The sequence below is a fragment of the Hemiscyllium ocellatum genome, chromosome 26 (genome assembly GCF_020745735.1).
Source record: "Hemiscyllium ocellatum isolate sHemOce1 chromosome 26, sHemOce1.pat.X.cur, whole genome shotgun sequence".
In the NCBI taxonomy this organism is placed as follows: Eukaryota; Metazoa; Chordata; class Chondrichthyes; order Orectolobiformes; family Hemiscylliidae; genus Hemiscyllium; species Hemiscyllium ocellatum.
In genome coordinates, this window is record NC_083426.1 from 51,948,758 (window position 1) to 52,020,846 (window position 72,089).

The window sequence follows — 72,089 nt, forward strand, 5'->3', positions numbered from 1 at the left end:
GTGCAGCTCCAACAGCTCAAGAAGCTTGACACCATCCAGGACACAGCAGTCCCATTGATTGGCACCAGATCCACAAACATCCCCTCCCTGGTCATTAATGCTCACTGCTGCACCTGCAGAAATTCATCAACAATCCTCAGCCACCACCTTCCATGGCCACTTCCCTCTAGAAGGACATGAGCAGCAGAGGCAGTACAGGAGAACACCAGCTCCTGCAAGCTCCCCTCCAGGGCACACACCATCCTCAAGGAGAATTGGCGTGAGGGCATGGGCGGGGCTTGCGGCGGCATGGGCGGGGCTTGCGGCGGCATGGGCGGGGCTTGCGGCGGTTGCCAAACACCAGGGGGCGCAGCGAGAGTTACTGCGGGGAGGAGTTCGCGGCGCGTCTGGTGGCTCAGGGGGCGGAGATTATGTGGTTGCCGGAGCAAAAGGGGGCGGGGATTGACGTGTTGCCGGTGCAAAAGGGGGCGGAGATAAACGTGTTGCCGGAGGAACAGGGGGCGGGGATTGATGTGGTTGCTGGAGCAACAGGGGGCGGGGATTGATGTGGTTGCTGGAGCAACAGGGGGCGGGGATTGATGTGGTTGCCGGAGGAACAGGGGGCGGGGATTGATGTGGTTGCCGGAGGAACAGGGGGCGGGGATTGATGTGGTTGCCGGAGGAACAGGGGGCGGGGATTGATGTGGTTGCCGGAGCAACAGGGGGCGGGGATTGATGTGGTTACCGGAGGAACAGGGGGCGGAGATTGATATGGTTGCCGGAGGAACAGGGGGCGGGGATTGATGTAGTTGCCGGAGGAACAGGGGGCGGGGATTGATGTGGTTGCCGGAGGAACAGGGGGCGGGGCAGTGTGACGGAGCTGGTCGGGGCGGAGCGGAGCAGGCTGTGGCTGTGGGAAGATGAAGGACCCGGTGGGCTTCCTCCGGCGGCAGCAAGAGGCGGATAATGGGGAGGGGGCTGAACGCTGGCAGCGGATGGAGAGCTTCTACAACAGGAGGTACCGAGCCCGCCCGGGGGAGGGTCACCCTGTGACCAGGGCCTGGGCTGGAGGCCTCAGCCTCTGGACACTCCCCCGCCCCTGAGTCATCCCGACACTGGGGATGGACAGCGGCCTGTCCCAGATACAGGCAGACCCGGGGGGGAGGGCTCCCCCCTCACACCCCCCCCCCTCACACCCCCCCCCCTCACACCCCCCCCCTCACACCCCCCCCCTCACACTCCCCCCTCACACACACCCCCCCACACACACCCCCCCTCACACACACCCCCTCACACACCCCCCTCTCACACACCCCCCCTCACACCCCCCCCTCACACCCCCCCCACACACACCCCCTCACACACACTCCTCTCACACACACCCCCCTTCACACACACACCCCCCCTCACACACACCCCCCCTCTCACACACCCCCCTTCACACCCCCCCCCTCACACCCCCCCCTCACACCCCCCCCCCACACACACCCCCTCACACACACTCCTCTCACACACACCCCCCTTCACACACACACCCCCCCTCACACACACACCCCCTCACACACACCCCCCTTCACACACACTCCTCTCACACACACACCCCTCTCACACACCCCCCTCACACACACCCCCCCTCACACACACCCCCCCTCACACACACCCCCCCTCACACACACCCCCCCTCACACACACCCCCCCTCACACACACCCCCCCTCACACACACCCCCCTTCACACACACACCCCCCCTCACACACACCCCCCCTCACACACACCCCCCCTCACACACACCCCCCTCACACACACCCCCCTCTCACACACACCCCCCCCCTCACACACACCCCCCCTCACACACACCCCCCCTCTCACACACCCCCCCTCTCACACACCCCCCCTCACACACACCCCCCCTCACACACACCCCCCTCACACACACCCCCCCTCACACACACCCCCCCTCACACACACCCCCCTCTCACACACACCCCCCCACACACACACCCCCCCACACACACACACCCCTCACACACACCCCCCTCACACACACCCCCCCTCACACACACCCCCCCTCACACAACCCCCCCACACACACAACCCCCCCCACACACACACCCCCCCACACACAACCCCCCCACACACACAACCCCCCCCACTCTCGCCCTCCCCCCACTCTCGCCCCCCCCCCACTCTCGCCCCCCCCACTCTTGCCACCCCCCCCCGCGCGTCCCCTCCTCCCCTCACACACGCCCCCTCACACCCCCCCACCCAAACCCGGTTACCACCACCCCAGCAACACCCCCCCCCGCCATTACACCCTCCCGCCACTACACCCCCCCCTCACATTCCATCCCCCCCCCACCAGTTACCACCACCCCAGCAACACCCCCCCCGCCGCGACACCCCTCCCCGCCGCGACACCCCCCTGCCACACCCACTTTCTGCTATGCCCTCCCACTCCTCTCCCCCCCCCCCCCCCCCGACTTCACCCTCCCCGCTATACCCCCCCATGGACCCCTCCCTCTATCCGCCCCATCTCCGCTCCTCTGCCCCCCCCCATAATCTCCCTCCCCTCCTCCACCCACCCCTCCTGTTCCCTTTCCTTTCCCACCTTTTTCTGTCCCCCACTCCACTCTTTCTCTTCTCCCCCCACCCACCTCCCTTCTATTTCCAAACCCGTATTAAGGATTAGGTGTCCCTTCACTCTGCTTTATTGTTCAGGTCCTTTACTGAATCCACTTCCTTGAAGATTAACGCTTTCCTCTGTTTTCAATCCAGGCTGTGGCATCAACTCACAGTGGAACTTCTGGAGTTCACACTGATTCCGTGTTTCCCATCTGGGGATAACCTGTTGCAGGTAGGATTATCAGTACCTCAGGCTATAAAACATTAACTTTACACATTCATTTGTTTTAGCCTGATGTTTCCTCCACGTTGTTATCGTGAGGTTCCAGAATGTGTGCAGCACAGTTTGAGGACTTCAACATGAAGTCTGACGTAGACTGACACATTTGGATCTCCATTTGCAAAGCATAAGACTGTTACAATGGATCGCCATAATCACTGTGTTACAGACAGAGGAAATCTGGAGTTGAAAGCGGAAACTGTTGGGAATACTCAATAGCTCTGGTGCTATTCTGTGCAGAGAGATGTTGGTAAAAATTCTAGGTCATCAGTTGAAAGATTCTTGATTTGAAATGATTTTCTGTCTCCACTCTTCTGTCGAAGCTGCTCTACAATTTCCCCTCCCAGAGTTAGCCAATGTCACTTTATATCTTGCTCTGCTGTGCCTTGCTTTGAAATCATTTAATCCTTTTTGCTGCTATTCATATGTTGGGTCCTGATCCCTGAAACCCTAAACATAAAATTCTCTTCCTAGCGTATGAATCCTTTCATGGCTTTGCCTCTTTGTGACTTTCCCAGTCTGACAAGCCTTTTGTGCCAATGATGTGCTGACCTTCATTCTGCTAACCTGATTGGGTGAAATGTTGAGAAATTGCCAAAAGAAGACCTTATATTCTAACAGCTGTATTAAGGCTGGAGTGCTATGCTTGGAAGGATTAGGTGTCCCTTCACTCTGCTTTATTGTTCAGGTCCTTTACTGAATCCACTTCCTTGAAGATTAACGCTTTCCTCTGTTTTCAATCCAGGCTGTGGCATCAACTCACAGTGGAACTTCTGGAGTTCACACTGATTCCGTGTTTCCCATCTGGGGATAACCTGATCTCTCCTACTGCAGAAAGTGATTTCAAACAGATTATCTTGAGTTCTCCCACCCACAGGCCACAAACTGATTTGTATGTTTGTGATGTTTCCACTGCAAGTTATATAGACAGTATAAACCAAGTGGTCCAATATGTACGTCTGCATTATCAGTTTGGATGTGGTGATGATTAAAATAGATGATTTCCTTTGTTCTTAAATCTAGAATTTCTTGGATTTATTTTGTTTGCTACAAACTTGATCAAATGATTACTTGGTCACATCAATTTATACAGCTTGGATAAACTTCCCACATAATCCCCAAGTAGAAGCATACAGTACAGAAACAGATCCTTCAGTCCAACTCTCACATGCTAACCAGATATTGTAAATTAATCTACTCCCATTTGCCAGCATTTGGTCCATATCCCTTTAAACCCTTTCTATTCAAATACTCATCTAGACGCCTTTTAAATGTTGTATTTGTATCAGCCTCCACCACTTCCTCTGGCAGCTCATTCCACGCATGCACTATCCTCTGCTTGAAAACATTGCCTCTTAAGCTTTCCCCTCTCACCTCAACCTAATCCCTCTAGTTCTGGACTCCCCCAGTCTCAGGGAAAAAGATCTTGACTATTTACCCTATCCATGCCCCTCATGATTTTATAAACCTCTATAAGGTCACCCCACAGCCTCCGACCTTCCAAGGAAAACAGCCCCAGCTTATTCGGCCTCTCCCTATGGCTCAAACCTTTCAACCCTGGCAGCATCCTCATAAATCTTTTGGAATCCTTTCAAAGTTTCACAACATCCTTCATATAGGAGGATAACCCTTCAGTTTGCATGCCAACCATATGGTCTGTTATCCTATATAAGTCCACTCCCATTTGCCAGCATTTGGCACACATCTCTCTAAACCCTTTCTATTCATATACCCATCCAGATGCCTTTTAAATGTTTGTAATTGTACCAGCCTCCTCCACTTCCTTGGCAGTTCATTCTACGCATGCACCACTTCCTGTGGAAAAGTTGCCCCTTAGGTCCTCAAATCTTTCCCCTCTCACCTTGAACCTATGCCTTCCAGATTTGGACTCCCCTCACCTGGGAAAAAAAACTTGTCTGTTTGCCCTATCCATGCCCCTCATCACTTTATAAACTTCTGTAAGGTCCCCAGCCTATTCAGCCTCTTCCAACCCTGGCAACATCCTCCTAAACCTTTTCTGAACCCTTAAGTTTCACAACATCTTTCCTGTAGCAGGGAGGTCACAATTGAAAGCAGTCTTCCAAAAGTGGCCTAACCAATGTCCTGCGCAGTCACAACGTGAGGCTTCATAACTGGGTCCACTGGCAATGATGGACTGATGAGTGGAGCAGAACCAGCAAGTAAGGCTCCGGCCTCAACTGTTTCTTTCCTCTGATTGTGTTTGATTCAAATGGTTTCATACCCTGCTGCAGTACTGACATTCTAGGTCATGATTTGGAGATGCCAGTGTTGGACTGGGGTGTACAAAGTTAAAAATCACACAACACCAGGTTATAATCCAACAGGTTTAATTGGAAGCACTAGCTTTCAGAGCGACACTCCTTCATCAGGTGGTTGTGGAGGGCACAATTATAAGACACAAAATTTATAGCAATAGTTTACAGTGTGATGTAACTGAAATTATACATTGAAAAATACCTTGATTGTTTGTTGAGTCTTTCATCTGTTCAAATACCATGATAGTTTCATGTGTAAATCACAAAACTTTTTTTAAAAGTTACATTCTCAGGTTAACTGTAACAATTGGTGTTAGCTAGACAAATGTTGAAGGTATTAGCCCCCTGTGTTCTGTCTGTGACATAATGTTTAGAATGATTCTAATCTAAAAAGTGAGATAAGAGTCTTACATGAATTCATGCAGTTTTTGAACAAAGTACAATATAACCTTGCAAGTACAAATTCACCCCACAAACCTATGTGTATGTGTGCATGTGTGTCTTTTGTGTGTCTGTCTGTCTGTCTGGGTTTGGGGGGTTGTGAGTGTGAGAGAGTGTATATGTGTGTATGTGAGTCTAGAGTGTCTTAAGTCTGTGAGGGGGTGCGTGTGGGAGTGAGAGAGATTCTAGGTGATTGTGACAAGCCATCCTCCCTGTTCCTTCTTTATTTATCTGAAGCTTTTGACTGGTTGACCACATCATTCAGTGAATCACTTGTAGTGGTTTCCTTTTCTGCATCCACACCATTCGCTTTGATATCTGGAGGATCTATCTTTCTGCACCTTTTGTTTCGCATCCATATGTAATCCTTCAGCAATATCATCCAGAAACATACAGTCATAGAGTCATATAGTAGAGAATCAGACCCTTTGGTCAAACCAGTCCATGCAAACCATGATCCCAAACTAGCCAGTTTAGAAACCGTTTCTACCCGACTGTTGTTAGAATACAGACTGGACTCTCAAACTCTTAACATTTGCATGTACCTGTGTTTTTGTTTTTTGCCACTGTTTATCTATTATTTACTTATCGATGCTACTTTGTGATCTGCCTGTATGCTCACAAGACAAAGCTTTTCACTGTGCCTCAGTACACGTGACCATAAATTCAATTCAATTCAACTAATCTCGGCCCACCTTCTGGCCTATATCCCTCACTACTTTCCTATTCATGTACTTATCCAAATGTCTTTTAGAAGTTATAATTGTAACCACATCCTCCTCCACTTCTGGAGGTTCGTTCCACGCACAAACCAACGTCTGTGTTTTAAAAACAAAAATCTGCCCCTCATTTTTTTTTAAATCTCTCCCATTTCACCTTAAAAATGTGCCCCCTTGTCTTGAACCCCCCCCCCCCCCCCCCCAAACGAATCCTAGGAAAAAGACAGCTACCACTAACTCTATTTATACCCTTCATTATGTTCTGTAAGGTCTCATCCTCCAATGGAAAAAGTACAGCCCTTTCTTTCTAACTCAAACCTTCCATATCCAGCATCATCCTGGTAAATCTTTTCTGAATCCTCTACTGCTTTTTGGTATCCTTCCTATAACTGGATATCCAGAACTGCATGCAGCATTCTAGATGACAGGTTTCATATATATGAATGCATGACTCGACCTCACTCTGCCTCTGCTTGTCTGACATTTGGTATGGATAATATATTTCCTCCTAGCTAAATGTCAAGAAGATGTTTTAAAATTCTTTTTCAGGTTGGAGAAATGTAATCAGTGGCATGCAATAAAGATTAGTCTGAAGACCTCAATTATATACCGCTTACATTAGTGACTTGGAGGAAGGGGCAGAATTTAAGGTATCAAAATTTGTTCACAATACAAAAGTAGTTGGGAGGATGTGACCATGTTGTGATGAGACCATATGGAATTTCAATAGATTGAGTGAATGAACAAGGATTTGGCAGATGGGGTTTAATGCTGGAAAGTAAGGTAATGCACTTTAGTAGGAAGAATCAAAAGGTAGACTATTATTTAAATGGAGAAAATTCCAAAGAGTGCAGAGAGATCTGGGTGTTCTTGTGCACAAAAAGCACAAAGTTAACATGCAGCTGCAGCAAGTAATTAAGGCAAATGAGATGTTGACCTTTATTGTCACAGGGTTGGAGTTTAAAAATGTGAGGTCTTGTTCTGACTGTACAGGATATTGCTGAGGCACCATTTGGAGTACTGTGTACAGGTTTATCCCCACATTTTTAAAAAACAGATACACTGACATTGGAGGCTGTTCAAGAAACTCACTGTGCTGATTCATGGAATGAAGAATTGAATTATCAAGAATAGCTAAATAGATTAAACTTTTATTTATTACAGTTTAGAAGAATGATGGATGTTGAAATGTGCAAACTTCTGAGGGGACTTGACAGGGTTAATGTTGAGAAGATGCTTCCACTGTTGAGGGAATGTTGCATTAAAGGATATGGTTACAACGTAGGGGATCACTCATTTAAAAGAGATAAGAAGGAATTTATTCTCCAAGAAAGTATCGTATGGCTGGAATTCTCTATCCTAGAGAGTTGTAGAAGCAAAATCAATCTAAGTATTTAAACAGGAGGTCATTGGATTTTTGAAAGATCAAGGAGTTGGTGGGTATACTGAGCTGGCACAAAAGGAGAGTTGAGGCCTGGGCAGGCCAGCCATGAATGGCAGGGTCGGCTTGAGAGACTAAATGGCATATTTCTGCTCGCATTCTTTTGTTATGTTCTAAGGTTGGCCACAAAACAGTAATGTGCATCCATACTGGAAATGTATCTTCAGACATAACACTGTCTTTTTTTATTTTTTTTTACAGTTATATGAACACTTCATAAGTGACTTTGAACACAGGTAAGCATTTAACAGAATGACTGTTGCCGACCTGGGACATAGTTACAGTTAAGTCAGATTTAGCTAGCTCTAGAATAAAGTATCTGTTTTTCTAAATGAGCTGAGTTTGGAGTCTGCACTCCTGACTAGAAACATGGAACCATGCTGACTGGAAAGTGTTACTGGTGTGGCACATGTTAAACTAGTGTCCACAAAGTGGTCTTTGGTATTTTCCACAGTTTAAGATCTAATTGGAGCAGAATAATCTTTGGAATCAGTGATAAAAGTGCACTCAGGGCAGTATGAATGTGACAAATATAATGACATTTTTAACACGCTCAAAAATTAAAATAAAGTGCTGAAAGTACTTGGAGAGACATTGGAAAAGTCTGCACCATGGAGTGCAGGTTCATAGCTCCTTGAAAGTGGAGTCGCAGGTAGATAGGATAGTGAAGAAGCCGTTTGGTTTGCCTGCTTTTATTGGTCAGACCATTAAGGAGTTGGGAGGTCATGTTGTGGCTGTATAGGACATTGGTTTGGCCACTTTTGGAGTATTGCATGCAATTCTGATCTCCCTCCTATCGGAAGGATGTTGTGAAAGTTGAAAGGGTTCAAAAGGATTTACAAGGATGTTGCTAAGGTTTGAAGGTTCGAAATATAGGGAGAGGCTGAATAGTCTGGGGCTGTTTTGCTGTTTTCCCTGGAGTGTCGGAGACAGAAGGGTGACTCTGCAGAGCTCTGCAGGCCCTGTTGCTATGGTCTGGCGATGGAGGAGTCCAAGGACCTGCATGTCCTTGGTGGAGTGGGAGGGGGAGTTAAAGTGTTGAACCGCGGGGTGGTTGGTCCATCCAGGTGTCCCAGAGGTGTTCTCTGAAACATTGCGCAAGTAGGCGGCCTGTCTCCCCAATATAGAGGAGGCCACATCGGGTGCAGCGGATGCAGTAAATGATGTGGGTGGAGGTGCAGGTGAATTTCTGGCGGATATGGAAGGATCCCTTGGGGCCTTGGAGGGAAGTAAGGGGGGAGGTGTGGGCACAAGTTTTGCATTTCTTGCAAAGGTGCTGGGCGTGGAGGTTGGGTTATTGGGGGGTGTGGACCTGACAAGGGAGTCACGGAGGGAGTGGTCTTTTCGGAATGCTGATAGGGGAGGGGAAGGAAATATATCTCTGGTGGGAGGGTCCGTTTGGAAGTGGCAGAAATGACGATGGATCGTATCATCCTCCATTGCCTTGGACTCCTCCATCGCCAGACCATAGCAACACGACGGCTGGAGGAAGAGCGCCTCATCTTCCGCCTGGGAACCCTCCAACCACAAGAGATGAACTCAGATTTCTCCAGTTTCCTAATTTCCCCTCCCCCCACCTTGTCTCAGTTAAATCCCTCGGACTCAGCACCGCCTTCCTAACCTGCAATCTTCTTCCTGACCTCTCCGCCCCCACCCCACTCCAGCCTATCACCCTCACCTTGACCTCCTTCCACCTATCGCATTTCCAAAGCCCCTCCCCCAAGTCCCTCCTCCTGACCTTTTATCTTAGCCTGCTGGACACACCTTCCTCATTCCTGAAGAAGGTCTCATGCCCGAAACGTTGACTCTCCTGCTCCTTGGATGCTGCCTGACCTGCTGCGCCTTTCCAGCAACACATTTTCAGTGGATTTATATAGGACAACCAGATGGTTGGCTTGCAAAAGTTGGACAGAAGTGTCGGTTTCCATGTTGTGATTCTCTGCCTCTCTGAGAGGAAGATGAGTTAATGTTTTGGATACATTCTCCATTTGTAAGGTGCAATTCTGTGACTAATGTTTCCTCACACAGAATAAACCCATTGTCGCTGGTGGAAATCATCCTCCGTGTGGTTCGACAGATGAGTGGTATGTTCCTTAACTCGAGCTGGTGTATCTGTTTGTCCTGATGGTCTGTATTGTACCTTGTCAAGCGCTCATTTCTGTGGTGTGTCCTCTATTTTCAACATGCGTAATCACAAAGTAAATGTCTACACCCCACACACTTGAAGTCGATGCATTGACATTGTCATTATCTACCTGCACTGCACTGGACCTGGAGGTGGTTTGTCTCTTGTTGCTGCCTCTCCCTTGACCCTTCACTCTCTCCTTTTTTTTTGTACCCAATTCCCTTCAGCACCAACTCTCTGTCCTATTCTCCACTGCCCTTGCTGCCTTACTTGCCCTGTGGCGGAAAACTGTGGACTTTGCTGTCTCAGTGACTTAGTAATTGAAATCAGATCACAAAGGATATTTTTGATCAAAATATAAACTTTTATGTGTGGTGATTGCTCTCTGTCACTATCACCTTGGTTGTAATGACCTTGTGGCATTATTGCTAAGACTTAGGTAATGTTCTGGGAACCTGGGTTTGAATCCCACATGGCAGATGGTAGAATTTAAATTCAGTAAAAATCTGGAATTAAGAGTCTAGTGACGACCATGAACTCATTGTTGATTGTCAAAAGTACCCATCTGGTTCACTAATGCCCTCCTAACAGGGTCTAGTCTACATCCGAACCAGAATCCACAACCATGTGGTTGACTCTTAAACTATTAGAGATAAGCTATAAATGTTGGTCTAGCCAGCGATACACTCATTCTGTGAATGAATTTTTAAAAAGTCATCTTTTTTAACAGGCTGAGAGACACCAGCTTAAGCAAGAATAATAAGCCTTTGTGTTCCTGTTTGATTTCAAAGGCTTTTAAGTGCCTTGTAATACAGCAGTTGGATGTTATCACTATGTTATGATGTGTTTGCTTAAAAACTCAGAAGTATTGCACACGGAATGAGTGTCTCTATAAAACATTGCCATGATATTGTCTGGGTGTAAACCATGTAAGTTCACTGTTTTAAGCGATCTCCTTGAATTGAAAATTCCTGCCCTATATGGGGGACTGTTCAATACATAGCAACTGGCCATTTTTGAACTTTGCAGGAGGAGCAATGTTAGTGCGAGGGAATGGATCCCATTCAAGGCAGCCATTGTGAGGATTCAGTATTCTCAAGTCTCATGCAGCATAAAGCTTCCCTCTGCTCTGTTAATGACAAGCTCCAGCCATTCACTCTATGTGCCACCACTGTAATCTGCTATTTAGCTGCCTTTCAGATCAGCCATCCTCTCTTTGAGATAGTGAATGAATCCCAAATTGGAGAGAGGGTTTGCTATATGGTTTGAGAAGTTGGGGTTATTTTCTTTGGAGCAGTGAAGCTTGAGAAGATCTGATGGAAGGAATATGGAGAGCATAGGAAAGTGATGTTTAAATTCAAGGAGCAGCAATGAATGTATTAAATGTAAGAGCAGGTTCAGTGGTCTACTCCTGCTTCTGTGGTGCAACTATGTATTACTTTGGGGGGGGGGGGGGGGGCTGTCGTGATAGAAGATAGGTGGCAGGTTTAGATACAGGATCTAGATTAGCACAGGCTTGGAGGGCCTCAGGGCTTGTTCCTGTCTTGTAATTTTCTTTGATTAAGATGTATAAAATTGGGGGGACATAAATCGAGTAGGTAGGAAGAAACTTTTTCCCTTTGGAGACATCAGTGACCAGGACGTAGATTTAAGGTCAAGGGCAGAACAGAAGGATTCCAGGAGATGAGGAACATCTTGCTGTGCATGAGTGGTTTTGGTGTTTCCTATATTACAATAGCACAATAAACTCCCACAAGTAGCATTGTGAAATTGACCAGAGATTCTGTTTGTGAATTAAAGGATAATTATGAGCCAGGTAGAATATTCCTGCTCCACAATATCGTGCTACAAGATCATTCTTGTTCCTTTAAAAGAGCAGATGAAATCTCCATTTACCCTTTCATTTTCATTTGAAAGATGGCACCTGAATGTTACAGAATTCTTTCAGCACTACACTGGAGTGTCAGTCAAAACCATGTAGTCAATGTCTGGAGTGGGGCTGAAATCGATGATTGTCTGAACCACACATGAAATGTTCATAGAGGCTTGCCTGACCCTCTTGTTTTGAGAGGGGACTTGATTAAGCTCGATTCCCAACTGAAAAGCCACCTTACCCTTTTTCTGTCTTGTTAATTACTCCCCCTTCTGAAGGTTGCCAGCAACTGCAGAGCTCTGCAGCAGCGAAACCTAGCATTCCCCAGGTATGAATGGTTCCAAGGTTATCGTGGAGTGGCAGGACCCAAATTATCTGTCAAATGTAGGTAGACTATTTTACATAATGACAATGACACTTTCTGGTGCTTGTCTCAGTTGAGGAATAAATACATGTGTAAAATGGCATCACTGTGGAGTGAGAGTTAAATAGTGGAAGCTCAAAGAAAGCGGTTTTGATTTTGAATGAAACTGGAGATTTGCACTTTATTTTTGTATTTTTTTTCTCAGATGCACAAATGGCTTTAAATCTCCTTGAAAAGACATGGGAGAAGGTAAGGTGGAATAAGCAGTCTTAAAGCTGTTTTAGCACTTTCATGTGGAGCTTGAATTGTACCTCATAACTTTTACTTGCATTTCGCGGAAGAGAAGAAGGCTGTTGATGAACAACAAGCCGAGATGTCGGTAACTGGGCAAAGTTAGAAATGTAATAGATTTTAAGTAGATGAATCAGCATGAACCTCTGCACGAGGGTGGAAGACAGGAGAGATTAAATGGCAAAAGACTTGGTGTAGAGCCAAAGGAAAAGGTAATGGGACAAATAAACCAATGCATTGTTATATTTGGGTACAGTTCCACCGAAACAGGGACTGGATCAGGATAGGATATAATTCCAAAGAGATTCTGGATTGATTATGCATTGATGGGACCTGGGAGTGTATCAGGCTTGGATATGATTCTGTAGAGACTGACTGTGTGTTTCTTTTGAATCTGGTTCCGCAAGGATAACACAATTGTTAAGAAATCCATTGGGCAGGGAGAAGGCAGGCAGGTTAAATTAGGAAATGGATAACTGGGCAAATGAAGGTGATAATAAAAGGGTAGCGTCTGTTCAGGATTGCAAGCAAGGGTTGTGCAGGAGGAGGACAGATCTTTTGGATACGTTCCACAGCTCAAACTGGAAGCTGAGATGTAATGGAGAGTGTACAAACCTCAAGCATATAACTAAACCTTGGGTAACAGAAATAATGCCCATGATCTTCCTGTGGAAGCTTGGAAAAAAAAAACTTTATTGATAAAGATGCAGAGCATGCCCATATATCAAGTTGATTTAATAGTAGAAAACAGACCTCAAGTAAAACAGCCTTGGAGAGATCCAGATACTGATTACAACCTTTTGTCTTTAATCTGACAGGTGAAGGGTAATGATGAAGCGATGATTCTCTGTAGAACTGCCATTGCTGCTATTAAAATCAAAATTGGGGACCTTCAGGAAACTAAGGTAATAAAAGACAAGAATTCCACAACAGGTGTACAGAGAGAGGCCACAGTAGTCTTAGGAGAAAAGTTGAACAAGATGACCTCAGGAGTATCTAATGAAAACACTGGTTATGAATGGAAGAGCACAACCAAGAGGGGTACAAATGAAGGATTTATTTGCTTTTATTTTGGAAAGTCTTTCAAGAATGTGATTAGTTTTAAGACCTGTTGAACACGTCTTTTTTTAGACACCTAAACCAAAAGCTATCACTGTGTGCTTTGACTACCATTGCATTCCCCAAAAAGAAAAACGGCCGCAACACAGAGGCTCAACATCTCTACTTGGTATCTGTTTCCTGCAATTGTGTCACATCGAAGGCAAATCAAATACAATTTAAATTAAATTCCAATTATTGTCAAGCTTAGCATTTTTAAAGTAGTTTCAAATTCAAGATTTCCCTGTTGCAACCAAGATGATCAAACAATTAGATTTGCTTCAAATATGCCAATTTCTACTTCAAATCATTAACCATTTCAGGAAATTTACAATGACAAATTTTATTGTATTGGGGCTATGTGGTTGGAACTGAAGACTTCCACACAACTTAACGTAACCAGAATTGAACTACAGTCACAATAAGAAGTCACGTTTTAATTCCCCTTAATTTCATTTAATTCAGACTAATTGTTAATAAGAAGACACAATAGAATAGCACAGCTTGCTAAAAGAAAACTAAATTATCATTTTTTTCCTGTTCATTCTTAGGCACTTGTTCAAATGATTGTTATAAAACTGAAGCAAAAGTAAGTTTTCTCAGTTAACCCTTCAATTTTCTTGCACCAAGATGTGAGAGCAAGAGCTTCCTAATGTTTGTGGACTATAAGCTTATACCAGAGCTTGAGACGGCACTGCAATCTCGCTATCTAACATTAGAAATGAGGACCAAAAGATGTTATTCTATTTTTGATTACTTCATTCTTCTTGATCCAGGTTTTAATTTTAGATATTTGCTGCTTAACCTGTATTGACAAAATGTGTTCATGTATTTTCAGCTTAATCTGCATAAAATAGTTGCAGCTTTTTTAAAAACTAGTTTCTAGTTTGCGTTTCGAGAAAACGTGGAAGCAAGTTGAAGCCAACCCTTTGTGAAGTGATGGATTTCACAATTGCAATTATTGATTTTTAAAATAAATCCACACCGAAATCTTAACCTGGAATTAGGGTGTAAGTCAAGAATTGAAATAAATATACTTAGCAATCACATTCAAATTGCATAATCTTAAGCAATTTATATTCCCAGGTATAGATCCCTCAGAAAAATTTGTAGTTTATCTTCACACAGAAAAAAATGAACGGTTGTTTGTCATTTATATAAATGATTTGGATGAGAATGTAGGAGGCATGGCTAGTAAGTTTGCAGATGTAACCAAAATTAGTGGTATAGTGCACAGTGATCTAAGAGTGAAAATGGATCTTGATCAATTGGGCCAATGGACTTGAGGACTGACCAATGGACTTTAATTTGGATAAATGCAAGGTTTTGCATTTTGATAAAACAAACAAGGGCAGGGCTTAAAACAGTTAAAGATAGGGCCCTGGATAGTGTTGTCAAACAGAGAGACCTAGAAATTCAGGTACATAGTTCTTCAAAAGTTGTGCCATAAAGTGGTTAAGAAGGCATTTGGCACACTTGCCTTCATTGTGCAGACCCATTGAGTATTGGAGTTGGGACATCATGTTGAGGTTGAATGATGTTGGTGAGGCCACTTTTGGATAACTGTGATCGGTTCTAATCACCCTGCTATAAGAAGGATATTATTAAATTGGAGTGTTCAGAAAAGATTTACTATGATGCTGACACTGCAGGCTTTGAGTTATAAGGAGAGGCTGGATAGGTTGGGACATTTTTTGTTGGAGCGGAGGAAATTAAGGGGTGACCTTGTAGAGGTTTATAAAATTGAGGGATAGATAAGGTGAATAGCAAGGGTCTTTTCCCAGGAAAGGGAGTTCAAAACTAAGTATATTTTAAAGATGAAAGGAAAAAGATTTAACATGGACTTGAGGGGCAACTTTTTCCACAAAGAGCATGGTTTGTGTATGGAATGAATTGCCAGATACAGTGACAACATTTAAGATATTTGGACAGGTACAGGATTAGGCAAAGTTTAGAGCAATATGGGCCAAACGCAGACAAGTGGCACTAGTTTAGATTGAGAAACCTGGTCAGCTTGGACATGTTGGACTGAAGGGTGTAACTGTGCTGTATGACTTTGACCTTAAACAAAACATGTCTGCTTATATACTTCCAACATCCAAGACAAATGCACAAAGGGTTTGAACAACCATTGTACGTTTCTTTTGAAAGGGAGACTTTCAAATGAGAAATATTGTGTCTTCTCATAGACTTATGATGCAGAGATTTCCACAAATTCTCTCAAACTTTCATACAAACTTTGTTTCTTGGTTTTCAACATTTGAAGTTATTTCATCTGCTTATTGTAATTGTTACAGCTGCATTGTAAGCTCCTGATCTCGCTCCTTGTTTCCTTTCTCTCCCCATCCCTCCTGCTCTCTGTTACAGTTCAGATCCCAGCATTGTCACTTAGTGTGATTGTTTTTTCACCCTAGTCAATTTTAATCTGCTGTTGGTATGGCGTCACACCGCTTTTGTCATTCTAGATGGCATGCAGGACATACGAACAAGGAACAAGTGTAGCCCACTTGGTCCTTCGATCCTGGTCCACAAATTAATGAGATCTGATCTTGGATCTGATTTTAATCTCAACTCAACATTCCTGCATATCCCTGATCATCTTTCGTCCCCTTGGTAATCAAGAATCTATCTACCTCAGCCTTAAAATTATTGGAAAGTTTTGCATCCACTGCCTTTTGAGGAAGAGAATTCCTCAGACTCTCAAGCCTCAAAGAGGAAGAAAAATGTTTCCTCATCTCTTTTGAGTGGGCGTCTGATCATTTTTTAACTGTGACCCTAGTTTTAGGTTTCTCTGTTACTAATTCCCCAGACTTGTTTTCTGTAGGGCTTGCACTTTGTTAACTCCTTTTTTTTAAATATCAAAAGAAGAAACTTTATCTGATTTTTAATATTTTGGGGAGCATTCTCTTGTATTTTGAGGTACCCTTGAGATTCTGCTCCTGCAGTTTCAGCACCAAACCTGTTCTATAATTCTCAATCCGTTGTTAATTGATTATTTTATTATACTATTCATTTTTATTGGTTTTTATGTATTATGTTAACATTACCTCCAACATGTGTAATATGTTAAAACTTGGACAGAATAAGCATTGACCAATTAACAGATGCTTACTCCTGATAAACAAGTGTCTGTGCCAGATGTTTGAGCTTCCTGTTTTCAAATTCTCCCTTTATAAAAACAACCCATAAACTTGCAAACTTTCTATAATCTGACTCTTGCAGTTCTTGTTGAAAAGAAAAACCTGCAGGCACTCTTCCCAGTCTGTCGAGGAGCAGGGAGGCCCCCTCTACCTCTGACCCCTTTCACCTGTGTTGCCCCAGGCTGTCTTTTCATATCCTCTTTCTCCCCCCGCCACCCACCCCCAAAACTCTGGTTTCTCTCCTATGTCCCAGTGCAGTGTCCCCCAGGTCCTGATCTAACTCTTCCTCCTCCTTCCCCTTCTCCCTTCTTCCCATCTCTCCCACACTGTCCTGATCTCCTCTTCCTCACCACTCCCAGGCTGTGTCCCCTGCAAATCTGCACGTGCTGTTTAAAGTTTCGACTGATGCTAGTGTCAGTAAACACAGTTGTCTCTGTACCATAATTAGTTACCAACTCTTCCATATTATCTCCACTTTGGTGAGATCTCACTCATGTCATTTAAGTTGCCGCAACTGTAAGGTTTCAGTCCTGTGCTTGTAGGTTTAAGATTCTCTTATTCTGAGATTTATGAGAAATCATAATAACACGAGCCCTGCTTTTGAAAAAAAAAGTTATTTAAAAACTTCAAAACCACAACTAGGGCAGCACACTAAATCTACGAGAGATTATGGGGGCACTATATATGAATCTGCGTAGATTATATCTTTACAGTGATCTACCAAGTTGCATTATTCTCACCTAAGAACAGATTGTGCTTTTCACAGCCTCCCATGCTCCAGTGAAATAAGTCGCAACCAATCCAGCCTCTCTTTACAACTCAAACCCTCATTCCCAGCCACATTCCCATGAACATATCCTGGACCTTTGCAGACTGATGCCGCGCCCAGAGGGCCACAGCCTGATGAGGAACTTGCAGGGAAATTCAAGCACTCCGACACCAGACGGTTCGAGGGTCTGCGCTTAGGGGGACAAGAGGGACATAGAGGGCGGATCCCCTGCGACACCCCAGCCTCAATCTCACCAGCCAAGGCAGGTGTGATTGATTATCAAACAATCTGTATTGACAGGATCCTGATAGAATATAATAGTTCATAATACAAATCATTCAATATCATTTTGAGCTCTTAGCTGATACAGTGGTATAAAAGAGCTTGTTATTAAGTTAAATTCCATCCTCGCTGACTTGCTACACCCTCTGCATGTGCAGCGTGCTTAGAGTTGCTGTTCTCATCTCTTTCTATGCACTATGGTCTCTTAATTGGAATATCATCTTTAATATTCAAGCCTACTTTGAGGTGTATTACTGTTTGTATTTGCTTGTGACGAGTTATTTTTGCTGCACACTAACTTTCATGTTCTAACAAGCATCTCAATTATGCACGGTTAACTGCAAGGCCTCCTGTCGATTTTGATTGTTTGTTGTCTATAGATGTTAATGGTCCACTGGGATCTTTATCTCTAAGGCAGCTTGCAAAGTTTAATGGTTTTTACCTTTATAAAGTGCCAGTCAAATTTTGAATTTCATCATGATTAGATTAGATCAGATTATTTACAGCGTGGAAAACAGGCCCTTCGGTCCAACAAGTCCTCACCGACCCTCCCAACCCACCCAAACCCATTCCCCTATATTTACCCCTTCACCTAACATTACGGGCAATTTAGCATGGCCAATTCACCTAACCTGAACATCTTTGGAATGTGAGAGGAAACCAGAGGAAACCCAGGCAAACACGGGAGAATGTGGAAACTCCACACAGCTAGTTGCCCGAGGTGGGAATCGAACCTAGGTCTCTACTTCTGTGAGGCAGCAGTGCTAACCACTGCCACCGTGCCGGCCCATGTAGCAAACTAATTAGTGATGTCATGGTAAAGGATCCTTTAGGCAAGTGTGATCAACATATGATAGAATTGCACATTCATTGTGAGGGTTAGAAACGTGGGTCTAAAATTAACAAATAAGGGAAACAATAGCAAATTTTGCTTGAACTGGCACTCTTGATAAACCAGCAAAAATTATATACCGCAAATACTGTGAAGTTTACAATATTGTACTGTTATTACTTCTTAAAGTTCATTTATGTTAATGTAAAAACACTTGCTCTTAAATCGAATTGCAACATGAAATATCAGCAGTTGTTTCAACTTTGAGTCAATTTCTCATACTGCGATGCCCAAGTAGGTAGTTGAGGGTGAGAATGACCACGCTGTCTGCCGGGAAGTTTTATTCAAGGCACAGTTGCATTATTATATAAGTGACTTATGTTATAAATAGCCATAGTGATGGATAGCATGGAAACAGACCTTTCAGTCCAACTCATCTGTGCTGAACAGCTATTCTAAATTAATCTAGTCCCACTTGCAGCATTTGGCACATATCCCGCTAAACCTTTCCTATTTATGTATCCATCCGGTGTCTATAAATGTTGTAATTGTATCAGCCTCCACCATTTCCTCTAGCAGCTCATTCCATACATGCACCAGCCTCGGCGTGAAAATGTTTCCCCTCTGGTCCCTTTCAAATCTTTCCCCTCTCACCTTAAACATATGCCCTCCAGTTTTGGATTCCCTTACCCTGAGGAATAAGACCTTTATAACAGTGATCTGTATTCCCCCGTGCATTATGTTTCTGTTACTTAGCGTGTTTTTACACTGTGTAGGTCTCTTCATTAACAGCACACAGCCAATCAATCGGCACATTCCTGGTCCCATAGGTGCTAGATAATGAAAAGTTTACTGTACAAATAAGTTCAAAGTTAAATCAGTAGCAGACATTTTAAGGAGATGTTTCTTAACCCAACAAAAAAAGTAGTCTTGAAATGTATCAGGATTGGAGAAATTAAAGAAACCATAGAAGGGTAGCAAGTTTTTAAAAAAGGAGGAATTAAATTGGAAGAATCAATTCGCAAGATATGTAAAAACATGTTGAAATTTTCTACAATCACAGAGCTGTGAGGGTGCAGATGTCCCACATTTTCACTGAGGCTCTGGACATTTTGATTTAATGCCAGGGTTCTCCTGTCTTAGGATCCAGAAAATAGGAATTGCTCCCTTTTTGTTCCTTCTCTTGCATTCTACTTCATCTTTAAGGTGTTTGTGACACAGCTCGATGGATAAGTTGTTGACATGAAACTCCTCTCGGTCATCAATACCAGTGCTGCTGAGCCTGAAGAAGAGCTTCAGAATATTTTCTTTCTCCTGGCCTGAGACACTGGCCATTTGAGAGCTGAGAAAACAGGACCTGGCAGACACGACGTTTCTCAGCCATTGTGATTGCAGCATTTCACTGAGGAGGCATCCTTCTAATGGGACTTTGAGATAAGTTTCTGTCCACCTATTCAGGACTGCTTGGCATCTCTTGTGAAGAAAAGCAGAAAGTTCCCCTACTGGCCTAACCGATATTTACCTGTAAACTAACATCACTGAAATAAATTCAATTTATTCTGTTGTGTAGTGTTTGTGGGTCCTCACTGTCCACAAATTAGCCTATACAACAATGACTGTGCTTCCAAAGTAATATATTGTCTCTGAAGCATTTTGGTATGTTCTAAAACTATATAATGTGTTACGTGCAAATTACACCTTTCTTCCTGATGGTGGCACTTGAACTGATCCAGCATTACAGTCAGGAGGTCAACTGGGAGTTATAGCAGGGCAGGATCTTTACCACAGGACATGGATGATGTCAATCATGTCAAAAATTCCTTGAATTCCAATAAAAGTCGCTTGAATGTATTTGTACATTTTGCTTTGTGGAGTTGCTGGAACAGTCTGTTCAGTTTCTATCTGAAAATGTGCTCAGTGTGAAATGATCTGTGAGATAATCTGAAAGGTTAGGTGATCATCTAAATTTTATCCACAAAGAAAGATTATTCCCATATGTGAAACCTGATTAAATAAATGCTCCAAAAGAAATTGAAATTTATTGAGACCTACATAATTTGCATGCTAAAATATACAAGAGACACTCTGAAATCTTACATCTATAAATTATGAACTATGAATAGTCTTAAATTCAACAACTTCTTTTACAACTTAAAACATGACCATGGAGGGTCAGTTTGAGACATCAATGTGCTTTATACAAGGAACCTTTCACTCAGTACACTTGGCGGTGGAGAAACTGCTCTATATCTAGCATTGACTGTTTACAAGTCTCTAGTGCAGGAAGAGAGCTGTTAAACTGCCTCAAATGGTACTTGAGAAAGAACTCCACATTCTACTGAAAAACTTTACAATGCATGCAATGACTGTTTTCAAAATGAAGACAGCAACTTGAAAAAGAAAGCTGACACCAGAGGTTGTGTATAGTTTACACATTTCACTGTATATTAGTTAAAGGCAGTGTGCTGTCAAAAGGCATGATATTGAAATGCTGTGATATGTTGTTGTATCTTTCTTTTCATTTAGTGATATTCCCAGATCTAATCTGTAGTTTCTATCCTTGCACGTATTAGAAAATCATTGAAGAAGTGGATGAGATGCTGCAGAAGTTGCCAGGAGTAACGTCTGTCCATGGCCGGTTTTATGACACTTCCAGCAGTTACTATCAGGTAGTTGGTGACCACGCTGCTTACTACAGGGAGGCTCTACGGTATCTCGGCTGCACTGAACTCTCCGACTTATCAAGTAATTGCTGCTTTGCTCCTTTAAAAGTATTGCAGTTTCAATGCGAGCTGGATTTGGGGATGGGAGTACTGATTGACAAGATTTCTCTAATTGCTCTTTTATAATTCCTCCTTTAAATGTTTTCTTAATTATTTACCTACAAATCTGCTACAAACTAATGTAGAATCTGGTTTCTCTGTCTTTCTGGTTTGTCGTTCCATATTGGTTTGGGAAGATAGCAAGTTGGATAATTTTGTTGTGAATTCAAAATGTGTCTCTGGGGATAGCACACTATTACAGAGCTTGTTTCTGGCAAAAGTGACTTTGAATAAAATGGAAGCATCCACCCGTAAGAATAACACAACATTTATAAGGGGCTTCAAATAGATTTTACTACAAGACAAATCCCTTACACATGCGCACATGTATAAACGCAGTCGTACGCTGCTAAAGCAGAGCAGACAACAGCAGGACATAAAGATTATGTAATGCTCTCAGTTCCACCAATTTTCTGGTGAAATGTTCCTCATTAGTGAATAAAATAATCTAGATGTTTTTGAACAATCTCTAATTTTGTTTGCAGTTGGAAATTAATTGAAATCTGCTGTTTAAAATCTAAAGTTGCTAGCCTACTAAATGTGCATTGATTTATTGAATTATAGAGTAACCCAGCCCAGAGCAGGGATTTAGACCCAATGCTTTTGTCCTGGTTCTTTTTAGAACAATTTGGTTATTCTCAATTTCAAAGTCTTTCCCCTAACATCTGCAAATCTTTTTTTCACAGAAGTACTCCTCTATCTCCCTTTTGAAGGCTGCATTAATCCTATATGTCTTATTAATTTCCATGTTTACCTGTCTTGCCACCTATAACTACTTGCTCAAACACCACCATTTCTCCCTGCTGTTCCACACTCTTTAACATTATACTAATTCGCTTATATTGTCGCCTTCATATTTCTTACAAAATCAATATTGAACTTCTGGCCTGTTTCAACACCGTAGGGATTCTATAATCAAATGTATATCGGCCCATTACAATAGTGCATCCATGTCTGAAAGTCAGTGTTATCCTCCTCCACCATTTACTTGTCTTAGTTTTGTGTAATCTGCAGATTTCACCATTGTGTCCAGAACTCCCAGCCCAAGTGATTACTGTGTATCTAAAACAATGACCCTAGTGCTGAACCCAGATAGACTTTATGGTATACTTGTCCCTTAACCAGTTTTATGTCTATGCTGCTACAGTCCCATTTATCCCAATGGCCATGTTTAACCAGAAAGTCCAATATGTAATACTTTATCAAATGGTTTTGAAAGACACATTAACTGAACTCCCTTCATCCATCCTCGATGTTACCTCTTCAAAAATTTCAATCAGTTTTGTTATGATTTGTACATAACATTTTTCTCCTTGATCTCTTTCGTTAGACGATGCTTAGCCAAGTGACTCTTGTTCTTTTCTCCGGACTATCACTTCTGTAGGCTTTCACCTCCCCTTTTCGAACAAGAATGTGAAGTTTACATTCTCCGTTCATATCTAAAGCGATTGGCCTATTGAAGCCACACCAGCACTAATTTCTACCCTTCCTTCCCTCAACGACTTCAATTGTATTCTCATCTAAATATCATCATTTATTCTGTTTGAGTACTAGAAAAATTGGAAGTATTTATCTGTTTTAATTATTCCAGTATATTCACAAGCTTCTGGCGTTCACAGCTTTGCAAAGTCCTCTTCCTTGGTGCATTTTTTTTCTCTGGGTGCCATTTGCTTGTTGCACTTCTGCTTAGGACAAAGCATATTTTAACCTTTTTCATTTTTGTTTTCCTTGTTAGTGGGTTCACAGCAGCAGAGAGCATTCACTCTGGGCCTGGCTGCACTATTGGGAGAAGGCATTTATAATTTTGGTGAACTGGTGAGTATCAAAAGAAAGTAGCTGCACAATCATTCATGACAGTTCCTGAATCATCTCAGCTGCTTCAGAATTATGGTTGTTCAATAAGTAAATGTGCCTGGATTATACCAATTGCTCAATAATTCAGGAAACAATATAACTTTGCCACATTAAGTATATTGCTAATCATCTATTAATAATATCTGCAATATTGCTCATTTGAATTTCAGCCATGTATTGTGATGAAAGCATTGTATACTCTCTTCTAGTTTTATAAAACATTCCTGTTGAGCCCTGAACCAGTCACTATTTCCTGCATTACATTTAAATGTGACCTCGTGTCAGTCGGAATTCACCTGTTAGTGTCAGGTATTTCTCCACGTCTGATTTGAAATGCACATTCTTCCTTATAGTGGGGGCACCAATTTCAGAAGCATATTAAACTGACAGCCACACTAGGAAGCAGCAGGCAGTGCACAAATCCTTCAAGAATTTGTAGGAAGGAGGGAATCAGATCTCTGAGCAGAAGGGACCCTACAGGTCGCATGATACGTACTTGCCTAGGACTGATGTTCCGATAGTGTACATTTGAGTGGTGCTGGAAAAAACACAGCAGGTCAGGCACCATCGGAGAAGCAGGAAAGTCGACGTTTCGGGCAAAAGCCCTTCACCAGGAATGAAAGACTATTGCCCAAAACGTCGATTTTCCTCCTCCTCGGATGCCGCCTGACCTGCTGTGCTTTTCCAGCACCACTCTAATCTAGACTCTGATCTCCAGCATTTGCAGTCCTCACCTTTGCCTGATATTCTCATAGGAAAGTTAGCAAATCCAGTCAGGGAGAATTTAAACTATTAGCACTAAGAGGGCCACCCTCCCAATACAATATTTAAAAGGAGATAGAAGATGCTGCGAGGAATGGGATAAACAAGTAGCATTAGAAGGAAAAGTAATTCAGAGATAGGAGTGATCAGACAGAAAGGCAGCCAAAGCTGGATTTGGATTTGCATGAATGCTCGGGGACTATGGTAAATAAAGGTTGGTGAGCTGCAGACACAACAGCTACATTTTTCACAATTAGGATATTGTGGATCTGTCAAGGTACAAGAAGCAACCATTGGATTGACCTGCTGGTGGATGGAGGTATTCCTGAGGGATTTGACTTTCCAAGATGAAGGGAGGATGGTCAAGGTCTGCAAACTGGCAATTGTTTGAGACAAGCGATGATAACAAATCACTAATGTAGTTTCAAGCAGGCTAGACAAGGTGACCAAAAATAGTCAAGGTAAGAAATAAATTCAGTGGGGCAGGGTGAGGCTGAACTGATGGGTGCTCAAGGACAATCCTGCTTGTGGATTTTTGGGAAGAAGGTAGATGCTAGCAGTTTGGGGTTGTGGGATTATAAGGTGAGAAGATGTGGAATAAAGATATCCAGAGGTGAGATCAGTGATAGTCCTGGAGCCAGTGGCTTGATGTTCAGCTGTGAGGTCATAGTCCAGAGAGAAATGGAAGGAAGTGTCTGAGAGTAGGTGCTTTAGCCCTAGCATGGATGGAGGCAACTGGAGAGAACTTCAGTGTTGTACCACACATGAAATGCATCAAGGTGAGAATATAGTGGGATAAAACAAAGTTCTTCGCTGAGCATAGATTGTTCAGTGTGAGCATGGGGTTGAACAACATCAAAGCATGAACTCTGTCTTGCCATTTGTATATTTTTTTAAGTATCTGTATCTTGTTTGTTTGGATCTGAGTTTTGCATTCTGGCTGAGGTAGAGAGGAGTTTAATTTAAATACAGCCAGCTATGAGGACATGAAAGCTGGCTGAAGTGAATTGACGTAAGATTAGACAATAAGACTGGTCTGCTATGGCAGACACTAAAAAAGATATTTCAGAATAGATACATTCCAATGTGTAAGAAAAAATCCAAAGACAGACCCACCATCTGTAGTTAACAAATGTTAAAGATTAATTTTTTTTTAAAGAATATGATTATCCGAATGCAGGAGGCGGATCAGACGATTGGGCAGAATATAACAAACAGTAAAGAATGACCAAAAGAATAAGGAGGATACAATTGAAGTACAAGAGAAAACGAATTATAAATGTGAAAGCACATTGTACAAGTTCTTATAAATGTTTTAAAAATGAACAAGTTCACAAGGCGAGCATTGGTCCTATAGAAAGTGAAATTGAGTACTATCCATGGAAAATAGAGCACTGACAGATGAATTAAAAGCAAACTACTGGAAATTTGAAACAAAAGAAAGTTTTGGAGGAAATCAGCAAGGCTGGCAGGATCTGTGGAGAGAGAATTCAAAATTATTCTTTTTCCAAGTGAAGAGAGAGATATTCTTTTGTTGTTACTATGGAGCTAGAAAGTAACATCCCAGAAACAGTGATTAAACCAAGAGCGGGAGGATCCCTGGAAGTTGCTTTGATAAATTATTGGAGCCGTGGGCTTGCAAGTGCCCAGGTCCTGTTGGACTTATTTTTAAAAGAAGTGGCTAGTGAAAGTTGTATTCAATTTTCCAAAACTCCCTTGATTCAGGGGCAGTCTAGTCAGATTAGACATAACAAGTGTAACTCCTTTAGACAAAAGCAGGAAAGTACTGGTCAGTTAGACATCTGTCTGTCACAGGGAAAATCATAGAAGTTGTCACCTAAGTGCCCTACTAAAACTTCTTTAAGTTCAGAGTAATGTGAAAGGAAAATCGTGTTTGACTTATCTGTCTGAATCCTTTTGAGGGGTTAACAAGTCCTGTGGAGAAAGGAGAACTAGTGGGTGTACTGGAGTTTGAATTCCAGAAGGTGTTTGAAATGTGATATTAAAGGTTATTGTGCAAAGTCTAAACTTGTAGTGTGGAAGTGGTACATTGGCAGGGATGGAAGATTGACTGTGAACAGGTAGCATAATATGTCGTCTTCAGTGGTTTGTCTTATGAAGACAAGTTGGGCAGGTCAGGGTTGTATCCTGTTGGAGGTTCAGAAGAATAAAGGGCAACTTGATGAAAAATATAAAATCCTAAAGGATCTTGACAGGATGATGTTGTTAGAATATTTGTTCTTTTGGGAAATTCTAGGCCTAGAGGTTGTCTAAATTAGGTGTTGTCCAATTAAAACCAATTTGAGACTTGAGCATTTTTGGAGCTCTCCTTTCCTGAAAAGGTGGTGAGCAAAATCCTTGAGTATTTTTAAGAGCAAGATAAATAGGTTCTCATTAAAGGGGTGAAAGATAGTCAGCGATAGGTGAGAATGCAGGTTTGAAGTTGCAATCAGATCTTATTAAATGGTGACACAGGCTCAAGGGGCTGAATTGCCCTTTTGATTGTTTGCATGCTTTGCTTTGCATTTAAGCTGAACTTTCTTAATACATACACTGGGCCAATGCTTTATTCCTTCTTTTAGAACCTTTAATGTTCCCTTTGTCTTTTGTTCCTGCCCCATAACCTTGCTTGACTTTCCTTTCTGCTCCTCTTGTTCCTCAGATTATTCCATAGTGCAAAGCCTATTGCATTTCCATCTCTCTTCATTTGGGGGGAAAAAAACTCATTTTGAATTCTCTCTCCACAGATCCTGCCAGCCTTGCTGAATTTTCTCCAATACTTTTTGTTTCAAGTTTCCAGTAGTTTGCTTTTATTTTAAAGTTTGCTTCAAGTGCATTTTACTGGAGCAGTAACAGTCAAATGTCGTTGTATATTTGAAAGTTGTTGACGATTTCAGATATCCTCTGACACTAACTATGATGATCACCTAGCAATGTGTGGATATGTATTACTTCTACATAGAATAATGTCTTTCCTCTGTTTATTGTGGTGATACAGCTACTTCATTCTTTTCAGCTGATGCACCCAATCCTGGATTCGTTGCGTGATACAGAAAACCAATGGTTGATTGATACTCTGTACGCTTTCAATAGTGGAGATGTGGAGACCTTCTTCTGTCTGAAAACCTACTGGGGAGCTCAGGCATGTGAAATTTTCCTATCATTCAGTAATACTTAGCTGAGTAACTGTGAATTGCAGCATGATTTATATAATGTAGGTTAGTGAAATCTTTATTGAATGACTTGATTAGAACCAACAGACTGTGGACAGAGAGACTTGGTAAATGAATTCTGTACATATAGGGTCCATTTTATCAGCTATTTTGGCACTGGAGTGATTACACCCGAATCAGTAGAGTAAATATATTTGTGCACTGAGATGGGCAGAAATTTATTGTTAAAAAGGCAGATATGGCACCCATTCGTTACCATGTTATGTGTCAAACATTTAAATTGGTGCACTTTGTCTTTGGGTGTGGAAAAATTGCTGATGAGCTGGTCTTAGGGGAAAAGGATCTTTGACAGTATGAGCAAGAATCAGTGACACAGCAACTGCTGTGATGTCTCATGGAGCTAAATGTGGTTCTGATCCATGTGGGCTAGGTAAATTTCCAACTTGATCACTGGTACTGAGTGAGCCAGCAGGAGTTCAAAGTGGCAGACCTAGTCACCTCTAGGCTAGCACAAAAATAATTTCCAGAGTTTGGTTTATAATCTGGAAGTGCAAGTTTATGGCAGATGAATGAAAGTGGAATCTGCTGGAGTCTTTGTTACGATTAACCCCTGGCAAATAATTGGCTGTGTTGAGGGGAGGCACCTTGGTATGAATCAGGTTATGGGCAGCAGAATATACTGAAGTTTGGAGAAGAATTTTCAGGGTGGGAGAGTAGCCTGCAATAGTAGAGTTGGTTTACAAAAACATGATTGAGGCCTTCAGTAGCTGGTGGGCTGAGGCATGGAAGAAATATGTAATGATGTGGAAATTTTCATGTTTTCCCAGTCTTCATTTGGAGAGCATGTTGAAGTAATAGAAGGATTCTCAGGATTCTTTTCCAAGGCAATGGCTCTCTCCTTACCATAGCTGAGATTGGAGGGTGGGAGGGGGGGCAAGTTTAGTGCTGTACTAATTTCAAAAACACACAATCTGGATAGGGTGTCAGTATTCCATCAGCACCCACCATGGATTTTGCTGGATTTCAATCCCGCTTTCAGAATCAGCATTCCAGACTTCACTTCCTGGGATTGTCTGAAGTTTCAAATTAGCCCCTCCTTGGTCTGGTGAGAATGATACCACTGTCTAGTCTATGACAAAAATGAAAGTAGGTAGCATTTATTAAAGAGGATATGGGTCAGATATTCTACTGCATGAAAGAACGTTTTCAACCAAAGAACAAAATGACCTTAACAAGCTTTGAAAAGATTTGTAGCTCAGGTTGAGGCTCTGGCTGTAGGTTGCTCGCTGAGCTAGGAGGTTTGTTTTCAGACGTTTCGTCACCAACTCAGTAACTTCTTCAGTGAGCCTCTGGATGAAGCACCAGTGGTGTAGCCCACTTTCTGTTTAAATGTTTGCATTTTCTTGGGGTCTGTGATATCATTTCCAGTTGTGACAATATTTTCTATGGTGATGTCATTTCCTGTTCTCTTTCTCAGAGTGGTAAATGGCATCCAAGTCAATGTGTTTGTTGACAAACACATTTACCACCACCTGAGAAAAAGAGCAGGAAATGATGTCACCACAGGAAATGACATTACCTATCCAAGAAAACTCAAACATTTAAATAGAAAGCTTCATCCAGAGGCTTACTGAAGAAATTACCGAGTTGGTGACAAAACGTCTGAAAACAAACCTTCCAGCTCAGTGAGCAAACCTCCATCCAAAGATAACCTTGTTAATTATATCTCTTTCTCAGCTATGAGTAGTCTTGAAAGTTGTGTTGGCTCAGTAAAGTAACTTACTTATTGTAGAACTGTTTGCCTGAAGCAGTAAGCAGTGAAGGAAAGAGAAACTCAAACTGTAAGGAAATTCTCGCAACTTGGACACAGGGAGACCAAGTGTGTGTTCCTTGGATTGACTCACTGAAATGAAATCAGAATATTGTTTAATTATCCAAGCAGGCTGGGGAAGAACTGGCCCAGCCGAGCCAAACCTTGTGTCCGTTCTTGCCGTGTGTAATAGTGACGTAGGCACTAATTTAGTTTTCCTTCTCTGGCAGTCTGATCTGGCCAATAATGAACAGCGATTGAAAGAGAAACTGCAACTGCTGTGCCTGATGGAGGTAAATTTTGCAGCTACCAAATTGTTGTGGTAATGAAGTGAATGTGATCTGGTGAATGAAGAGCAGGCTGATAGTTAATGCAATAAGCACTTTCTAGGATTTTCAAGTTAGAATTTGATATTAATGTTCAGTCTTATTGAACAGAGAACAGGTTTGAGGGACTGAATGGTCTATTTCTGCACGTATATGTATTCACATCTTTCAAAGTAAGACTTACCTGCAACTGTTCTTTTTTGCCAGTATCATTGCTATACTTTAATATAGTTGATATGTAATTGGACTGGCAGTCTGGAGCCCCGGACTGGCAGTCTGGAGCCCCGGACTGGCAGTCTGGAGCCCCGGACTGGCAGTCTGGAGCCCCGGACTGGCAGTCTGGAGCCCCGGACTGGCAGTCTGGAGCCCCGGACTGGCAGTCTGGAGCCCCGGACTGGCAGTCTGGAGCCCCGGACTGGCAGTCTGGAGCCCCGGACTGGCAGTCTGGAGCCCCGGACTGGCAGTCTGGAGCCCCGGACTGGCAGTCTGGAGCCCCGGACTGGCAGTCTGGAGCCCCGGACTGGCAGTCTGGAGCCCCGGACTGGCAGTCTGGAGCCCCGGACTGGCAGTCTGGAGCCCCGGACTGGCAGTCTGGAGCCCCGGACTGGCAGTCTGGAGCCCCGGACTGGCAGTCTGGAGCCCCGGACTGGCAGTCTGGAGCCCCGGACTGGCAGTCTGGAGCCCCGGACTGGCAGTCTGGAGCCCCGGACTGGCAGTCTGGAGCCCCGGACTGGCAGTCTGGAGCCCCGGACTGGCAGTCTGGAGCCCCGGACTGGCAGTCTGGAGCCCCGGACTGGCAGTCTGGAGCCCCGGACTGGCAGTCTGGAGCCCCGGACTGGCAGTCTGGAGCCCCGGACTGGCAGTCTGGAGCCCCGGACTGGCAGTCTGGAGCCCCGGACTGGCAGTCTGGAGCCCCGGACTGGCAGTCTGGAGCCCCGGACTGGCAGTCTGGAGCCTCACTTTAGTTGTTTGAGAACATGAATCCAGGCTTGAAAATCCTAAACTCAAAGGTGAAGGAGAAGGTAGAATTGCAGGTTAGTGATGGGATTGTTTGTAATCAGACAATAAATGGAAGAGACAGAATGCGTGAATGTTTTATTGTATCAAGGAACAATAAAAGTGCAGGGAAACCCGATAATACACAAACTTAAAAACTTTGTATCTTAATGCACAATTGCACAAATAGAGATAAATTGAGGATACAAGATTTTAAACCAGTTTAATTGGGGGAGGGATGCAAAGGGGTTGTTAAAATTTCCAGAGCAAGTAATTGGGCACAGAGAGCATTGAAAGAGTCCGGAATCTATCTTCAGGCAAAGCAGGTGAATGGACAAAGATAAGAAAGAAGGCAAGGACTGAGATGTTGTATTTAAATATGCACCATATGCGAAATAAGGTAAATGTGTTTATAGCACAGATTGAAATTAGTGGGTGCAATAGGTATCACTCTTGTGGCGGCAAAGGAATCGGGGCTGGATCTAAGGATACATGTCCAATCGAAAAAACGGGCGGAGGGGGCATGGATACCTCAGGAAAAAATGAAATGAAAAACAAGAAAGATGGAGTCAGAAGGTGCAGTATCTGTGGAGGTAGAGTTGAGGAACTGCAAAAGAAAGCCCCTGTTTGGAGAAATGCAGAGACCTCCTAGCAGTAGTCAGGATGTGGGGCAAGAAGTAAATCAGGAGATAGAAAAGGTGTGAGAAAGACACTTTTCCAGTACTTACAGGGGACTTCAGTATGCAGGTGGACGAGGAAAATCAGGGTGACAGCAGGTCCCAAGAAAAGGAAGTTATGAATGATGGACCTTTGCAGCAACTTGTGAGTAGAGCCCACTAGGGAGCCGAGTTGTGGGTTTAATGTGTAATAAGGCAGACTGATCAGGGAGCATAAGGTGAATGAACCCCTGGGGGACAGTGCTATCCACCCTGTCTATACCCCTCATGATTTTGTAGACCTCAAACTGTTCCCCCTCCACCTCTGTCATTCTAATGAAAATAATCCTAATCTACTTGACTTCTCCTCATAGCTAGCATCCTCTAGATCAGACAACATCCTGGTGAACTTCCTCTGCATTCTCCCCAAAGCAGACACATCCTTTCGGTAATGTGGCGACCAGAACTGGACACAGTATTCTAAATGCGGCCAAGTGAATGTCTTATACAACTGTAACATGACCTGCCAACACGTGTACTCGATACCCCGTCCAATGAAGGAAAGCATGTCATATGCCACCTTGACCACTCTATTGATCTGCATTGCCACCTTCATGGTCCCTGAGCTCCCAGATCTTTCTGTATATCAATTTTCCACAGGGTTCTTTCATTTACAGTATAAACTTTTAAACTGAATCTTCAAAAATGCATCATCTCACATTTGCCCAGACTGAACTCCATCTGCCATTTCTCCACCCAACTCTCCAATATATCTATATTCTGTTGCATTCTCTGGCAGTCTCCTTCACTGTCTGCTATTCCATCAGTCTTCATGTCAACTGAAAACTTGCTAATCAGACCACCTCTGCCTTCCTCCAGATCATTTATGTATATCACAATCAACAGTGGTCCCAGCACTGATCCCTGTGGAACACCACTGCTCACAGTTCTCCATTTTAAGAAACTCCCTTCCACTACTACTGTGTCTCCTGGTGCCCAACCCTTTCTCTATCCATCTAGCATATCCTGGACCCCATGTGACTTATTTCTCCATCAGCCTACCATAGGGAACCTTATCAAATGCCTTACTAAAGTCCATGTATAATACATCTACAGCCCATCCCTCCTCAATCAACTTTGTCAATCCCTTAAAGAATTCTATTAAGACCTTTCCTGCACAAAAGCATGTATCCTATAACAGATCAGCCCATTTTCTTCCAAATGGGAATAGATTGTATCCCTGAGTATCTTCTCCAGCAGCTTCCCTCCCACTGATGTCAGGCTCACTGGTCTATAATCGTCTGGATTATCCCTGCCACCCTCCTTAAACAAGGGGCTAACATTAACAATTCTCCAGTCCTCCAGGACCTTACCCATATTCAAGGATGCTGTTAGGATATCTAGTAAGACCCCAGCTATTTACTCTCTTGCTTCCCTCGATAAACTGGGATAGATCCCATCTGGACCTCAGAACCTGTCCACGTTAATGTCTTTTAGAATACCCAACATTTCCTCCCTCCTTATGCCAGCTTGACCTAGAATAAACAAACCTCTATCCCTAACCTCAGCATCCGGCATGTCTTTCAGCTCTGGGAATACCGATGCAAAGTACTCATTAAGAATCTCACCCATTTTCTCTGACTGCATGCATAACTTCTCTCCTTTGTCCTTCAGTGGGCCAACCCTTTCCCTAGTTACCTTCTTGCTCCTTATATATGAATAAAAGGCTTTGGGATTTTCCTTAACTCTGTTTGCTAAAGATATTTCATGACCCATTAATTCCTTGTTTCAGGTTGGTCCTACATTCCCAATATTCTTCCAAAGCTTTGTCTGCCTTCAGTCACCTAGACCTTATGTATGCTTCCTTTTTCCTCTTAGCTAGTCTCACAATTTCACCGGTCATCCATGGTTCCTAATCTTGCCGTTTCTAACCCTCATTTTCACAGGGACATGTCTGTCCTGCACTCTAATCAACCTCTCTTTAAAGGTCTCCCCCATATGAAATGTGGATTTACCTTCAGACAGCTGCTCCCTGTCCACATTCCCCAGCTCCTACCGAATTTTTGCTATAGTTGGCCTTTCCCCGACTTAGCACTCTTCCTTTAGGACCACTCTCTCCTCTTTGTCCATAAGTATTCTAAAACTTACAGAACTGTGATCACTATTCCCAAAGTAATCCCCAACCGAAACTTCAACCATCTGGCCGGGCTCATTCCCCAACATCAGGTCCATTATGGCCCCTTCCCGAGTTGGACTATTTACATACTGCTCTAGAAAACCCTCCTGGATCCTCCTTACAAATTCTACTCCATCTAGACCTCTAAATTAAAATCTTCTATCACCACCACTCTGTTGCTCTGATATCTTTCCATTATCTGTTTGCATATTTGTACTTCTCTCTCATGCTTGCTGTTGGGAGGTCTGTAGTACAGCCCCAGCATCATTACCGCACCCTTCCTATTTCTGAGCTCTGCTCTTATTGCCTCCCTGCTCGAGCCCCCCCATACTGCCCTCTTTCAGCACAGCTGTAACATCCTCTCTGACCAGTAATGCAACTCCTCCACTCAGAGTCATAGAGATGTACAGCATGGAAACAGACCCTTCAGTCCAATCCGTCCATGCCGACCAGATATCCCAACCCAATCTAGTCCCACCTTTTACCTTCCTCCCTATCCTGCCTGAAGCATCCATATCCTGGGATATTTAGTTGCCAATCATGCCCTTGCCTCAAACAATTCTCAGTAATATTAATAACATCATACTCCTAGGTTCTAATCCAAGCCCTAAGTTTATCTGCCTTCCCTAATAAACTACTTGCATTAAAACAAATGCACTTCAGACCACCAACCCCTTTGCATTCGTTGGCTGCTCCCTGCCTATTCTTCCCCTTAGTCACACTGACTTCATTATGCAGTTCCTTGCAGGCTTTAGCTACTACCTCCTTACTGTCCACTAACCCCTTCATTTGGATCCCATCCCCCTGCCACATTAGTTTAAACCCTCCCCATCAGCCTTAGCAAAAGCACCTCCAAGGACATTGGTTCCAGTCTGCCCCCAGTGTAGACTGTCCAATTTGTAATAGTCCCACCTCCCCCAGAACCGGTCCCAATGTCCCAAAAATCTGAACCCCTCCCTCCTGCACCATCAAGCCACGCATTCATCCTGCCTAGTCTTTCATTTCTACTCTGACTAGCACGTGGCACTGGTAGCAATTCTGGGATTATTACCTCTGAGGTCCTACTTTTTAACTTTTAGTGGGAAGCTGGGGGATTAGGAAGCCTTTAAAGTAGATGACAACTAAAAAAGCAATGAGAAGGGAAAAGATGAACTCTGAGGGTAAGCTAGCTATTAATATAAAAGAAGATTGCATTAGTTATCGAAAAGATAAGCGAGCAGCAAGAGTGGACTGGAAAATGAGGCTGGAGAAATACTCAGAGAACAGAAATGGCAGAGGAACTGAATATGTATTTTGCATCAGTTCTTCACGGAAGACACCAGTAGCATATCAGTGAATTGGGGCAGAGGTGAGTGCAGTGGCCAGCTCTAAGGCGAAGGTGCTGAGGAAGCTGAAAGGTGGTTAAGTCAACTGGACTTTACACTCCAATGTCCTGAAGGCGATAGCTGGGAAGATAGTGAAGGCATTTGTGGTGATCTTTCAGACGTCAGCGAGGGTCCCGGAGAACTGGAAAATGACCAGTGTAACACCCCTGCTTAAGGGTGGGAGACAGAAGACAGGAAGCTGATTAGCCTGAGCTCAGTCATTGGTAAGAGTTTAGATTTCTTATTAGCGACAAGATTGTGGAATACTTGGAAGTGCATGGTAAAGTAGGGCACGATGTCTTCAAGAAGTGGTCGTGCCTGACAAAGGTGTTAGCTCCTCAAGGAATTCTATTGAGCAAGTTAAAGGACAGCCAGTGGCCATGATCCATTTGGATTTCCAGAAGGCCACACAGTGAGAAGCTTACTAAGATATGACAGCCCATGGTTTTGGGGCAAGGTACTGACATATATAGAAGATTTACTGACTTGCAGAAGGCAGAAAGTAGGGGTAAGAGTCTTTTTTAAGATGGCAGCCAGTGTCTTAATGGAATTTCACAGGGGACAGTGTTGAAATCAAGCTATTCATGTTGTACATTAACAATCTGAACAAAGGAACTCAGAGCATTGTTGCTAAATTTGCAGATTACACAAATAGATGGGTGGAGGGACAGGTAGTGCAGCATTCCTTTCTAAATTTCCTTGGTTTTCAAATCAGACTTTTCCTCATTGCAACCACAAACAAAAATAAGAAAAAGATATGGCCTTAATACCACTGGAGCATTCACAACAGGTAGTGTTAAGGAGGCATGGAGGCTGCAGAAAGACTTGGACATGCTAGGGGAGAGTGAGTAAAGGTATGGCAGATGGAATGCAATGTGGGAAAGTGTATTATGCACTTTGGTAGGAAGAGGACAGGTGTGGAGTTTTTCTAAATGGGGAAAAGCTTTGTAAATCTGAAGCACAAAGGGACTTAGGAGTCTTAGTTCAGGATTCTCTTATGGTTAACATATAAGTTCAATTGGCAGTTAGGAAGAAAGTGCAGTGTTAGCATTCGCTTAAAGAGAGCAAGAATATATGAGCAGAGATGTACTGCTGAGGCTGTGTGAGGCTCTGGTCAGATTGCATTTGGAATATTGTGAGCAGGTTTGAGCCTTGTATCGATGGAAAGATGTGCTGGCCTTGGAGGGGGTCACAGAAGCTTGGAAGCTTAACATTGGCGATATGATGAGCGGTTGAGGACTTTCGGTCTGTACTCAGTGGAGTTTAGAAGATGAGGTTTGAGGGAGATCTTGTTAAAGCTTACAGAATATTGAGAAACCTTGATAGAGTGGATATGGAGAAGATGTTTTCACTGGTAGGAGAAACAAGGACCTGAGGGCACTGCCTCCGAGTGAAGGGGCGACCCTTTAGAACTGAGATGAGGAATTTCTTCAGCCACAGGATACTGAGTCTGTGGAGACCAAGTCATTGAATGTATTTATGATAGAGATAGATTCTTGATTAGTAAGGGCATCAAATGTTATGAGAAGGTTGGAGAAGAGGTTTGAGAAACATATCATCCATGATCAAAAGGCAGAGCAGACTTCATGGGCTGAGTGGCCTAATTTTACTTCTATCTCTTATGGCCTTCATATGATCGACTGTGAAAGTGGGCTAGGAAGTCCCTTAGTCATATTAAACTGCTTCTCAAGGGAAGGCTAGCAAGACCACCAATGCCCAAATGCAGCAAACTATTTTAGAACGTTTAGATTTTATTGAGGGCCTTTTACCACACTTGATAATATTGAGTTGTTTGGCCTCTAAGAGGGTATGTAAGTGACCTTGGTCTAAAGCGTCTACCAGTTTTCTTTCTGTGTCTCCCAGTTGGCGGCTGCTGCTAAGCAACATCCCTGAGCATAGGTTAAAAGCAGGCTCCCATCATCTGGCACTAGATTAGATTCCCTACAGGGTGGGATCAAGCCCTTCAGCACCAACAAGTCCACACTGTCCCTCTGAAGAGTAACCCCCCAGACCCATTTCCCTCTTACTAATGCACCTAAGGTTACGGGCAACTTAGCATGGCCAATTCACCTGGTCTGCACATCTTTGGACTGTGGGAGGAAACCGGAGCACCCGGAGGAAACCCACACAGACACTGGAAGAATGTGCAAACTCCACACAGTCACCCGAGGCTGGAAACGAACGTGGGACCCTGGTGTGTGAGGCAGCAGTGCTAACCACTGAGCCACCATGCTGCCCCACTATGCCAAGTAATTTTACTATCTCCTAACCCGTGATTGTGCTTGAAAGCAGCAAGGCCAGTGGTATGATTCCTGAGCAAGGTTTGAGTCATTTTATTAAAGCAAACAATCCTACTGGTTTTTAACTGATTGAGAAGCCAGGGAGGTTACAATTGCTGTGTTAGCTGTTAAAGGTTTAGTCCTGCTTTAAGCTACTAATCTGAATAGAAGACAGCACATTGATCCCATTGTACATTTCACAGTTCACTGAGGGAGATTGTTTATTTGAAGGAACACCGTTTCTTAATACTTTTGCAAATTAATTGATTGCTGTGATTTTAAAATGTTCCAGAATTAATGATAACTGTCAGGAAAGCCTGAGCAGTCTAAGCCCTTGAAATCGCAAGTGACCAACTGCTCACCATATTAATCAGATCTGTAATTGGTTACAAAGGGATCTCTCATCCTGTGATTTGTGTCTAGATTATTTTCTGAACCTCGCTGCCCTTACTGAACTCTGGTCTTTTGCAATGAAGCTAGCGAAGTTAACATTTCAGGAGAGTGTTTCATCAGTTCTGTCATTACTGTAAAGTGTAAACTCTGTTTCTCTCTCAGCAGATGCTGTTTACCTGCTGAGTATTTCCAGCACTAATGGTTTGTCTCAGGTTTCCAGCAACCTCTCTATTTTGTTAGTGTGGAAGTATATTGCTGTTTGGGTAGGGCAGGTAGCAGTTGTAGAGTTTTCTCTCTTTCCCACCCCCCTTCCCACATACATCATGCTGAATTCTTCTTTTCCATTGAAAGCAATAAAAGACAAAACTGGGTGATTGGATAATGGAGAAGTATACAATGCAAGGGGCCACCCATTGATTAAGCTGCCACCAGTCCAAAGTGTGTATTACCAAAATAATCTAATCGGCTAGTTTTTGTTGTCACAGTTCCTTCTATTGTTTTCATTGAAATTCTTTGTGTTTCTGAGATGGTGTTTACAAGACCAGCAAACCACCGGCAGATGACATTTCAGGAAGTATCCCACCAGGCCAAGGTATCCGTCAGTGAGGTGAGTTTGAAGATGATTTGTTAAGTTGCTGCTTGCACAGAGGCTGTTCTCTGGTGAAACCCTGTCCAGTCCTTTCTCTCTCACCCAGTCATAGTGAAACCCAATTGCAAAGGGCTCCAACATCTCCCCTTCTTTTGTGTTTGAAATGTATAACTGAAGTTAGCATGTAAACAACCTGGACGACTAAATCGTTCTTCTGCCATTTCCTCCAAGTTTCTACATGTTTGCAGGGAAACTCCCAGTGTGGGAACCACAAGGTTTCAGCATTGACAGGTGCTCTTTGCTAGTACCCATTGAATACCAAGGTTACACTCCATCAAATGTAGAGGAAACTGTAAGATGTTGATGAAATTAGCTCTATTGAATAACAGTTCATAACCAAAAAGCCTCCAGCTTTGGCCAGTTCTCTTTACTCATTGCAGGATTGCTTATCTCTTGTACATCTGTATTTAATTAGCTTCTTCCTCAGCTAGTGTCGAGATGAGAACTCATCTGCCTGACAGAACCGCACAGAATTTCTGACATCTTTGGAATTTTATTCTTTTGACTTATAGCCGAAACAGCAATGAGATTAATGGGGATGAGATTTAACCATTTCACTCCTTATATCTCCTGTAAACTCCCATTGGAACATAACCTTGTTCTTTCCTTCACTTTAATGGAGAGATCAACTAGCTTGCCAGCAACTGATCCATTGCACCACCCTCTTCTCCACCTCCAAGTTGTGGCTCTTTGCCTGTTACTGCACGGGGGAGAATTGATCTGAGTGGGCAGTCTGTGAAGGTGGGATTGTTAGCTGGTTGATATGGGGCAGTTCACATACCATTTTAGTTCTTGTTCTGTTCTGTTCTGTCAGGTTGAAATGCTGGTGATGAAAGCGTTGTCTGCAGGCCTGGTGAAAGGGAGCATTGATGAGGTGGACCATAAAGTTCACATGACCTGGGTTCAGCCACGGGTCATGGACTTGCAACAGGTAAGTCATCAAACAATGTCCACTTTCATGGTTACACAAAAACAAGCATTAGCTTGTTGCTTTTTTTTAGATTGAAGCACACCAATTAGGAAGCACGTTTTCCACACGGTAGTGAAAATTTGCAGTCCCTTACCCCAACATTCTGGATAGCAATATCAATTGAAATTTCAGAGATTGGGATGGATACATAGTTGTTAAGCAAGGTTGACCAGGGTGTAGAAGAAAACAGAGAATTGGAGATGAGGTACAGAGAAGTCATGATCTAATTAGCCATACAGGTTTGAGGAGTTGAATAGACCATCATAAAAGAAAAGAATTGCCAAAGTTGGAAATCTGAAACAGAAACAGAAATTGCCGGAGAAACTCTGTGACATCTGTATTGAGAAAACAAACACCATGTCATTCTGAAAACGGGTCACTGGATTTGAAAATATTAACTGTTCTTGTGTTGTCTTATTGTAAAAGAAGCAATTGAGCCTGGTTACAAGATTGAAAGGATTTGCTCAGTGGCTTGAATGATCTGCTTGAGATAACACAGTGTGACAATGTCTTTTCTTCAAAAAGAATTGGCTTAAGAATAGATTTGCAAAGTCACTTAGTGAGTCCTAAGCTGACAGCATTCACTCATTACGGGATTGGGTTAGATGAATTTCACTGTTAAATTTAGGTATCTGTACATAAAGTTAAAATATGGAAGTTCCTAACTTTTGTTTAAAGCTGATGTTATGAGCTATCTGTTAGCCCAACACATACAGAATAAAGGAGAGTCAGAACTTAAAGGGTCAACTCTGATTCAGTGGCAGCTCTCAGTTCCAATCAGGAAGTCTTGCGTTCAAAGACTCCAACACATAATTCAAGCTGACAATATCAATGTTGTGCTCAGGCAGAGTTGTTAAACAAAAGCCATCTTGTTTAGATGGAACTAATGCACTTCCTTTAGCCAGCATTTAACCCTGAATGACCTTTGATTGCTTTCCTAAGAGTTGTATGCAACTTAAAAAGTGCAGCATTCATTTCTAAATTTCTTTGGTTTTCAAATCAGACCTTTCCTCATTTCAACCACAAACAAAAATAAGAAAAAGATATGGCCTTAATACCACTGGAGCATTCACAACTAACCAGCAACGCTCACTCGACGCGTTCACAACGTTCGCTCAGCGTGTTCACAACTAACCAGCAACGTTCGCTCAGCATGTTCACAACTAACCAGCAACGTTCGCTCGGCATGTTCACAACTAACCAGCAACGCTCACTCAGCACATTCACAACTAACCGGCAATGCTCACTCGGCCATTCACAACTAACCAGCAATGCTTACTCGGCTCATTCACAACTAACCAGTGACACTTGGGTAGTAAATTTGTGAAGAAGTCTTTGTGGTGTAGAAGTTAACTTAAGCTCATTATTTAACATAACTGAAGTTCCATTAGTAAGTTAATGTCACATTTCTGGGCACGTGCCTCTGTCATTCTCTATGTTGTCTGTATATTTACAGACAGTAAAATCTATAATCAGTATTTTACAGTGAATCTTAAGCCACAGCCATGGGAAACATCATTTCAACGCATTCCAGTATCTGTTTAGACTGTCTTCATGTGAGATGGTGTTTCCTGATGATTCCTGGTTGTATTTAGTATGTGAGGGTATAATTGAACCTTTAGGTATCTGGTATGAAGGAGCGGCTGGAGGCCTGGTGTGCTGATGTGAAGAATATTTCCATCCTCGTTGAAGACCATGCGCATGAGGTTCTTGGCTGAAACCCCACTGCCTTCACATGTGATTTGAGTTTGTGATTGTTGATGCTGATGTTAAAAAAATAATCTGTTCTAATGTTTTTGCTGCAAAAGCAAGTTAACCCTGTTATTTCCTTGTGAAATTTAAATAAACCTATATACTTTTGTGTGTTTACACAGGACATGAGATTTGTTGAATCAATGTGTTTCCATTGTTCATGTTATAAATGTTGTGACAGTGCATTTTGCAAGTTGCGTTTCTATCCCAAGCAGTCCTGGATCTAGTTCGGAAAATACTCAAGGTCCAGGGACAGGAGTGGGCTATTTGGCTCCTTGAGTTTGCTCTGACGTATAATAAGATTGTGTCTAATCCAATTGTAGTCTAAACTACACTTTCTTGCCTGTTTGTTTTCTCTTCCTCTATCACACTCCTCTCATTCTCTCTTACTCTTTTGTGTTGAATGATTGGCCTGCAGACTGTCTGGCTACATAATTCCAAAGATTAATAATCCTCTGAAAGAAGTAGTTCCTCACCTTGTCAGCCCTAGATGAGAGCTTCTTAACTTTGGAACTGTGTCCTGTAGTTGTAATTGTCCCCCATGAATGAAAGCTTTGTCTTGGTACCTCCTAAAGCAGGACCCTGTATATTTTAGATTAGGCTCTTCGGCCCAACACGTCCACACTGATCCTCCAAAAAGTAATCCACCCAGACCTATTTCCTCTAACTGATGCACCTAACACTATGGCCAATTCACCTGACCTGCACATCTTTGGACTGAGGGGGGGACACCAGAGCACCCGGAGGAAACCCACGCAGAGATGGGGCGAATGTACAAACTCCCGAGGCTGGAATCGAATGTGGGGCCCTGGTGCTGTAAGGCAGCAGTGCTAACCACTGAGCCACCGTGCCGCTTAATAAGTTCATCTCTCCTCTGGGATCAATACAGTGAACTATCTGTGGAATGCTCTCGTAAGTATATTCTTCAAGTAGGATGGCCAAATCTGTGGTATGCTCTAAGTTTGATCTCACCAGAGCTCTACGTTTGTAACACAGTTTCCCTATACTTATACTCCAGCCTTTTCCAATAAAAGTCAGCATTCCGCTTGCCTTCCTAATTACAAGCTGTACCTTTAACTCTTTACATGATTCATGCACAGACACCTGAATCTCTCGATACTGCAACACTACAGTCGGTGTCCAGGTTAAAAAGTTCTGATTTCCTATTCTTCCTGCCAAGTTGAATAGTCTCCAGAAAGAGCGATATTCGATTAGATTACTTACAGTGTGGAAACAGGCCCTTCGGCCCAAAAGGTCCACACCGACCCACAAATACCCCTACATTTACCCCCTACCTAACACTGCAGGCAATTTAGCATAGCCAATTCACCTGACCCCCACATCCTTGGACTGTGGGAGGAAACCGGAGCACCCGGAGGAAACCCACGCAGACACTGGGAGAACAGTCACCTGAGGCAGGAATTGAACCCAGGTCCCTGGCGCTGTGAGGCAGCAGTGCTAACCACTGTGCCACCGTGCTGCCCACTAATTGGGTCATTTGTTCCAACTGTTTTTATGAATACAAAGATGGGTGCTTCATGTTTCAAAATAAAATCACCGTGATCTGTCAAACCTCCAATATTATGCAAATGTTGATATTGGAGGAGTCCCACTCATTAAAATGACGGAAATATCTGAGAGTGCGATACCAGTCAAAAGACTGGGAAAAATAACTAGCAACCTGCCAAGTTTTCCTGTGTTTACTTCATAACCAACACACTGAACGCTATCACATTCCCAGCTACCTTCCCAGCCCCAGCCCCTCCCATTTATCTTTCAGCTCCCTTGAGCTCCCCATCATTCCTGATGAAGACACTCCTGCTTTTCAGATGCTGCCTGACCAGCTTTTCCAGCACCATACGCTTTTTGACTCTGATCTCCGGCACCTGCTGTCCTTGCTTTCTCCTGAGGAATCAACCCCATCCAAGTCCAGTGATTCTCTTGAGTTTCATTTTTTTGAATAAGTTATCACTTTGACTGTCCCTATTTATGGTGGCAAGCAGCTAAACTTATTGTGATATGACTGTGTATATAGCAACTGTAAATGCTCATTAATAAGTGAATGCTCAGAAAGCTAACCTATTAGCAAACATTGCAACAGTGCAGTTACTAAACTACACATTTAAAGAACTGCAAACCAAAAAAATGCTGGAGTTCACAGTAAGTCTGGCAGCATCCACGCATGAGAAAGCAAGCTAACTTTTCAAGTCAAGCTGAAGACTCATCTAGACTCAGAACATCAGCTTGCTTCTCTCCCCATGGATGCTGACTGACCTGCTGTGATCGCCAGCATTTTTCTTTTGTTTTCAGTTCAGATTCCAGCATCTGCAGTAATTTGCTCCTTCCATTTTAATGACGAGCTGTCCATCATTGGGATCTTCTGACAATGAAACCCAAAAGTTTCAATCTTGAGAGTTAATGGGACGTGCAGAATTTCCAATTTCTATTACAAAAAAGTTTTCAAAGCAGTGCCCAAAACTTGATCCAGGGTAGAGTCTCATAGTACGGAAACAGATCCTTTTGTCTAAACTAGTCCCACCTACTTGCTTCTGGCCCATATCCCTCCAAACCTTTCCTATTCATTTACTTATCCAAATGTCTTTTAAAAGTTAGTATTGTTTCCTCAGGAAACTCATCCCTCACACCAACTGTGAAGAAGATTTGCCCCTCATGACTTTTTAAACTCTCTCTTCCTGTCTTAAAGATGTGCCCCCTCATCTTGAAATCTGCTATCCTAGGGGAAAAGGTGACGACCATTAACCCTATCTATGTCCTCCATTATTTTGTAAACTTTTGATTAGATTAGATTACTTACAGTGTGGAAACAGGCCCTTCGGCCCAACAAGTCCACACCGACCCGCCAAAGCGCAACCCACCCATACCCCTACATTTACCCCATTATCTAATGCTACGGGCAATTTAGCATAGCCAATTCACCTGACCCGCACATCTTTGGACTGTGGGAGGAAACTGGAGCACCCGGAGGAAACCCACGCAGACACGGGGAGAACGTGCAAACTCCACACAGTCAGTCGCCTGAGTCGGGAACTTCTGTAAGTTCATCTCTCAACCTGCTATGCTTCTCACAGTGAAGATTTCTTTGGAAAGAAACAAAGTCCTTATACCTTGCTTAGTCAAAAGAGTGTCCTAGCAAGGTATGTTGGAAGAACTCTGAACTTCTGCATCTGTGGAGAGAAACAGAGTAAAAATCAAAGAAAGTTTACAGCCCAGGGACAGGCCCTTTGGCCCTCCAAGCCTGAGCAGATCCAAATCCAATGTCTAAATCTGTCTCCGTCTTCCTAAGCATTTTAAACCTAAAAGTTTAAAGATCTATGACTACTTCAGAATTAGAAGGTGATTAGTTTTATGTTGTTGACAAAGGGGCAAAAGAGCAAGTACAATGGTTGCTGAGGTGCTCCGAGCAAATGACAAGCAACTGGAGGGTCTGGCTTATTCTTAGAGATGCAGCAGAGGTGTTCCATAAAGCAATCACCCAGTTGATGTTTGGTCTTGCCAATGTAGAGGGCTGGCCGCAGTCTGAGCAGCAAAGACAGTCGACTCTCTAGGCTGAAAGAAGCACAAGTAAGTTGCTCTTCATTGGGGACCTCGGAGAGTGAGGAGGAAGATGTAAACTGGCAAGTGTGATCTGCAATTGCATGGGAAGACGCCATGGGGGTGGGTTCTGAGAAAAAAACATCACAATGATTCCCTTGTACTGCAGCTGTGATAATGAGGTCTCTTGATCAGCAGAACCAGTAAGTAAAAGAGAGTTTTAGGTTTGGATTATATTGTCACGTGTACTCAAATATGGCGTACAAGAAAAAGTGAAGAGTTTACAATGTTGCCACGTGGTGCCATCTTGGTTCTGAAGTACCTAGGTACAAAATCTTAGTCGCAGAAAATAAAGTAAGTTATACAATTCAGCACTACAATTGTCTTAGTATTAAAGTAGAAAACTAAAGAAATAAAGCTAGAACATCAAACTTGTGAATATACTGGATGAATTAAAGAGATAAATACTTCCAATCTTTCAAGTATTTAAACAAAATAAATTACTACTTTTGGATGAAAATACAACTGAGGTCATTGAAGAAGTACGGGTAGAAATTGGTGCTAGTCACTTGCTTAACCTGCTGTGTCCACCCACAAATAAAAACTCAAGACTATTTGACCATAGATGCAGTCACAGTTCATTTTCAACTCCAACCCTTCACTCCAGACAATCCGCTCTCCAGCCGCAAGGTGCAGGTTTGCAGCACTATCCTAAGGAACTGAAATGTCAGCCTTATAAGTTTTGATTATCCTTATCTGCATTTCATCCTTGCAGATATTTAGTTAGTAGTAAGCAGTGTTTTGCAATATGTGTTCCACTCGTCATTTATTGTACCCGTTGCTCCCGAGGCAGTCTCCTCTACATTGGGGACTGGACACCTCCTCACAAAGTGCTTTAGAGAACATCGCTGGGACACCTGCACCAATCAACCCCACCACCACGTGGCCGAACAGTTCAACTCCCCCTCTCGCTCTGCCGAGGACACTAAGGTCCTGGGTCTCCTCCACTGCCACTCCCTCACCACCTGACGCCTGGAGGAAGAATGCCTTATCTTCTGCCTCGGGACCCTTCAGCCCCAGGCATCAATGTGGATTTCACCAGTTTCCTCATTTCCCCTCTCCCCACCTTACCCGAGTTCCAAACTTCCAGCTCAGCATCACCCTAATGACCTATCCTACCTGCCAATCTTCCTTCCCACCTATCTGTTCCATCCTCCTCTCTGACCTATCACCTTGCCCCCCCTACCCCCATTCACCTATTGCACTCTCAACCACCTTCTCCCCAGCCCCAGCCCCATCCCCAAGCTCCCAGCCTCATTCTTGATGAAGGGCTCCAGCCTGAAATGTCGATTTTTTTTTCCTGCTCCTCAGATGCTGCCTGACCAGCAACACACTCTCAACTCTGATCTCCAGCATCTGCAGACCTCACTGTCTCCTAGCGTTTTACAATAAACTTACTAATCATTTTAGGATTAAAGCTTCATTTCTGGTTATTTAAAATTGAATCAGTTTAAAAGGGGACCACATGTACACCCATATATGCAAGAACATGTGGACAAATTCTTAGCACAGGCACCTTGTGACATGAGAATTTAGATTGTGAGAAATGATTATTACCAATAAAAACTAAAAGAACTGCAAATGCTGTGAATCAGAAACAAAAACAAGTTGGGGGTTGGAAAAGCTCAGCAGATTTGGCAGCATCTGTGAAGAGAAATCAAAGTTTTCAGGTCCAATAACCCTTCCTCGGAATTGGTGGTAGCTAGGAAAATATCAGTTTATTTACACATAAGCCGACATTTTCCGCGCTACCATCAATTCTAAGGAAGGACCCAAAATGTTAACTTGATTTCTTTTCACAGATGCTGCCAGACATTCTGAGATTTTCCAACAACTTCTATTTTTGTTTCTGATTATTACCAAAGATCTTTGAGGAGAAAGTGAGGTCTGCAGATGCTGGAGATCAGAGCTGAAAATGTGTTGCTGGAAAAACGCAGCAGGTCAGGCAGCATCCAAGGAACAGGAGATTCGACGTTTCGGGAATAAGCCCTTCTTCAAGAAATTCCTGAAGAAGGGCTTATGCCTGAAATGTCGAATCTCCTGTTCCTTAGATGTTGCCTGACCTGCTGCGCTTTTCCAGCAACACATTTTCAGCTATTACCAAAGATCGTCATACAATCAGAAAGAGTTGGAGGGAACATCTGTATTGGTGCCTCCCACCTTAATGAGGTCTCTGGTAGTTGCTCGTCTTAACAAATGTTGAGAAGACTTGTGGCTCAGGTTGAGGTTCTGGGTGTTGGTTTGCTCGCTGAGCTGCAAGGTTCATTTTCAGATGTTTCATCACCATAACAGGTAACATCTTCAGTGAGCCTCCGAGTGAAGCACTGGTGGTGACGTCCGCTTTCTGTTTATATGTTTGAGTTTCCTTGGGTTGGTGATGTAGGTGATGACCAGGATACATGAACATCAACTAGCCACAAACCCATTCTCACTAGTATCCTTACATACAGATGAGGAAAGACACCACTTTGACTGGGACAACACATCCATCCTAGGACAAGCCAAACAGAGACACGCACGAGAATTCCTAGAAGCATGGCATTCCAACTGGAACAACAAACACATTGACTTGAATCCCATTTAGCACCCCTGGAGAAAAAGAACAGGAAATGACATCACCATAGGAAATGATGGAAGGAAACTCAAACATATAAATAGAAAGCAGGCTCCACTCCCAGTGCTTCTTTCAGAGGCTTACTGAAGATATTACCTAGTATGGTGATGAAACATCTGAAAACGAACCTTCCAGCTCTGTGAGCAAACCGACATCCAGGTTGCTAGCTGCTTGTGTGCAGTTTCAGTGGTTTGTTAGCCTGAGTTATCTGAGCCACAATCTTATTGAATGGTGGAACAGGCTCAAAAAGCCAAATGTCTTACTCCTCCTGATTCTTATGTTCATCACTTACCAATGCATCGATTCTGATAGCAAGTTTCTTAAATTAGTTCCTTTCTTTACAAACAAAAATAGAAATTGCTGGAGGAACTCAGAAGGTCAGGCATCTTCTGCAGAGGGAACACATTTTGAGTCCAGGGACCTTTCTTCTTTCTTGACTTATAATTGATCACATGTCTGTAGCATCTTATTCTTGTAATTAGGTGGGTTAGAAAAGCAGAAAGGTGTAGGCAGGGAGTTCCTAATCTTGGGGTTTATGCAATGAAAGGCAAAGCACCAACAGTGAAGTGATTGAAAGCTCAGGTGGGAGGAGCACAGACCTTTGAAAGGGTTTAAGGCTAGATGAGATTACAGAGATAAAGAAGGAACAGGTCATGGAGGGATTTGAATGTAAGAATGCAAATTTTAAATCAAATGTTTGTGTTAAAGCTCTCTTGAGAATTCTAATAACTGGATGTGGGAGGATTTGCCCAGAAGTTTTAAATGTTTTGGGCAGAGCAGTGAGTTTTAATGAGTTTAGGATAAAAGCTAACATATAAAGTCTAACATTTAGAAATATAAAATATTAAATAAATTAGATGACTGTTGCCCTGATAAAAGGTCACTTGTGAATCTGTCAGTCAATTTTGAAATGCCTTATATAGGGGGTTATTGCACAACCTTTTGCTTTGTTAAATATTCAAAACTTTTAAGGAAGATATATGATTAGACTGGATAGTTACAAATGATATACAGCCAAGTACTTCTACTGACAATAAACTAATTAGTTAATTCTAATAATCAAATTATTTCCAGTAATTCGTCTTGATTTCCCCAATACTGTCTAGAGACAGGAACTTGAAAAAAAAAGTAATACAGAGAATTGGATTGTACTTAAAAGTGTATAAATATTATAACTATCACTAGAATAAAAGTAGAAGAGAAACTAAAGGCGGCATGTCTCCTGGACCTGACGATATAGCTGCAGAAATAAGAGTCATAAAGATCTACAGTGCAGAAAAAGCACCTTTGGCCCATCACATTCATGACTCTCAAAAAAGCCACCTAGTTATTCTAATTCAATTTTCCAGCTGGTGGGTGAACAGGTAGTCCTCTTTTTAGAACCCTCAGATTCTGAGGTCTATAGAAAGTTCACTCGACTGATCCCACATATGGTGGGTTATCAGAACAGCCATGGTCTGATGGAATGATGGAGCAGACTCAATGGGACTGAATGGCCTACTTCTCTTATGTCTTATTTTATGCCTGTTCAAGATTCACTCAGAGTTCCTTCAGATTTTTAATGCAACTCTACATCCAAGTTATCTGGCTAGTTCTGTAATGTTTCTCATCATTTATACATAAACAGTAATTTTTCTATGAAACATCAACTATGCTATGGACAGTTTTTACTGATATTGTTTTAAGTACAAGTGCTCATATTGCGCCTCTAATTTTGTTTTTCTTCAAGCTATTACATGAATGTATGAATTTCTTTCCAATGGGAACTGGGAATGGCCTAATTAACTTGCTGTTTGTAGTACCCACACTTACCAGTGGTGGTGTTTGGAGCCTCTATTGAGATTTCCACGCTTTAAAATTACCATGCAGAGAAGCTTCTGTGCCCAAAATCAACTCCGCCAGTCTGGTTCCCAAGTTACTCCAAATCCTGATATTTAGCTGTAATTCTTACAGACTTTATAAGTGTTAATATGCCTTAATCCATCCTGTTCATCTGAACATTAAGTTCCAGTGTGAAATTCCATGGGAATTCACTGCTGTATAATTTACATTCTTTCACGTTGCTTCTTGTCAATAAATTATACCTTGCATTGCAGCAGCTTTTGGTTCTGTAGGTATTTGTTATGGAAAATTGCAAAGTCAACATTTTCCATTAAATTTCACGTGATCAACTGCCACATCATAGTTGCAGTCTCCAGCCACTGGGTGGCTCTGTGGACTCAGCCTCCCAATTCCCCTATCTTTATTCACATCTTGTGTATCTGTTTTACGAAGTGCATCAATTAATTGTGCACATTAAGGAAAACAACTTAATGATAATAAAGAATAATTCTGTTGACTATTGAAGAACCAAGTACATTGCATAAGATGGCACTACCATTGCATTAACATTACATTCAACAGTTATTACAGAGAAACGTTCCCATTCTAGTTGTTCCATCTCCTAAAACCAAAGGTTGTGAAATCTGTATTTTAATACAGTGATTAGTGTCATGTGTTGTGGTTCTATCTGTGGTGACTTGTGTTTGGTGCTAGTGCCATTGTTGCTGAATCTTTGAAAACCCTTATAATCTGTAAATATTTTGTAATCAACCTTCTCAGAGATATTACCACACACATCTTGAACACTGCTTTCCTGGCCAGAGGTAGGGACATACTAGAACTGCACTACAGGACCCCAAACCAAACTTTGTCCTTGTTTCTTGCCAGTTCAATGGTTGTTTCAGTAGATATTGTTCTAATCAATTTGTTCAGGGATGTTACTAAGCGCCTCTGGAGCGGTTGGGACTTGAACACAGGGCTCCTGTCCCAAAGATAGGAGCAATACCTCTGCATCATAAGCACCCTGATCCTCCTTTCTGTGCTGAACCTGAGAGCCTATATAAGTACCTGCCAACTGGATGGAACTTGATCTGATATCCATGGTAGTGATGCAGCTAATTCTCATTTTGTTCAAGCAAAATATTCCTCTCAGTCCACTGAAACATCTGAATCAAGAACGTACAATCCTTATTCAATGTGTTGGTTAGTTTGGACATCTTCATTCAACCTCTGTTGTCTTACTGATGAATTAGACGTTTTTACAGAACTGCTGCTGAATTAGTCTTTGTCTCTGATACAAATAATTCTGCTTTGACAGATTAAAATTTGAAATATTGCACTTGGACTTATGAGCTCGAGTTATATTGCTCCTTCTTGTTCTCACTATCTGTTTCTCCTGATAAATTGCTGAAAATTACCTTTTGAATTTTCTTCAGTGATGATAGGAATGAAAAGCATTCCTACATTGGATGGTGGCTCAGTGGTTAGCACTGCTACCTAACAGTGCCAGGGACCTGGGTTTGATTCCAGCCTTGGGTGACTGTGTGGTTTGTACATTCTCCCTGTATCTGTGTGGGTTTCCTCTGAGTGCTCCGGTTTCTTCCCACAGTCCAATGATGTGCAGGTCAGGTGAATTGGCCATGCTAAATTACCTATAGTGTTAGGTGCATTAGTCAGAGGCAAATGGGTCTGGGTGAGTTACTCTTCAGAGGGTCTGTGTGGATGGTTGGGCTGAAGGGCCTGTTTCCACACTGTAGGGTATCTAATTTAATTTTTAATGTAAAGTCTGTAACCTCCTTCCTGTTGATAGTATGAAACAATTCTCTTACACCAACCCCAACTTATACTAAAATTGCACAATGTGGCATAGCTCCTACACAAGGATGAGACACAAGTTTGTGAAGCTTTTTTTTCCATCAGCACAGCTTTATCAAGGGAAAGTCATGCCTGACAAATCTGTTAGAATTATTTAAGGAGGTAAATAATACGTTTTATTGAGAATTTGCCCCTCATCCTTCTAAACTCTAAACCCTGTGTCCTCAACTGTTCCTCATATGATGAGCAAGTAGGTTGGCTGTTTTTCAAGATGTCCAAGAATGTAGGGAGGCTGTGGAGAAGATAGCACTGACAGGGAATACTTGTGGACACAGAGATGGGCTCAAGTGTGTATACTTCAAGGCAAGAAGTATCAGAAATAAGGTGGGTGAACTTAAGGCGTGGATTGGTACCTGGGACTACAATGTTGTGGCCATCACGGAAACGTGGATAGAAGAGGGACAGGAATGGTTGTTGGAGGTTCCTGGTTACAGATGTTTCAGTAAGATTAGGGAGGGTGGTAAAAAAGGAGGGGGGGGTGGCATTGCTAATTAGAAATGGTATAATGGCTGCAGAAAGGAAGTTTGAGGGGGATCTGCCTTTGGAGGTAGTATGGGCTGAAGTCAGAAATAGGAAAGGTGCAGTCACCTTGTTGGGTGTTTACTATAGGCCCCCCAATAGCAGCAGAGATGTGGAGAAACAGATTTTGGAAAGGTGCAGAAGCCACAGGGTAGTAGTCATGGGCGATTTCAACTTCCCAAATATTGATTGGAAGCTCTTTAGATCAAGTAGATTGGACGGGGCAGTGTTTGTGCAGTGTGTCCAGGAAGCTTTTCTAACTCAGTATGTAGATTGTCCGACCAGAGGGGAGGCCATATTGGATTTGGTACTCGGTAACGAACCGGGACAAGTGATGGGCTTGTTAGTGGGTGAGCATTTTGGTGATGGTGACCACAATTCTGTGACTTTCATCTTGGTTATGGAGAGAGATAGGTGCGTGCAACAGGGTAAGTTTTACAATTGGGGGAAGGGAAATTATGATGCTGCAAGACAGGATCTGAGGAGCATAAGTTGGGAGCATAAGCTGTCAGGGAAGGATGTCATTGAAATGTGGAACTTTTTCAAGGAGCAAATACAACGTGTCCTTGATATGTATGTACCTGTCAGGCAGGAAAGAAATGGTCGTGTGAGGGAACCTTGGTTGACGAGGGAGGTTGAATGTCTTGTAAGGAGGAAGAAGGAGGCTTGCATAAGGTTGAGGAAACAAGGTTCAGACAGAGCGTTGAAGGGATACAGGATAGCCAGGAGGGAGCTGAAGAAAGAGATTAGGAGAGCTAAGAGAGGGCATGAAAAATCCTTCAGCGGATAGGATCAAGGATAACCCCAAGGCCTTTTATGCGTATGTGAGAAACATGAGAATGACGAGAACGAGGATAGGTCCAATCATGGACAGTAGTGGGAGATTGTGTATTGAGTCGGAAGAGATAGGAGAGGTCTTGAATGAGTACTTTCCTTCAGTATTTACAAATGAGAGGGACCGTATTGTTGAAGAGGAGAGTATGAAATGGACTGGTAAGCTAGAGGAGATACTTGTCAGGAAGGAAGATGTGTTGGGCATTTTGAAAAACTTGAGGATAGACAAGTCCCCCGGGCCTGACGGGATATATCCTAGGATTATGTGGGAAGCAAGAGAGGAAATTGCAGAGCCGTTGGCAATGATCTCTTCGTCTTCACTGTCAACGGGGGTGGTACCGAGGACTGGAGAGTGGCAAATGTTGTGCCCCTGTTCAAAAAAGGGAATAGGGATAACCCCGGGAATTACAGGCCAGTTAGTCTTACTTCGGTGGTAGGCAAAGTAATGGAAAGGGTACTGAGGGATAGGATTTATGAGTATCTGGAAAGACACCGCTTGATTAGGGACAGCCAGCACGGATTTGTGAGGGGTAGGTCTTGCCTTACTAGTCTTATTGAATTCTTTGAGGAGGTGACCAAGCATATGGATGAGGGTAGAGCAGTGGATATAGTGTACATGGATTTTAGTAAGGCATTTGATAAGGTTCCCCATGGTAGGCTTAGGCGGAAAGTCAGGAGGCATGGGATAGTGGGAAATTTGGCCAGTTGGATAGAGAACTGGCTCACCGGTCGAAGTCAGCAAGTGGTGGTAGATGGTAAATATTCAGCCTGGAGGCCAGTTACAAGTGGAGTTCCGCAGGGATCAGTTCTGGGTCCTCTGCTGTTTGTAATTTTTATTAATGACTTGGAAGAGGGAGTCGAAGGGTTCGTCAGTAAATTTTCAAATGATACTAAGATTGGTGGAGTTGTGGATAGTGAGGGGGGCTGTTGTCAGCTGCAAAGGGACTTAGATATGATGCAGAGCTGGGCTGAGGAGTGGCAGATGGAATTCAATCTTGTTAAGTGTGAGGTTGTCCATTTTGGAAGGACAAATAAGAATGTGGAATACAGGTTTAACGGTAGGGTTCTTAGTAAGGTGGAGGAGCAGAGGGATCTTGGGGTCTATGTTCATAGCTGTTTGAAAGTTGCCACTCAGGTGGATAGAGCTTGTAAGAAGGCCTATGGTGTATTAGCGTTCATTAGCAGAGAGATTGAATTCAAGAGTCGTGAGGTGATGTTGCAGCTCTACAGGACCTTGGTAAGACAACATTTGGAGTACTGTGTGCAGTTCTAGGAAAGACGTGGAAGCTTTGTAGAGGTGCAGAGGAGATTTATCAGGATGTTGCCTGGAATGGAGAATAGGTCGTACGAGGATAGGTTGAGAGTGCTAGTCCTTTTCTCATTGGAACGGCGAAGGATGAGGGGTGACTTGATAGAGGTTTATATGATGATCAGGGGAATAGATAGAGTAGACAGTCAGAGACTTTTTCCCTGGGTACAACAGAGCGTTACAAGGGGGCATAAATTTAAGGTGAAGGGTGAAAGGTATAGGGGGGATGTCAGGGGTAGGTTCTTTACCCAGACAGTGATGGGGCATGGAATATGCTGCCTGTGGGAATAGCAGAGTCAGAATCATTGGTGACCTTTAAGCGGCAATTGGATAGGTACATGGATAGGTGCTTAAGCTAGGACAAATGTTCGGCACAACATTGTGGGCCGAAGGGCCTGTTCTGTGCTGTTTTGTTCTATGTTCTATGTACTATCCCTCCAAACCCTTCCTATTCATATACCCATCCGAATGCCTCTTAAATGTTGCAATTGTACCAGCCTCCACCACTTCCTCTGGCAGCTCATTCCATACACATACCACCCTCTGCACGACAAAGTTGCCCCTGAGGTCTCTTTTATGTCTTTACCCTCTCACCCTAAACCTATGCCCTCTAGTTCTGGACTCCCCGACCCCAGGGAAAAGACTTTGCCTATTTATCCTATCCATGCCCCTCATAATTTTGTAAACCTCTATAAGGTCACCCCTCAGCCTCCGACACTCCAGGGAAACAGCCCCAGATTGTTCAGCCTTTCCCTATAGCTCAAATCCTCCAACCCTGGCAACATCCTTGTAAATCTTTTCTGAACCCTTTCAAGATTCACAATATATTTCCGATAGGAAGGAGACCAGAATTGCACACAATATTCCAATGGTGGCCTAGCCAATGTCCTGTACAGCTGCAGCATTACCTCCCATATCATTGTTTTAATCTCTAGAGAATACAACCCAATTTATTCAGCCTGCCATAACAGAACTATTCCCTCATCTCCAGGTCTAATTCATGACCCTTTGCTGTGCAGTCTCTAAAGCAAATAAATACTTCATAAAATATGAAAATCGAAACTGCAAACAATAGTCCAGATGCGGTCTCACAAAACACCTTAACATGTGCAACATGACTTCATTATTCTTGTCATCCAGTTCCCATTTGCCTTCCTAATTGATTCTTGCAACTGCATGTTAATTTTCTGTGCAAATATCCATGTATGTTTGGATGGCAACATTTGAAAACATATTTTGCTTTCCTGTCCTTATAACCAAAGTTAAGGACCTCAAACTTCCCATTTTACACTCCGTACACCAGCTCACCATTCATTGGGAGTTGGTTAGTTCAGTCGGCTGGTGAGTGATGTCAATGGTGTGGGTTCAATTCCTGCACGGACTGAGATTACCATGAAGGACTCTTCTTCTCAATCTCTAAAAGTCACTTCTGTGCTGGAGGACCTCTTATCTCAACATCGTTTTATCCCTTACCTCTCTAAGTTTTTGTCTTAATTCATCTACTCCAATAGTTAGATCAGGAAAGTCTATGATACATTACATAAACACTTGAAGTAAAATTACTGATTTTACCTGTTCTCTTCTGGCTTGGATTAGATCAGAGATTCAAGTGATCTGGCAGCCCATGAAAGGGCTGCATTGATGGAACTGCAGGAATCCATGGAGAAATTGGATTCACTTTCCTTCTCTGTCACATCCAAGGGTACTGCAGGAAGCAACGAATGAGATTGCTGCGCATTTAGCTCTCCATGGAGTAGTACTGGATGGTTGGAGGGAAGCGAATGTTGTTCCTCTGTTCAAGAAAGGGAATTACAGACCAGTCAGAATTATGTCTGTGGTAAACGAGATATTGGAAATGATTCTGAGAAATGGGATGGTGATGATTTGGAAAAACATAGTTTGATTAAAGGTAGTCAGTATGGCTTTGTGAGGGGCAGCTCACAAACTTTATTGAGTTCTTTAAGAAGGTGCTGAGACAAGTTGATGAAGGCCGAGCAGTGGATGTGTTGTCTAGTGATTTCTGTAAGGCATTTGATTAGGTTCCCCACAGTAGGCTCATTCAGAAGGTTAGGAGGTATGGGATACAGAGAAATGTAGCTGTCTTTGGATACAGAATTGGCTGGCTGAAAGAAGACAGAGAGTGATAGTGGATGGAAAATATTCCGCCTGGATGTTGGTGACCAGTGGTATCCCACAGGGATCTGTCCTTGGGCCTCTGCATTTTGTAATTTTACAAATGATGTGGATGAAGACATGGTAGGGTGGGTTGGTAAGTTTGCAGATGACACAAAGATCGGTGGTGATGTAGATAGTGTCGAGGGCTGTTGCAGGCTACAACAAGACATTGATAGGATGCAGTGCTGGGCTGAGAAGTGGCAGATGGAGTTCAACCTGGATAAATGTGAAGTGATTCATTTTGGAAGGTCGAATTTGAATGGTTAAAGGGTTAAAAACTGGATTCTTGGCAGTGTGGAGGAACTGCGGGATCTTGGGGTTCACGAACATAGATCCCTCCAAGTTTCCACCCAAGTTGATAGTGTTTTAAGAAGACATATGGTGTTTTGGCTTTCATTTTCAGAGGGATTGAGTTTAAGAGCAGTGAGATTTTGCTGCAGCTCTAGAAAACCCTGATTAGACCACACTTGGAATATTGTGTCCAATTCTGGTTGCCTCATTATAGGAAGGATGTAGATGCTTTAGAGAGAGTGCAGAGGAGATTTATCACGATGCTGTCTGGATTGGAGGGCATGTCTTACGAGGAGGGGTTGAGTGAGCTCAGGCTTTTCACCCTGGAGAGAAGAAGGAAGAGAGGTGATGTGATAGAGGTGTACAAGGTAATGAGAGGCATAGACAGAGGAGATAGCCAGAGACTTCTTTCCCAGTGCAGAAATAGCTATCACATAATTTTATGGGAATTGGAGGAAGGTATAGGGAGGAGGTCAGAAGTAGGTTCTTTATGCAAAGAGTGGTGGGTGCGTGGAATGTACTGCCGGCGATGGTGGTAGAGTCAGAGACATTAGGGACATTTAAGTAACTGCTGGACAAGCACTTGGACAGCAGTAAATTGAGGGGTGTGTAGGTTAGGTTGATCTTAGATTAAGATTAATGCTCAGCATAAGATCATGGGCTGAAGAGCCTGTGCGATCCTGTACTGTACTGTTCTTTGTTCTATGTTCTATTAATGTCTAGATGGGTGATACTAATTATTCTCCAAAAATGGAGTGATGTTATTTGCCTATACATAGTAGTTCTTTCTGTAGAAAAGTACAGTACAGGCTTGTTCTTCTGTCCCAAGACATGAATGTACATGTTAGATTGCGGATAATTGGATTTGTTGCTTGACATGTTCTTCACATCATCAAGAATTGAACTTTTTTGCTACAATGAGTACATTGTTAGTGAAAGGCTGGACAGGTCTAGTCTGGTCTTTGTTATTGTAGGGTTTTGGAACCAAACCTGAGGCAGAAACATCCACCTCCCACCAAACAAACAAGTGTCACTGTTAATTCAACTGCAAGTTACCCTGCTGTCAGTCTCCTTCATTGTACACTACTGCTAACCATTGCCTTCTGTTTTGTCTTACAGTTTTTTTTTGTTATCCAATCATGGGATGTGGACATCACTGGCTGGGCTAGCATATATTGCCCAACTCTAGTTGCCCTTGAGAAGATGCTGGTGAGCTGTCTTCTTGAAATGTTACATTCCATGTGTGTGTATATTGACCTACAATGCCCAAAGGGAGGGAATTCCATGGTTTTGACCCAGTGACACTGAAGGAATAGAATATTTCCATGTGAAGATGGTGAATGGCTTGGAAGGGATCTTGCAGGTGATGGTTCCCATGTATCTGCTACCATTGTCCTTCCAGATGGAAGTGGACCTGGGTTTGGAAGGTGCTGTCTGAAAGTCTTTGGTAAATTTCGGCAGAACATTTTGTAGCTAGCACATGCTGCAGCTACTGAGCATCAATGGTGGAGGGATTGGTACCACTCAAGCGCTGCTTTATGCTGGGTAGTATCAAGCTTCTTGAATTTTGTTCAAGCTGCACCCATCCAGGCAAGTGGTGAGTATTCCGTCACACTCCTGACTGGTACCTTATAGGTGGTGGACAGGCTTTGGGGACAGTGGAGGTGAGTTACTCACTGTAGTATTCCTAGTCTTTTGACCTGCTTTTGTAGCCATTGAGTTTATGTGATGAGCCCAGTTGAATTTCTGCTCAATGATAACAGCCAGGATGTTGATAGTTGGGGATTCAGTGATGGTAACACCATTGAGTGTCAGAGAATAGAGCTTAGATTGTCTCTTACTGGAGATGGTCATTGCCTGGCATTTGTGTGACACTAATGTTACTTTCCACTTGTCAGCCCAGGCACAATCATTGTCCAGATCTTGGTTCTCCTGGCCTGCTCTTGACATCTGCAGAGAAATGCCCAACTCCACCAGAAGCACCACCTTCAAGGTCTGAGGATGAGAGCACAGAGATCTCAGAGGAAGCATTGGTAAGAGTGCCTCTTACAGCTTCCCAGGCAGTTCAAATATTGACACCACTAGTGGGAGCCCCCATAGATATAGTGTGGGACCATGTCCTGGTGAGCATCTCACTGTGACAGGTCTGCAGCTGACCAAGGAAGATATACCTGAGGGTATTGGCACTTGAAGGACTGCCAGAGGCAATGCCCAAGCAAGAGAGGATGCTGCGCTATCAACACATGCACAGGGAGGAACAGGAGGAGCAGACAGGGATGTGGAACAGAATGGCCCTCATTGCCCAGAAACTGCCGTGCTACAGTGAGTTACGTGACTGTCCATCTGCCTCCTTGAGGGCGGTACATTGGTCAGTGGTTAGCACTGATGCCTCACTGCACCAGGGACCTGGGTTCAATTACAGCCTCAGTCTGTGTGGAATTTGTACATTCTCTCCATGTCTGTGTAGGTTTCCTCTGGGTGCCCCGGTTTCCTCCCACAGTCCAAAGATGTGGAGGTTAGGGTGAATTGGCTGACCTAAATTGACCATAGGTTTGGTGCATTAGTCAGGGATAAATATAAGCGTAGAGGAAATAGGTCTGGGTGGGTGACTCTTCGGAGAGTAGTTATGCCCTCTTTGTTTGTACGAGAAGGCATAACTACAAATTGAGAGTTGATAGATTTAAGACTGATGTCAGAGGCAAGTTCTTTACACAGAGAGTGGTAAGGGCGTGGAATGCCCTACCTGCTAAGGTAGTCAACTCAGCCACATTAGGGAGATGTAAACAGTCCTTAGATAAGCTGGTGGATGATTTTGGGATAGTGTAGGGGGATAAGCTGAGGTTGGCACAACACTGAGGGCTGAAGGACCTGTTCTGCGCTGTATTGTTCTATGTTCTATGGTTGGTGTGGACCTGTTGGGACAAAGGGCCTGTTTCCACACTGTAGGTATTCTATGATTCTTCCATGGACAGGCCAGCAGAGTCACAGACAACCAAGTGCAGCACCCTCAGGGTCTGCTGGAGAGGCACGCAGCTGCACTCCATCACTCCAGCCATTGGTCCTGAGGACTGAAGTCAGAATGACTGGGGAGGGTTGGGTAGGGAGCATGGGATTGGATCCTGGTCCAAATGTTCCCTCCTCACCCAGGATGGAACCACACCCACACCCCACAGCAGACATTGCAGAGGTAGCCAGGTCTTCCACTCCATCCTACCTGCCCCTCTGCCACCAGCTGATACTTGATCCACTGACAACCTCATCCATTTGAGAGGGAATCACTGGGATTTAACATGTCACTGGTGAATTGCTTTGCTGTTACAGATTCCCTTTGGACTATTGGCAAAGGAATTACAATTTCCTATAAAAGCTGTGAAGAAGCCTGAAGTGGAGTGATTTCTGCATTGCTCTAACTCCAGCCTCTTCAATATCTCTGCTTTGAATCTTTCCAACATTGACCACGGAGCTGTGAAACTCTGGAATTCCCCACACAAAACATTTTTTTTCTCTTTCTTTTCTTCATTCTTCCATTTTCTCTTCCTTCGAGATGTTTCTGGAAAGAAACTTGTATTTTTTTCCCTCAGATTTTTGTTCCTCTCCTTGTTTGGTTTATTTTGTTTGATAATGCTCTTGCTAAGCGTCTTGGAGCGTTGCATTAGGTCAAAGGTGCAATACAAATGCCGACGTTGTTTTAGATTCTCCGGATGTTTTTGTCGGGAATTTGTCCCTCCCTCCAGCCTCAGGAACCTCGATTCAACAGAGTGACAGTGCCACCAAATCCAATAAATTATTGACATTCACCCACGTCATTGTAGATTAAAAATCTACACGTAACTTATTTGAGTGAGCAACGTTTCTGGTAAATTTCTCCGGGTCAAATCCTTTGAGAAATTGTAAATCTATTAAAGATAATTGTACTTGATGATGCTTTTTGAATGTGAGGGACCCTGGCCCTACAACAGATCAGGATTGAACCTCAATGTGATTTAGAACTAGAGCTCGACATTTGTCAGGAAGACAGAACTCCTTATTCCCCGTGCTCTGATCATGCCAGAAAAATACATTTCTCTTCACTGTGGGAGTTCACCGTTACTGGGTTCCCTGCAGAGCTCATTGGTGATGTTCAAAATAGAGGGGAGGGCCAATGAATCATTTGGTTGACAATTGCGATGGAGGGGGAAATCCCGGAAGCTGTGAAATCTCTCCCGGAACAGCGACAGGTCAAGTGGGAATTAAAACTCTCCCGAGAGGCAGAACGCTTGGCGAGATTCCTGAGATGAACACTCCAACAGCCATTTCTTCACATTGTAATCTATCACTTTCTCATTCCCATATCCAGTTCACGAGGCAAATCCTAGCATTCACAGACTTCCAGAGGAAAACGTCACCGGACCCGAGCCACAAACGCTGCCAGACCTGCAGAGCTTTTCCAGCAACTTCTGTTTTGGTACATACTTTACAAGCGTGGACCCAGGATTGAGAAACTACAGCTATGAGGATAAGGTGAAGACGTTAGGACCGTTCTCCTTGGAGAGAGGAAGTTTAAAGAAGAGATTGAACCGAGGTTTTCAAAATCATAAAGTAGATGGGGAAAAGTGTTCCCGCTCGTAAAAGAATCAATAAAAAAGGAATGAAAGGGCATTGATGTGAAGTGATCTGCAAAAAAAAACCTTTCTCACACAGCAAGTAGTGAGGGGACGGAATGCCAGGGTTAGGGTGTGGAGTGGTGGAGGCAGATTTAATCTAGCTGTTCAAGAGAGCATTGATTAATTATTTCATAGAATCCATCGGAATAGCGCGCAGGGGAGCGGGGAGCGATTTGACAATATAAAATTAAGTAAATGAAAGTTGGGTGGGCCAAATGGCCTCCTTCTGGGCGGTAACAATTCTGTGCTCAGGAGGCGTGATCACATCTCCAGGCTGGTGTCAGCGGTGCTGGGGATGACTGCTCCGGGACAGTGCAAAGCCACTGAGCTCAGCGCCAGTTCAGAGCCAACACTCTCCCCTTCAGGTCCCGTGCTCCGGGCTCGTTCATTGCAATGATTCTCAAAATGAGCTCGGACTCCTAAAACTCTATAGATACTTACCAGGGAGTCTGCAACATACATGGGCCCCACCGTTGGGCTTGGCAGGAGCTGGGTGTGCACACGGCGACTGACTGAAGAGGGCTGCTATTTTATTAAACAAATTCTGCCGAATTTTCAAGTTGCACGGGATACTGTTTCGAAGGGAATCTCTGATTAGTAATTCTGACGAAAAGGTCTCCTTCAACCCACACATGCACCTGGAACATGTTAGTGAGGCTGGGATCATATGTTGCCCTCTGCCATCTCAGGTAAAGGCAAAAAGTCCGCGCTAAACCTCCCAAAGAGGAAGGAAGGCATTTTGCAGGATATCGCTGCCGAGTGAAATGAGGTCCAAGTGTTCATTCGGGAATGTGGGATAAGTGGGACATCTCTGGCAAGCCGATTTTCCCCAAACTTTCCTTCAGATTAACTGTAAGATTCTATTTCATCTGTAAGATGCTTTTGAAAGTCTATTTTAACAGGAACAGTCATCTGCCAATAAATCAGAAGCGACTGAAACTCATGGGTCACTGAACAATCCTTTCCCGTCCGGTCCGAATTTTGAGGCAGGACAAGGGGCGTGGAGCTGTACATGGGACATGGACTGTACATAGGGCATGGACTGTACATAGGGCATGGACTGTACATGGGACATGGACTGTACATAGAACATGGACTGTACATAGAACATGGACTGTACATAGGGCATGGACTGTACATAGGGCATGGACTCTGCATGGGACATGTACTGTACATAGAACATGGACTGTACATAGAACATGGACTGTACATAGGGCATGGACTGTACATAGGGCATGTACTGTGCATAGGGCATGGACTGTACATAGGGCATGGACTGTGCATGGTACATGTACTGTACATCGAACATGGACTGTACATAAGACATGGACTGTGCATGGGTCATGGACTGAACATAGAACATGTACTGTACATAGGACATGGACTGTGCATGGGACATGGACTGTGCATGGGACATGGACTGTACATAGGGCATGGACTGTACATAGAACATGGACTGTACATAGGGCATGGACAGTGCATGGGACATGGACTGCACATAGAACATGGACTGTGCATGGGACTTGGACTGGACGTAGGGCATGGACGGTACATAGGACATAGACTGTGCATGGGACTTGGACTGTACTTAGGGCATGGACTGTACATGGGACTTGGACTGTACATAGGGCATGGACTGTACTAGGACATGGATTGTGCATGGGACATGGACTGTGCATGGGACATGTCTATAAGCATGACAATGCTTGTTCAGAGGAAATGGACAATGGGCAGATGGGGGGAGGTTGTAGAGGATATGGAATGCCAGGGTTGGATTATAGAGTACTGGATGGCAGATTTAATTCAGCTGTTCAAACCTGTCGTAAACAGGTTTGGGATTTCAATAAGATGAAAGGAAACGGGAGCAAACATGGGCCGTTCCACTTCTCCACGCTGCTGCATCATTCAATGGCCAACCTGGTGGCAGTTTTAACTTAGCTTAGCTCAACTGTCCATCAGAAATCTGTTTAACTCAACCTTGAATATATCCAGTAACCCAGGTCCCACCTCTCTGAGGAAGAGAATTCCAAAGACTAATCACCCTCCCAGAGCAGTAATTCCATCTCATCTTTTCGTCATTTATATAAATGTATTGAATATAAATATAGGAGGAATGGTTGGTAACTTTGCAGATAACACCAAAATTGGTGGAGTAGTGGACAGTGAAGAAGTTTATCTCAGAGTACAATGGGACTTTGATTACATGGCTGACGAGTGGTGGATGAAGTTTAATTTAGATGTATGTGAGATGTTGCATTTTGGTAAGGCAAACCAGGGCAGGACTTATACAGTTAATGTAGGGCCTGGGGAGTGTTACTGAACAAAGACACAGCTGCACAGTTCCTTAAAAGTGGAGTGGCGGATAGACAGGCTGGTTAGAAGGCGTTTGGCACGCTTGTCTTCATTAGTCAGTGTGTTGAGTCTGGGAGTTGGGAGGTCATGTAGCGGCTGTTCAGGACATTGGTTTGGCCACTTTCGGAATACTGTGTACAATTCTGGTCACCCTTCAATAGGAAGGGTGGTGTTAATCTTGGGAGGGTACAGAAAAGATTTAGAAGGATGTGAGTTGTAGGGTGAAGCTGAATAAGCTTTTTCTTCCTGGAGGATAGGGGACTGCAAAGTGACCTTATAGAGTTTTATAACATCATGAGGGGCATGGATAGGGTAAATTGACAAGGGCTAGTCCTATGGTGGGGGAATCCAAAACTAGGGGGCATATGTTTAAGGTGTGAGCGGAAAGATTTAGAAACGACCTGAGGGGTAACATTTTCACACCACAGGGGCAACGTGTATGAAACCAGCTGCCAGAGAAAGTGGTGGAGACTGGTACAATTCCAAAAATTAATAGGCATCCGGATGGGTGTATGAATAGGACGGGTTTAAAGTGTTTTGAGTCAAACGCTGGAAAATGGGAGTTGGTCAGATTGGAATTGTACACAGTATTCCGGTATAGACGAGTTGGACCAAATGCTCGATTTCAATGCCGTAAGACACGAGGACTCTCAGTGCTCAATGAGAGGTAGCACTACATTGTGATGTTAGTCTGGAAGGCACAGCGGGCTTCCTCCTCTGATCCACATGGGCTTTCCGGGCTATTCTGTAGTTTCGCAGTCACCATCACTGAACCACATTGCCTCCCATGCTGTGATAAATGGTGCCATCTGGAAGGAGCTGCCTGGAAGGGGGACGAGAAACATTCTAAAGTAACTTCCAAAAGGAAAGCGGTTACTTACTTCAAGAGGAAATCGTTACAGATTATAATAGCAATATTTACAGAGTGTAGGAGAAATACTTACAGGGTACAAGATAAATATTTACAGGCTACAGGGTATGGCAGAAATGTTTACAGTGTATAGGGGAAATATTTGCAGGGTGTGGGGAAAATATTAACAGGGTATAGAATAAATGTATACGGGGGAAAGGCTACGGTGTATGAGATAAATACAGAGCACATGATAAAATATTCACCGAGTATAAGATAAATAACTACAGGGTTTAGGGAAAGGGTGGGAAATGGCACTATTCTGAAAGCTCATTCAAAGAGTCGAAACAGGCACAAGGGGCCGAATGGGATGGTTCTGTGTTCAATCATACACTGACTCAAAGACAACTGACTTCAATTTCGTCTATTTGGCGCCGCTTGGAGCCTTGTGGCTTTCTCCTGAGAAAGTTGCACCGCCCGATGCCTCCACCGCCCCTAGCGGCGCCTCTTGAGAAGAGCAACTGCCGGGCACGGTTTAGACCCTGATGTTTTCGAGCTGGAAGAAGTGAGAGCAATATCAGGATCCACCTCAATCCAGCCGGCTGGTGTGAGGGAGCTCTCCCTTTCTGTTTGAGTTAGTTAGATGTATAACTGCCGACGGAACCCGCTGCCTCCGAGGAATACGCTGCGCTCTCCCTATTAAAGTCAAATGGAGTTCTCCCCAGTAAGGCATGCACCATCCTTCAGTGCGGCACTGAATCCTGCTCGCCAGGCTTCTTCCGATGACCCATATTGTCTCCACAGTCTGTAATGTATTCAGGATAACTCCTCATCCTGTCCCATTGACTTATCCCTCAATTATATTCCCCCGCCTTAATATTCATTCATTCATGCTAACTTGGAAAATGTGAGACTGCATTCATAAGGAAATGTTGCAGCACCTGAAGGCGCCCACTGACTAGGAGCAGGGGTCAGCGCACCGCCCAGACATTCAGCTCCTTTCGATGCTGGGCAGGGCACTCCGCGCTCATCTCCTGTTTACAATGAGCTGACCTTTTGCTCTGATGATGTTGGTTAAGCGATAAACATTGACCAGGTTAGATTAGATTAGACTTACAGTGTGGAAACAGGCCCTTCGGCCCAACAAGCCCACACCGACCCGCCGAACCGCAACCCACCCATACCCCCACAATTACCCCTTACCTAACACTACGGGCAATTTAGCACAGCCAATTCACCTGACCCGCACATCTTTGGACTGTGGGAGGAAACCGGAGCACCCGGAGGAAACCCACGCAGACACGGGGAGAATGTGCAAACTCCACACAGTCAGTCGCCTGAGGAGGGAATTGAACCCGGGTCTACAGGCGCTGTGAGGCAGCAGTGCTAACTGCTGTGCCATCGTGCCCCCCCCAGGTTCCTCGGGGGGGATTCCTCGCTGGTCTTCAAACAGCGCCATCTGACCGTTCAGGTTGTTAACAACTTTAACGTCTGTTCAGATGCACAAGGGTTTCACGGAACAGGTTTCAGCACCGGGTATCCCTGGCGAGTGGGGAAGAACAGGGCTGACGCTGCAGCGTTGGTATCCGGCCGAGTTTATACATTAGGGAGGGAGTATATTCGGGGCAGGGGTTGTATACCGGGAAGGCATTGTATAAAGGACAGGGATTATATACGGGACAATGGTTGCATATGAAGCAGCGGTCGTATATGGGACAGGGATTATAAATGGAGCGGGGGCTGTATATGTGGCAGGGATTGAATGGAATAGCGATCGAGTATGTAACTAGGGCAGGGGGTTAAATGTGCAGTAGGGATTATATATGGAGCTGAGATTGTAAATGGAGCGGGGGTTGAATATGGGACAGGGATTACAAATGGAGCAGCTATTGAGATTGGGGTCGAGGGGGCCATTGAGATGTCGCTATTGCAGTGTTGAGATCTAACTGACTTTGCAGACCCTGAGTTGTGACCGTGGCAGAGCTGGTAGACTAGAGTATGAATTTCAGAGGATAAATTGAGGCCTGCAGATGCTGGAGATCAGAGTCAAAAAGTATGGTGCTGGAAAAGCACAGCAGGTCAGGAAACATCCGATGCTATTTATAGATGCATCCAAATGCCTTTTAAAAGTTGCAATTGTACCAGCCTTCACCACTTCCTCTGGCGGTTCATTCCATACACGTACCAGCCTCTGTGTGAAAAAATTGCCCCTTAGGTCTCTTTAAAACTTTTCCCCTCTCATCCTAAACCTAAACTCTCTAGTTCTGGACTCCCCCACTCCAGGGAAATGACCTTGTCTATTTATCCAATCCATGCCCCTCATGATTTTATAAACCTCTATAAGGTCACCCCTTAGCCTCCAACATTCCACGGAAAACAGCCCCAGCCTATTCAGCTTCTCCCCATATCTCAAATCCTTCAACACTGGCAACATCCTTGTAATCTTTACTGAACCCTTTCAAGTTGAATAACATGGTTCAGATAGGAAGGAGACCAGAACCGCACGCAACATTCATAAGTGGCCTAACCAATGTCCACAACATGACCTCCCAACTCTTCTATTGAATGCTCTGTTGGGAGGGGCTGGTGCTGTGGGCAGCTTGTTTACATAGCAACATAGGAGATAAGAACAGGAGGAGGCCATTTGGCCCTTCAAGCCTGCTCCACCATTCATCATGATCATGGCTGATCATCCAACTCAGTAGCCTAATCCTGCTTTCTCCCCAATAACTTTGATCCCATTTTCCACAAGCGCTATATCTTGCCACCTCTTGAAGACAATGTTTTGGCATCAACTACTTCCTGTGGTAATGAATTCCACAAGCTCACCACTCTCATCTCTGTCCCAAAATGGTCTACCCCAGATCCTCAGACAGTGACCCTTGGCTCTGGACATATCCACCATTGGGAACATCTTCCCTGCTTCTACCCTGTCTAGTCTTGTGAGAAATTTATAAGTCTCTATGAGATTCCTCTTCATTCATCTGGATAGAGGATCTGGAAAGGGCAAGAGTTCTGCATGAAGCACAGATTGTTCAGGAAGTTGGTAAAGCATTTTGCTTCTCTCTCAGGCCAGATGAAAGAAGCAAGTTATTACATTTAGAGTCAAGCCATTCAGGAGTGTTATTTTCTCATGTTTACCCTTCAAATCTAATTCAATTGTGTCATTACTCTATAGTTTCTGCTCTTGTCTGTCATTTCCCTGAAACTTTGGCAGTGAAATCTTTCCCACTATTTGCTGGTCTGTGGGACACACTGATAGTGTAATTGTACTTATATTTTTGTTTCTCACTTTAAGTAGATTGAGCTCAGCCTGGTCATTCTTTCTCTCCAGAGCTGTGTTTTTCTCTTAAACCAATAATGCTACCCTTCCACCTTTCTTCCTCCTCTATTGCCCCCGAATACCTTGTCTCCAGCCCATCGAACCACAGGCCCATACGGAATAGGAGCAGAAATAGGCCTTTTGGACCATCCAATCCACTCTGCCACTCAATGAAATCACGACTGATCTGATCATTTTCAACACCACTTTCCTGCCTTCTCCACATAAGCTTTGATTCCTTTACTGATAGAAAATCTGTCTATCTCAGCCTTAAATATACTTAATGATGGAACATCGACAATTGTGTGTGATAAAAAACAAAATCTACAAATCCACTACACTCTGAGAGAAGATATTCCTTCTTATCTCTATCCTAACTGGACCACTCTGAGACTATGCCTGCTGTTCCAAGACTGCCTCACAAAAGGAAACAACATCTCCAAGTCTATCCTGTCAAGCCCCCTAAAAATTCACGTCAGGTGAATTGGCCATGCTAAATTGCCCATAGTGTTAGGTAAAGGGGTAAATGTATGGGAATGGGTGGCTTATGCTTCGGCGGGTCGGTGTGGACTTGTTGGGCCGAAGGGCCTGTTTCCACATTGTAAGTAATCTAATCTAAAAAAAATCTTATATATTTCAAAAAGATCTCCTCTCATTGTTTTAAATTTCAATGATTACAGGCTCAAAGTTCCAAATCATATAAACGGACTTTGAATTCCACCAGCTGCCATGGTGAGATTTGAACCACTAATCCTAGTATACAAGCCTGGGCCTCCAGATTACTAGCCCAATGACATCATCATCATCAGTCCTACCTTCTTTTGAATTGTGCCCCTGGTATCTCAATGGCAACATACTCCCATGAAGTTATATGTTCCTGCGGCTCATCACTGGCATTTACTACACATTATGCATTATAGACATGCCAGCAAACCTAATTCAAAACCTATTGTATTCTTCTACACTTCACCCTACTGAATACTATATTCAATTATTAGTTGTCTTTCCCAATCTTTTACATTTTTTTCTTTTTTCTCATGCTGTATTTTGCTTCCCATTCAGAAGTCTGAGATGCAAATGGATCTGGCTAGTCTTATGCATGAATTATATCAAGTAAGTATGCAGGCACAACAAGTAGTTAGGAAAAGTGTCAAAAATGTAATCATTTATCCCAGGGTGAAGTGAATACAAAAGTAGAAAGTTTAGGTGCTGTAATAGGGCAGTGGTGAGACCACATCTGGAGTACTGAGCACAATATTGGACTCTTTATTTAAAGAAGAATGTAAATCCATTGGAAGCATTCAGAAAATGTTTGCTAGACTAATAGGTTAGAAGAATCAAGCCCTACTGGAACATTGGGCAGCACTTTTATTAGTAACAGATGGTGGAATCTTAACTAAGGTGCCTCATGTAACAGGGTGACATCGAGAAGCCTTCATAGCAAACTCAGAGTAGGAATTGAACTTACATTGTTGGCATCACTCCAGAGTGCAAACCAACTGTCCAGTCAACTCCCGATAATGAAGTGCCTTGATTGAAACATACAAGCGTGATCTTGAAAATGTAGCTATGAACAGGATGTTACCACCTCTGGAAGAACGTAGAACTCAGAGTCACTGTTTAAACATCAGGGTTCACCCATTTAAATGAAGAATGAGGTGATATTATTAATTTCAGAGGGTCATGTGTCTTTGGAATTCTCTTCCTCCAATGGTGGTGTAATCAGAGTTCTTGAATATTTTGAAGGCAGAGATCAATCGATTTTTGTTAAATAGGGGCTGAGAGGTTATCAGCAGCACAAATAAGGTGCCATGACCTTATTGAACAATGGAACAGGTGTGAGGAGGTGACTAGCTTATACCTGCTCTTGATTCATATACATGTATTTCCCGAACTAGTTAGTTAAAAACCAGCAAACCTCTCAATGAACATCTTGGTTCCAGTTCTGTTGAGGTGCAGTGCAGGTAACAGGTCCTTTTGAGCTGGCCCTAATATTCCAACGTATCAGCTGTTGCTTTTTTTTCCACATTTATTCATTCATAGAATGTGGATGTTGCCAGCTGAGCTAATACTAATTGTCCATCCCTAGTCACCCTAGACAAAGTAGGAGTACTCTGTCTTCTAGAACTGCTACAATGCATTGAGTGCAAGCAGACCTGGAATGCTATTTAGGAAGGGAGTTCCAAGATTTTGACCCAGTGAGAGTGAAGAAATGGTGGTATATTTCTTTTGGGAAGTGCTATCTAAGGATCTTTGGTGAATTTCTGATGTGTGTCTTGTAGATGGTACCACACTGGTGGGGGGGTGGGGAGGGGAATGGGTGTTTGTGGATGTGGTATCAATTAAGCGGGCTGCTTTGACATGGATGGTGTTAAGTTTCTTGAGTGTTATTGGAGTTTCACCATCCAGGTAAGGTTGGGATAATTCCATCATACTCTTGACTTGTGTCTTGTAGATGACAGACATGTTTTGGTGAGTCGGGAGGTGATCCCTCGCAACTGATCTATTCTGAGTATATGCTTATGGCTAGAGCAGTTCATTTTCTGATCATTGGTAACCCCCAGGATGTTGATAGTGGAGATTGAGTAATTATAAAGTTATTGAATGTCAAGGGGGAGGGGGGGTGGATCAATTTGTTGTTGATGATGATCATTGCCTGGCATTTATGTGACATGAATACAAATAGTGCATGACTCTGGAGGCAATCTAGAAATTACTACCTTTCAGGGCTTGCTTGCTAATCTCCTCCCTAGCTCTTAAAATCTGCATGGAAGCATTCTTTCAATTTAGGTTGTTGATGCCATTTCGAGCTGGGCCTCTGCTTGATCATCCTCCCTTTGCAGGGTGGCCTGGAGCCACTTAGTAACCTGCTTGATTTGACACCAGAGAGGCATCGCACCATCGTGCAATCCTATCCTTGAGTGCAGAAAGAATTGACTGTGCTCCTAACTATTGAATCCTATGGCTTTCTCAAATTTCCTTCTCCTACAACCCTATCTCTCAGACCCATCCCCACCCTGTCCAAGTGAACCACCCAAGGGGTCATACAATTCACTCTGCCTGCACTCCCCAAGGGAGTCAGCTTCTCCAACAGTATTGTTAACTGATGTTCTCAACAGGTGTCATACCTGGCTCAATGTTTAGCAGTGAAACCCCACAGAGCCAGGTTCAACCCACCTTTGGGTGAGTGTCTGTGTAGGTTTCCACTCACAGTCTAAAGGTGTGCAGGTTCGATGTATTGGCCATGCTAAATTCCCCATAGTATGAGAACTAGATGGGATAGCCATAGGAAATGCAGCATTATCGGGTAGGAAATGGGTCTGGTGGGATGCTCTTCGGAGGGTTGGTGTGACATTGCTGGGCCGAATGCCCTGCTTCTATTCACTGATTTCCCCCACAGATGCGGCCAGACCTGCTCATGTTCCCGAGCACCTGTATTGTTTTGTACTTCAGAACTGAATCCCCGTTAGAAGGTGAGCTGCAATGAAGGGAGCTCCCCTTGGTAATTCAGGAGGGGAAGAGCTAGGACTTCCAGCCCCAGATTTCTGTCACTCTGGCTGACTGCAGAACACAGCAAGGCAGGCAGCATCGGGAGGTGGAGAAGGCGACGTTCCGGGTGTAATCCTTCTTCAGGAGCTCCTTCTGCATTTTCCAGGCGGATTGGAGTTACAGCACAGCGAGTTCCGTGGTTGCTTTGATACTCCGCGGTAGCGAAACCAATTGAAAAATCACTTCCAACCAACCGGTGTGGGCATGTGGTGACAGACCCCGGGCCCGGTGGGAGTTGAAGTAGACTGTCCGGCCCATGGAGGGAGACCCAACTCCCGCACCTCCAACTCCCCTGGTCTATTACATCCCAACTCCAGTGAACTTTGGAGGACGAGATTGACCCTCACTGACTCCCCATCTCAGCTGACTCTACGCTGAGGGAGATTTTCCACTGCCCCACCCCGGGAGACTCAACACACAACAAAACCAGCATCCTGGGTCTGCAGCGGGTAAAGAAGCCAACTCCCCTTCACCTTCTCAAGTGGTTTCTCGAGCAATCCATGCTGGTCTACACCCTGATGAACAATTTAAACAATAGTCAGCAGGGACACTGCCCCCTCCACTTTCTCGCGGTCATTATGAGATGGCAATATATCTATACAAGTGATTCCCGCCTCTCTGAGACTGACCTCGTATTTAATATTTTGCACCCTCCTTCACTAGCTCCAATGTTTAAACCTTTCCTCTGGCTAATCAGATTAGACACAGAGATCAACGCGCCGTCTGACCAGATCTCCTGACAGCTTGCCCGAACTGATATTTAATTATCGAGGAGAAAGTGAGGACTGCAGATGCTGGAGTATCAGAGCTGAAAATGTGTTGCTGGAAACGCGCAGCAGGTCAGGCAGCATCCAAGGAGCAGGAGAGTCGACGTTTCGGACATAAGCCCTTCATGCATCCTATCGCATTCCCAACGCCCCTCCCCCAAGTCCCTCCTCCCTACCTTTTATCTTAGCCTGCGGGACACACTCCCCTCATTCCTGAAGGGCTCATGCCGAAATGTCGATTCTCCTGCTCCTTGGATGCTGCCTGACCTGCTGCGCTTTTCCAGCAACACATTCTCAGCTCTGATATTTGATTATACCAAGGTCTGATGGTGGAATGGGCAATGTCCTCATCTCTGAGCCGGAAGCGTGGGTTTCCAACGAAGGAAGCTGTGTTCATGACTCAGTTAAACCTACTGGCTTCCACCTCGTAAACCCAGGCAGCAGCGGCCCATGGCAGGGCGGGAAGAGAGGGCGAGATTTCCGGTCAGAGTGCCCACAGGAAGCAATTGGATTCTCGCCCATCGCTAAGCGGAGCTCTGGGCTGCATGGGCGTCAAAGCGCGTCAGACTACTGAGCGGACTCTCATCCGAAAGCGTGGAAAGTTTATGTCACAAAGGTAGACTGCAGGGCCCATTGCATCGTCCCCAGTTGGGAAACGTGACACAACCTCAATCCAGCATTGGGCCAATGCTCCTGCAAATTAAGACACTGGAGTCATCATTGAACGAATCATTTGAAGCTTGTCTTTTGTTGGCCGACATTGTTTGGAGATGTAGAGAATGTAGTGGAGGAAGACATCTGGTTGGACTCTAACTTCATCAGGAACCGGTTCAACAGTCTCTAGCCAATATACACTGACTACTCCTTTGCTGTTTTCCTATTAAGAAACCCTCCTATCAATTCTCAGCTGCCTGGTGGTTACTCTAGCTTTAACCAACTTTAATTGGTTAATACATGACGATCCTGATACAAAGTCGTGAAAACAGAACAGAAACAGTTCATTCAGGTATCACGGACAATCCAGCCGTATTTGTGCATTCCCA

General features: G+C 43.7%; 1 protein-coding gene across 2 annotated transcripts; it reads left to right on the forward strand.

Annotated features, from left to right (window-relative positions):
• The first annotated feature begins 857 nt into the window (after positions 1-857).
• LOC132828244 (26S proteasome non-ATPase regulatory subunit 13-like) lies at positions 858-40,642 on the forward strand. Of its 2 annotated transcripts, none has more exons than XM_060845209.1 (13): positions 858-997; positions 2,754-2,832; positions 7,959-7,993; positions 9,786-9,841; positions 12,325-12,368; positions 13,229-13,315; positions 21,105-21,276; positions 23,089-23,168; positions 26,968-27,111; positions 29,183-29,245; positions 37,669-37,749; positions 38,606-38,722; positions 40,384-40,642. In XM_060845209.1, the coding sequence occupies exons 1-13, from the start codon at positions 900-902 to the stop codon at positions 40,477-40,479; spliced, it is 1,152 nt and encodes a 383-aa protein (XP_060701192.1). In that variant the 5' UTR covers positions 858-899; the 3' UTR covers positions 40,480-40,642. The 2 variants fall into 2 exon arrangements, with proteins under 2 accessions (XP_060701192.1, XP_060701193.1); XM_060845210.1 differs by having other exon boundaries at positions 26,986-27,111.
• Positions 40,643-72,089: the final 31,447 nt, after the last annotated feature.

Coding starts and splice junctions, on each gene's coding strand:
- LOC132828244 (XM_060845209.1), top strand. CDS start 900: ATGAAGGACCCGGTGGGCTTCCTCCGGCGGCAGCAAGAGGCGGATAAT. Junction 12,369..13,228: donor TTGAAAAGACATGGGAGAAG/GTAAGGTGGAAT, acceptor TTAATCTGACAG/GTGAAGGGTAATGATGAAGC. Junction 38,723..40,383: donor GGGTCATGGACTTGCAACAG/GTAAGTCATCAA, acceptor TTGAACCTTTAG/GTATCTGGTATGAAGGAGCG.